The sequence below is a fragment of the Cynocephalus volans genome, chromosome 15 (assembly GCF_027409185.1).
Source record: "Cynocephalus volans isolate mCynVol1 chromosome 15, mCynVol1.pri, whole genome shotgun sequence".
In the NCBI taxonomy this organism is placed as follows: Eukaryota; Metazoa; Chordata; class Mammalia; order Dermoptera; family Cynocephalidae; genus Cynocephalus; species Cynocephalus volans.
The window spans coordinates 84,512,914-84,585,002 of NC_084474.1; positions in this window are offsets into that span (position 1 = coordinate 84,512,914).

The following is a 72,089-nucleotide window of genomic DNA, read 5'->3' on the forward strand; positions in this document are numbered from 1 at the left end:
CCTGTCATTTGTGGCAACATAGAAGAGCCTGGAAGACGTTATATTAAGTGAAATAAGTTAGTTGCTGCATGTTCGTACTCATATGTGGGCTCTAAAAAAAGAAAAGAAAAGTTGAGTTTTTAGAAGTAGAGATTAAAATTGTGATTACTAGAAGCTGGGAAGGGCTAGAGGTTTGTTAATGGTACAAAAAAATAAGTTCTAGTGGTCTACAGTAATCCTAAGCATCCCTAATTAACACTAATTTATTGTATATTCTCAAATGCCTAGAAGAGAGGAGCTTAAATATTCTCACTACAAAGAAATGATAAAATTTTGCAATGATGAATAGGCTAATTACCCTGATTTGATCATCACACATTGTATACATGTATTGAAATGTAACTATGTACCACATAAATATGTCCAACCAATATGTGTCAATTAAAAAGTAAATAACTTTATTTTTTTTAAATGTAGGTGAATATACAGATTTTAAATTCACAAAGCTTAACTCAACTAATTATTAGCTTTTTGAGGTTGGTGAAAGACACCAAAACTTTAGGAAGTTCAGTAACCTTCTTGTTGAAATCTCATAACTCAGTTGTGAAGATTCATGCCAGAAGACGACATGAGATGATTGTAACAAAAAAGTGCTTGGTACTAAGGGGTTCCCACCAAATATTTGTTAAATGAATGAATAAAACAAAGTGGTTCATATGGAGCCTGCACATAAACAGTGTTTAACAAAGTTTATTCATTAATAGATGAATTATCTACCAACTCCCCTCCTTCAATGAATATCTATTGCAGAAGCCTCTAATTGTCATTCTTGTATATGTAGAAATTAGTGTGATACAGGACGGTAGAAGACCCTCATCACTATGTTATGGGGCATTTATATACTATTTCCTACTTTACAAATCATTTTTCATATATTTATTTTGATTTTCTCATCTAGTCTTAGTGGCAGGCATTATTGTCACCACTTTACATCCAAAAAAAAAAAAAAAAGAAAAAAGAAAAAACAACACCTGAACCTTAGAGAATAAAAATATTTCATTTAATTTAAAATTTGTAAAAACTACAGTAGAACTGGGACCAACCTTCAAACTACACTCAGTACTTTCTTCTTTTCCATGGATAGAAATAACACAACTTGGGATGGCAAAGGGGGTTTACACATCACCTGCTCAAATTGTTTTTACTTTATGAGTGATGCCCAGGAAGAATGGACCTGCCTAAACTCACTAGGCCACTTTGCAAGTGATTGCGTTTTGTTAGTACTCCAGTAGCTCAGGGATGAGAGCCACGTTTATATTGATAAATAAATCAAATAGTTGTTACTCACCAGTCTAAATGGGTTGTGTTCAGAAATGCTAAATATTTACGATAGACAATGAAAAATTAAATCCGTTTATGCCTCTTTTGACAAATTGGTTACCTCATGTAGAATAATTGCTGCTTTTACTCACAGTGCTTGAGTTCTGCTCTGCACTTTACTGAGTCATAGTTTAGTTAGTGCCTGATTTCAGTTGGCAACCTGCTATTTATGGAAAAAATAAAAGGCTATAATGTTTTAATTTTGGATCAGTCTTTTTTTTCTTTGAACTTTGAAAGCATGTGATTGGAGATTTTAAAACCTCTAACCTAGTTTCAAGTAACAGAACACTGATTCATTGAAAAGAGCAGAGTGTCCGGTTGCATGTTTATCCTCTATAATAGCATCTGCACTCAGTGACATGTGTCAGAAAGGCCTGCCCGTATCCGGGTGGGGGATCTCTTTGTCTTTTCAAAAATTCTTGCTCACAACTCAGAAGCATTTAGTATTTCTTTCTGTCAATAGAAGATGTGGTCCATAAAGGCTGCACCATTTTGCAGTCCCACCAACCATGTGTGAGAGTCCATTTTTCTCCACAACCTCGCCGGCATTTATCCTTATGAGTTTTTTTGTATATTAGCCTTCCTAACTGGAGTTAGATGGTATCTCAAACTGGTTTTGATTTGCATTTCCTGAGTGATGAGTAATTTTGAGCATTTTTTCATGTGTCTGTTGGCCATTCATATATCTTCCTTTGAGAAATGCCTATTCAGCTCCTTTGCCCATTTTTTAATTGGGTTATTTGGGTTTTGCTGTAAAGTTCTTTGAGTTCCTTGTATATTCTGGATATTAATCATTTATCTAGCCAAGAGTTGGAACCAGCCCAAATGTCCATCATCAGAAGAATGAATAAGGATACTGTGGTATATCTGCACAATGGAATACTACCCTGCTATGAAAAACAATAAAATACTTCCATTCTCAACAACGTGGATGGACTTAGAGAAAATTATATTAAGTGAAACAAGTCAGGCACAGAAAGAGAAATATCACATGTTCTCACTTATTTGTGGGAGCTAAAAATAAATAGATGAATACACAAACAAATAAAGGCTGTGGAGGGGAGGAAGACGCAGCAATCACAACAATTCCTTGAACTTGTTAAGACAAGTGAACAGATATGATGTAGTTGGTGGGGGAGAGGAGAAAGGGAGGGGAGAAAAAGGAACGAGTAAAGGGACACGAAAATCAACTACAATGTATATTGAGAAGTTAAAATAAAAAAATTAAATAAATAAATAAATAAATAAACAAACAAAAAAGATGTGGTCATGCTTAACTGCCTTCAAGGTGGTTTGATGATTATTGTGAATCTTCTGGATGGAAAATATAAATGCCTTTGATTTTCTCCTTAGTACAATAAGTCTAGTTATCTCCCAGGACAGGCACACACGGCACACTCATAGAGAAGTCATGGGAGCACACACTCAGCACTGCAGACTTCAAAGAAGCAGTATGCTCATGACACGAAGTGGGGTTTGTGGAGCTAGAAGTCAGGAGACATGACATCTAGGGCTGACTGTGCCACTGGTGTGTTCTACTTGTGGTCATTACTCTTAGTGGCCTGTGAAACCACCACTTCCACCCACAGAACCCAAGCTTTATTCAAGGCTGTCATGAGCCCAGGTCCGAACATTGATTCATAACTAGAACAACCATGCCACCTATGACAGACCTGACTCTCTGCACTCCAAAACCATATCCCTAGCTCTCTTTGCGGTTAATTAAGTCTTTGAGACAACACTTTCACCAAAATAGTAATAAACAAACAAACAAACAAACAAACAAATAAATAATGTAAGCAAGCAAGTAAATAACTGAGGTGATAGCTGTTGGAAACTTCTGGGAAATATATTTTGCTTCCTGTAACTAACTGGGACTGTACATTGCCATTTCATATTCTCAGGAAGTGAATGTGAAGTTATAATGTCTGGAGCTGTGGCAATCATCTTGTCACCATGAGGTGATAAGAATAAGAAAGTTAACATGCTGAGGATCATGAGAGAGAAGGATGAAGAGCCTGCGACTTAGTAATATCACTGATCTGTGAAGGAAATCTGGGATAACTTACTCACAGACTTATCGCTAAATAAATAACAATCGTCTTTATGATTTAAACCACCAGTGTTTCGACCTTCTATAACTTGCAGATAGGAGCATTGTGGTTACATTAACTAAATTACTAATTATTTCTTCCTCTATTTCTCCTTTCTTTTTCTCCCCACCTCGCCAGGCTGTGCTAATCAATCTTTTCTTTCACTGACTTTGGACATAACCTGCATTTCTATTGGCAGAGAGGCTGGCATTAAACTGGATTGTTACAACCAATCTCAGGAGGCTTTCTCTGGTATCAAACTATGAGTACCAGGTTTTATTAATTTACAGTAGAGTAATTCAAAACTGTGGCTGTCCATTGCTAGGAGTATATATTTTCCTACCTCATGGATGTCAGGCTTAGCCATATGACATGGAATAATCTTCTATGTGACAGAAAAATAATGGTCTCCCAAAGATGTCCGGGTCCTAATCCCCAGACCCCTTCATACACTGCTTTACATAGCAAAATAAGTTTTACAGATATGATTAAGTTAAGAATCTTGAGGTGGGGAGATTATTCTGGATTATTTAAGGGAACCTAATGTAATCACAAGGATCCTTATAAGAGGGAGACAAGAGGGTTAAAGTGAGAGAGGGAAATCTGGCAATGGAAACAAAGGTGAGAGAGAGAAAAAGAGTGAGATTTGAAGGTGCTGTGCTGCTGGGTTTGAAGATGCAGGAAGGGGCCATTTGCCAAGTACTGCATGCAGCCTCTAGAAGCTGGGAAGGACAAGGAAACAGACTCTGCTCTACAGCCTCCAGAAGCAACTAGTTTTGCGAACACCTTGACATTGGTCAAGTAAAACTGATTTTGGACTTAGAAACTGTACAACCCTAAGGCAATAAATCTGTGTTGTTTTAGGTCACTAAGTTTGTGGTAATTTGCTATAGAAAGTAATCAGAAACTAATTCACTCTCAGAAGGAGAGCTATACATCTCCACTTCGTTGAACCTAGAAGTGGCCATGTGACTTGATTTACGTAATTAAAAGTGGGTAAAAGTGACATATCACTTCTAAGCACAGGCTTTAAGAGTCAGCTTGTGGATGTATATTCTCACTGTTCTCTGTTCCATCAACCTTGACAGGTGGGCTCTGCCCAATCATCCTGGGTGCCAAACATGCCATCAAATGTTCCAGGTGGGGTCTGCCCAGTCATCCTGGATGCCAGAGTGACAAAATGACATGAAGGAATCGTAGTTAACTCACTACAAACATGTAGCATGAGTAAGAAATACCTGCTTATTGTAAGTCACTGAACTTCAGGGGCCATTTGTTATCCTGTGCAGTGTAGCCTATACTGATTGATAACACCATCTCTGAACTGCCAATCTCTAGCACAGTCACTGGAACATAGTAACTATTCAATACAATTCTGACCCCTTCCCCTAGCAGGTGAGGGCCTACGGGCTGGGCAAGTAGAGCGCACAGGTGGAGCATTGGCAGATCTGGGGCAGAATCCTGATTTTACCGCTCTGCAACCAGCCTGAACTTCATCACTGATAAAATCCACTTAGTTTATGTACTTTGGAGAGTCGAGTTAGTTAATGTACAAAAGCACTGAGCATAATACCTAGTATGTAGTAATTCCTCAATTAATTTCTGGAATTTAATAATAATAATAATAATAATAATTATTATTATTATTATTTAATTACTTAATTGAATAGTTAATAAAATAATAATGTGTTTTATTTGTTTAATTTTATAATTATAGATATTTTGATAATAATGGTTATTTTACCCCCCTCTTTTATGCACTTTCGGTTTTTCCCAACTTCATTGAGGTATAATTGACAAATTAAATATTGTATATGATTAAGGTATACAATGTGGCTTTTTGATATAAGTGTACTTTGTTTAATGATTCCCACAGTCAAGCTAATTAACAGTTACCTTTTTTGTGTGATGAGAGCACTTAAGATCTATTCTCTCAGCAAATTCCAAGTATGCAATACAGTTTAATTAACTATAGTCACCATGCTGTACATTGGGCCCCCAGAGTTTACACATCTCACAACTGCAAGTCTGTACCCTTTGGCCAACATCTCCCCACTTTCCACACCCTCAGTCCCTGGAAACCATCATTATCCTCTCTATTTCTCTAAGTTAAACTTTTTTTTAAGATTCCACATGTAAATGATATCATGCAGGTATTTGTCTGTATGTGACTGGTTTATTTCATTCAGTGCGATGCCGTCCAAGTTCATCCATGTCGTGGCAGAAGTATTTTCTTTTCTAAGATTAAATAATATCCCATCCTGTGCATGTGTAACACACATACACACACACATATACATATACCACAATTTCTTTATCAATTTATCTGTTGGTGAACACTCTTGTTTCCATATCTTAGCTATTGTGAATAATGCTGCAATGAACATGGGAGTGCAGCTATCTCCTCAAGGTACTGATTTCTTTTAAGTTGGGTATATACTGAGAAGTGGTACTGCTGGATCATATGGTTGTTCTATTTTTAATTTTTGAGGAACTCCCACACCATTTTTCATAATGACTGTACATTCCCAGTGTTCGAGAGATTTCTTCTGTCTACATCATTGCCAATGCTTGTTTTTCTGATAATAGCCATCCTAACCGGTCGGAGGTGACACCTCATTGTAGTTTTTATTTATATTTCCCTGATGACTAGTGATGTTGAGCACCTTTTCATATACGTGTTGGCCATTCATATGTTTTCTTTGAAAAATAACTATTAAGGTCCTTTACTCATTTTTAAATCTGGTTACTTGTTTTTCAGCTATTGTGTTATATAAAAGTTCCTTGTTTATTTTGGATACTAAACCTTTATCAGATATTTTATTTGCAGATATTGTATCTAATTCTGTAGGTTGCCTTTTCATTTTGTTGAGGGTTTCCTTTGCTGTACAGAAGTTTATTTTATTTTATTTTATTTTTAAATTTATTTTTCAATTAGTCTGAATAATTTACAGTTCCAATGTCCCTAAAATCTTAGTGGCTTAACACTACTGAGATTTGTTTTTAATCTCATGTCAAAGTCCCACAAAATTCTGGTGACTCTCCTGGTGATTGTCCTCAGGAAAGCAATGGCTGAGGGATCCAGATCCCTTTCCTCATATGGCTCTGATGTCTCAGAATCCTCTGCTTCCAGCTGCAATAAAGAGCAGAGGAAAAGGAAAGTCTTTTCTCTACCTTACCCTGACTAAAATTCAGTCCCAAATCCCAAACTCACTGTAGTGAAGACAGGAAATATAGTTTTCTTCTGTTGTAGTCAGAAAGGAGAAACTGGGCTGGTACATTCAGCTGCTCTCTGCCACACATGTTAACATGAAACTTAAATTCTGTGTTGGGAGAAAGATTACTCCACAATATGGGACAAATGACATTACCATCATTTACACGTTTATCATTCTATATGGCAAACATCCTCTGGATGCGTAGAGGGGTATGATGAGATATCATGGACAGAGCATGTTAAAAACAAAACAAAACAAAACAGCTAATGAATCAAGGGAGAAGTCATAGATACCTAAGACCTAAGCACTCCAAGAAGAGGCATAGCTTGTGTTTTTCCTTAATGGATGAGTGATACAGTAAAATAGGAGTAGTAATGAATGATGTCAATCTCCTAGACTACTGTGAGAGGAGCCAATGCTAAGAGAAACTGCAGACTTGGAAGTTTATGTGGGAGGCACAAGGGGCAAGGAGTAGAAGGGTGGTCAGATGAAAGGCTGTGGAGAACTCTGAGAGCAGGTTTCATAGTTTGGTCTCTATCCCGGGGACAATTAGACTATTATGTTTGCTTTATTTATGGTACAAGATTTAAAGCTTTGAATTGTTGCCCATTTTTACTTATAAAACCATACCTTTTCATTATTTGGCTTCAAATATTTACCACTTATTTATTTTTATTATTTATCAAAGAGATATTTAAAACAGAGCAGAACAGCATGCATACCACTGCATGGATCTTACATTGAAGAGAAATAGGATTTTCCAGAAAAGTTAACATGGCAGAAAACTGAAGCTTGTTATTTTTATGTTTACAAACTTTCTTCTAATACTATCTGATCTGTAGCTATCTAATATTGGTTTTGAAGCATTTAAAAATATATATGTTCTGCTTTTTCAAAACCAATACTTTTTTTTTTTTTTTAACATGATTTAACTTCTGTATAGATTTCATTCAAGGGATATTTATTGAGCCTCTACCCAGTGGCAGACACTATCCTCTTGTGTGTGGAGCCCAGTCTAAGAGAAAAGAGAGGCACATAACAAACAAATCTTCATTTTGCCTTTTTTAAAAAAAATTGTCATAACATAACTGTTGATCGTACATATCTGTGGGGAACATAGTTGAATATTAGTACCTGCGTGCAATATGTGATGCTCAAATCAGGATAATTAGTATATTCAACAATATACTATATAATCATTTTTCATGGCCCGAAACAACCTAAACACCCATTGCTGGATGACTGGATAAAGAAAATATGGTATATCTACACAGTGGAATACTACTCTGCTATAAAAAAGAATGGAATACTGCCTTATAGCAACATGAATGAACATAGAGAAAATCATGTTAAGTGAAATAAGCCAGGAACAGAAATACCACATATCCTCATAAGTGGGAGCTAAAAAACAAACAAATCTTCATTTTGAAGTCTCATCATCTATAGAGTTTTTTTATGATGGTATGAGGGTACTTTAAAAAGTTCATGGAAAGAAATTTTATTAAAATTAAAGTTATCTTATGATTCTATTTCCTACAGACTTTTAGAAATACCCTTGTATATTATTATTCATCTTCCCTCAGGGTATTATCAGCTTTATGAGGCCAGGAGCCATGTCTGTTTCAATTGTTGACAACCACTGTGTCTCTAGCACTTAGTAGAGTGCTGGGAGTACATTCGGTTACCAGTAAATATTCTGAATGAATAAATTAATTAGTTAATATATTTTTAATCATCTTTTTCCTGTGAATGTCATTTATGCCTATTGTAGTCTGGAGGTTAAGAATGCAGACTTGGAGCCCAAATGCCTGGGATAGAATCCTTGATTTGTCAATTTCTAGCTCTTGGGAAAGTTATTTAATCTTTTTGTACTTATATTTTTTATCTAAAAACTGGAGCAATCATAGTGCTTGTCTCATAAGTTTGTTATGCATATTAAATAAGTTTCTGTTGTGAAGTGTGTATTACATAGTAGATGCCATAAAAACTTTAAAATATTTGCCAAGGAAGGACATCTGATTGGATCAGGTAATCACTGTTCTCCCATTTTGGGAAGGCAATTACTGAGTTACTTTCCTCTGCTGATTTAATTATCTGTGCTTTAAAGGGTAGAGTTTCATGATATGGAACATTGTAACTCATGTGAAAGGATTTCTTGAAAAATGGTGTTTAAGGAGGAACCAAACAAGGGGGCTGTGAATGATACAATACCATGCCCAGCAGGCAGTGTCCTGAAAAGACTGAGTCTAAGAGAAGCTAAATAAATTACACACACACACACACACACACACACACACACACACACACACACACACACACACACACACACACACACACACACGCACACGCAACAGTGGCAGAGTCAGGATTTAAACTCAGTTCTTATAACTCCAAAAATGGTGCTCTTTGCAGACTATCTGGACAAACACATTTACTGAAAAACTATCATGGTCTAGTTATTAATACAATGTACATTTTATAGTTAAGCAAACTGAGTACTGGTGAATTTAAATTCATGGGTAACACAACAAGAAATATGTGAAGATGAAGTCTCTTCCATCTCACCAATTTTTGTTCTTTATTTTCAGGAGAGCAACCATTACAAAAACCTTGTTTCTTGTGTTTACCATAGTTTTATGGCCCTGAATTACCCTGGCTACATTAAGACTATAACTATATTTCACAGCTAAGTGGATCTTCCATTCAAAATTTATTGTAGTCTGTGACAAGAGTTTAAAGGTTGTAAAAATGTACCAATGAAACACCATGAAACTTGCAGCTTGAGAAAAAATTGCCGAAACTAATATTGTTAGAGTTGTAACTTATCTCCCAGATTTTCCATGTGTTTTATGACCACTACGTAGAGTTTTTGTTGTGGTTGGTTTTGATTTTTTTAGTGACTGGTATTGATGGGTACATCTGGCATTGTTAGTGAGTTCTATATATGCCTGATGTTGGATGTGATGAATTGGAATCCTGAAGTATCATAATTCCCTTTGATGTGACATCTGACTTATTATACATTACATGTCTGAATTAACTCATTCATTAATTCAACAAACATTTATTAGAACATAATATATGCCAGGTATTGTGCTATACATTGGAAACATAAACATAAGAAACATTCCCATAATTCAAAGAGCTCAGTCTAGTGAAAATAACTCTCATGTCAAGAGTTTTATACATTATTGAGAAAATAACTAAAAATTCTTTCTTCCTAGAGTCAGACTATATTCTCTACTGTGTGGCATTTGTGCTATAAGTACGCTGCATAAACTAATTCCAATGACATTTTATGTTTTCACTTAAAAAGTTTAGGGCCTTATTTTTCCCCAAAAGGTAGGAAGAGAGATTCATCACTAGGACATGGAAACATTTTGCATTTATAGAGCTATAAATCTGATTCTAAAACTGTGTTCACTAGAATGTAATTTCTGTAAGTATAAACCTTTTTTGGTCCATTTGTTTGCAGATGCTTAAAATACATGGCCTGGCTCATAATAGATGTGCAATAAATATTTGTTGAAGAAGATGCCAACAGCGCACAATGAGGAAAGAACAGTCTCTTCAATAACAGATGTTGGGAAACTGAATGTCCACATTCAGAAGACAGAGATTGAAGGAAGAAACGCACTAACCATGTGACATTAGTTTAATTGTTCAACTTCCCTGGGAACAGAAAGAATCTGTGTTTTAGCTCTCTCCACCTGGGATGCCGAATGATTCTAGAAAAAATCACACAGTCTTTGAGAGTGCTGCCTCTAGAAATTCACCAAATGTGGTCTCTCCTATACTATCAGTATTGCCCCTCAGACAATCTCCTTCCCTGCCTTATTGTCTCATCTGTTGTCCACACACTGAACCTTCTGTACTGCCTTGTGGTTGCACATGCTTTTCTCACACCTCATTTGTATGCAGTGAAGGAAAGCAAGTTTTTTCTTCTGTCTCCAGGTGATCCTTCCACTTGTGCAACATGTCTATACCCTCCCGTTGCATCTGCCAGGGACACACTCCATTATCCCCTCTTCTCTTTATAAATTGGCTCTTTCCAATAGCAATTAAACATCTTAAAATCTTTTCCCTTTGTTAAACAAACAAGAAAAGGTGTGTGGGGGGCGGCAGGGAAAACCCTCCAGCAGCTCCTCATTCCCCTTCAGCTGAGTCTTTATCTATCTCTTTACCTGTATGGTCAACTTCTTGACAGAATTGTCAACATTCATGGGTTCTTTTTCTTGACCTCGTCATTCTGAACTGTTGCCTTGCCTCCCATGGATTTGTCACCCCTTTTTGCCCTGGGTGATGGAGCCACCAAAGATTACTCAAAGCCCATCTCTTCTGAGCAGTGAGAAGCCCTGAAAAGGGGTTAATCTCCTGGAACTCTCAAGATAGAGGCATTTCTTCCATTTGGGAAATTAACCACAAATTGGAGTTCTCTTCGCACATTTATTCTCCAGACCAGGAAGTTACAGGAAGAGACCATAGGTGGGTTTTTCCTAAGTACAGTTTAACAAGTTTAACAAAAGAAGCTGGTAACATTCAGTAAGACAAGCAAGGTGACATTCTATAATGCAATTAAGTTGATCCACTAACAAAAGCTTGCTTTTAGCAAACATTCTCTTCTTACAGCAATTTCCCAGTATCTTTACATATCAATCAGTAACCTGTCTGTCTTTGAGCCAGCAACCTTGCTGTGTTATGATTCTTTATTTTACAACAGAGACTATAGCCTGGGGAAAATTTCCTGTCCTTTGCAAGGTCAATATTTGAAACTGCAAGGCTTTGGAAAAGTAGGCCCTGTGAAGTACATTTGCTTTATGCATACTCAACAGTGAACCCAATCCCATGTGGCCTTCTGCTGCACACTTCCCTGAAACGCCCTTGGCTAGGTCATCCTTAGGCTCTGGTGGTTAGGGATAACAGGTGCTTTTCAGTCCTCATCTTACCTGAACTCTCAGCAGGTTGGCTCCTCTCTTTCTACTTGAAAAAATTTCTTTTCTTAGTTTTAATTCTGTTCCTTCTTTATAAATCACCAGCTGGTTCTATTCAGTCGGTGTGCTGGCTGTTATTCCAGTGTCCATCCTTGCATGCTGAGTGACCTCAGGCTTCTGTTCCAGGCCTATCATTTTTCACTCTACATGCTTAATATGCAATCTCATCTACAATCACAGCTTTATTTCATCACCTAGTCATCTGTCCCCAAATTCTCTCTTGAGTTTCAGTGAATCTATTAAACATCTGGAAGCTACTTCTGCTTGGAAAACTTACAGTCCCCTAAAATTAACCTGGAAACATTGTTGTTGTTACTATGATACATTTCTTCAATAACTGGAGCCCTTTTAGCCCCAAATTATCTTAGAATAATTTGAAGACTAACCAACAGAATTCTAAGAGAAATTTCTTGGCACATACTGTCCAGCATGTAAAGGGAGTTAAATAATATTCTAGTCTAAGTGCAGTTCAGAAAAAGGCATAGGCACAAGCCAAATTTTCATAATCTCCACTTATTTCCATTTCTCTCACAAATCAACTCAATAACTCTATGAGGCAGACATTATTAAGGAGGAATACTAAAATAGCTTTCAAGCTTTTAGCCCTTGTGTAGAGAAATCCTTACTCTTCACCTATCATGTCAAGAGAATTTATTTCCTGAGGTCCCACATAAACCACGGCCATGATAGATTTCTGTCAAAGGTAAACAAAGGGGACATGAATGGGTCTTATCTAAATCACATGGGAAATGACTTTGCATTGCAGGAAGAAGCCATTTGGGAACAAAAAGCGGTGGGATCCTGATTTCTGTAGCTGTTATTTCCTAGGATCATATGGCCATGATAAAATTCAACATTATCATTGTACACCTCAGTAATTCCTCACAAGGCTTTGAACTATATGAAGACTAGGATTGATTTATTAACTGTATGTTAATAAATTTATTAACTTTATATTAATAAATCATAGCCCAGTGCCCGTGGTATAGTTATTAACTAAATACTTTTTGGATACATTCATGAGGAATGAATAGATGAATGGATGGATGGATAAAAGACATGGTTTTCTTTGCGTACACTCCTATTATCCCTTCCTTACCTGAATCTAATTTATGACATGAGTCACTTTCTAATAACAAATGATCTGATCTCTCTTATGGGTACATAATTTTTTATACTAGACTGAAACACATGTGAATTTTTTTTTTTTTAATTTTCTTTTGTCGAAATACATTGCGGCTGATTATTGCTCCCCATCACCAAAACTTCCCTCCCTCTTCACTCCCCCCTCCCCCCCAACAGTGTCCTTTCTGTTTGCTTGTCGTATCAACTTCAAGTAATTGTGGTTGTTATATCTTCTTCCCCCGCCAGTTGTGTGTGTGTGTGTGTGTGTGTGAATTTATATATTAATTTTTAGCTCCCACCAATAAGTGAGAACATGTGGTATTTCTCTTTCTGTGCCTGACTCGTTTCACTTAATATAATTCTCTCAAGGTCCATGCATGTTGTTGCAAATGGCAGTATTTCATTCGTTTTTATAGCTGAGTAGTATTCCATTGTGTAGATGTACCACATTTTCCGTATCCACTCATCTGATGATGGGCATTTGGGCTGGTTCCAACTCTTGGCTATTGTAAAGAGTGCTGCGATAAACATTGGGGAACAGGTATACCTTCGACTTGATGATTTCCATTCCTCTGGGTATATTCCCAACAGTGGGATAGCTGGGTCGTATGGTAGATCTATCTGCAATTGTTTGAGGAACCTCCATACCATTTTCCATAGAGGCTGCACCATTTTGCAGTCCCACCAACAATATATGAGAGTTCCTTTTTCTCCGCAGCCTCGCCAGCATTTATCGTTCAGAGTCTTTTGGATTTTAGCCATCCTAACTGGGGTTAGATGGTATCTCAATGTGGTTTTGATTTGCATTTCCCGGATGCTGAGTGATGTTGAGCATTTTTTCATATGTCTGTTGGCCATTTGTATATCTTCCTTAGAGAAATGCCTACTTAGCTCTTTTGCCCATTTTTTAATTGGGTTGCTTGTTTTCTTCTTGTAAAGTTGTTTGAGTTCCTTGTATATTCTGGATATTAATCCTTTGTCAGATGTATATTTTACAAATATTTTCTCCCACTCTATTGGTTGTCTTTTAACTCTGTTAATTGTTTCTTTTGCTGTGCAGAAGCTTTTTAGTTTGATATCATCCCATTTATTTATTTTTCCTTTGGTTGCCTGTGCTTTTGGGGTCATATTCATGAAGTCTGTGTCCAGACCTATTTCCTGAACTGTTTCTCCTATGTTTACTTTAAGAAGTTTTATTATGTCAGGGTGTATATTTAAATCCTTAATCCATTTTGAGTTGATTTTAGTATACGGTGAGAGGTATGGGTCTAGTTTCATTCTCCTGCATATCGATATCCAGTTATCCCAGCACCATTTGCTGAAGAGGCAGTCCCTTCCCCAGTGAATAGGCTTGGTGCCTTTGTCAAAGATCAGATGGCAGTAAGTGTGTGGGTTGATTTCTGGATTCTCTATTCTATTCCATTGGTCAGTGTGTCTGTTTTTATGCCAGTACCATACTGTTTTGGTTATTATAGCCTTGTAGTATAGCTTAAAGTCAGGTTGTGTTATGCCTCCAGCTTTATTTTTTTTGCTCAGCATTGCTTTGGCTATTCGTGGTCTTTTACTGTTCTATATAAATGTCTGGATGGTTTTTTCCATTTCTGAGAAAAATGTCTTTGGAATTTTGATGGGGATTGCATTGAATTTGTATATCACTTTGGGTAGTATGGACATTTTCACTATGTTGATTCTTCCAATCCAAGAGCATGGGATATCTTTCCATCTTCTTGTATCCTCTCTAATTTCTCTCAGCAGTGGTTTGTAGTTCTCATGATAGAGATTTTTCACCTCCTTGGTTAACTCAATTCCTAAGTATTTTATTTTTTGGGTGGCTATTGTAAATGGGCAGGCTTTCTTGATTTCTCGTTCTGCATGTTCACCATTGGAGAAAAGAAATGCTACTGATTTTTGTGTGTTGATTTTGTATCCTGCTACTGTGCTGAAATCATTTATCAATTCCAGCAGTTTTTTTGTAGAGGTTTTAGGCTGTTCGATATATAGGATCATGTCATCTGCAAACAGGGACAGTTTGACTTCATCTTTTCCAATCTGGATGCCCTTTATTTCCTTCTCTTCTCTGATTGCTCTGGCTAGTACTTCCAACACTATGTTGAATAGGAGTGGTGAGAGTGGGCATCCTTGTCTAGTTCCTGTTCTTAAAGGAAAAGCTTTCAGCTTTTCCCCATTCAGGATGATATTGGCAGTGGGTTTGGCATATATGGCTTTAATTATGTTGAGATACTTTCCCTCTATACCTAACTTATAGAGGGTCTTTGTCATGAATGAGTGCTGAACTTTATCAAATGCTTTTTCAGCATATATAGAGATGATCATATGGTCCTTGTGTTTGAGTTTATTAATATGGTGTATCACATTTATTGATTTGCGTATGTTGAACCAACCTTGCATCCCTGGGATGAATCCCACTTGATCGTGATGAATAATTTTACGTATGTGTTGCTGTATTCTGTTTGCTAGTATTTTAGTGAGGATTTTTGCATCTATATTCATCAAGGATATCGGCCTGTAGTTTTCTTTTTTGGTTATATCTTTACCTGGTTTTGGTATCAGGATGATGTTTGCTTCATAGAATGAGTTTGGGAGATTTGCGTCTGTTTCAATCTTTTGGAATAGTTTGTAAAGAATCGGTGTCAATTCCTCTTTGAATGTCTGGTAAAATTCTGCTCTGAATCCATCTGGTCCTGGGCTTTTCTTTGTTGGGAGCCTTCTGATAACAGCTTCAATCTCCTTTATTGTTATTGGTCTGTTCAAATTTTCTACGTCTTCATGGTTCAGTTTTGGGAGCTTGTGTGTGTCCAGAAATTTATCCATTTCCTCCAGATTTTCAAATTTGTTCGTGTATAGTTGTTGATAGTAGTCTCGAATGATTCCTTGTATTTCAGATGAATCAGTTGTAATATCGCCTTTTTCATTTCTAATTTTTGTAATTTGAGTCTTCTCTCTTCTTTTTTTTTGTTAACCATGCTAATGGTTTGTCAATTTTATTTATCTTTTCAAAAAACCAACTTTTTGATTCATTGATCTCTTGAATTGTTTTTTGGTTTTCAATTTCATTCAGTTCTGCTCTGATCTTAATGATTTCTTTCCATCTGCTAACTTTCTGTTTGGATTGTTCTTATTTTTCTAGTTCTTTAAGTTGAAGTGTTAGGTTGTTCACTTGCCATCTTTCCATTCTTCTGAAGTGAACACATGTGACTTTTAAGAGACATAGGCTCAATTAACCTTTTAGATTATCTTAGCATGTTTTCATTCCATGTCAGTTGCCACCTATATTAGATGACACAATAGATTCCTTGAAGCAAAACTCAAGACTTTCCTTTAGTTCAGCCAAATTTTACTGAAGAAATGACAGCATAGGTTGCCACAATGAGAATCAAGTAAAGTAAAAAGAGTACGGGGCTTGAAATATAAACTCAAGTTCAAATCCTAGTTCTAATATTCACTACCAATGTGACCATGGGCAAGTTAGTTAACCTCTCAAAATTTGCTCACTTATTTACAAGATGAGGATAATAAAGACTATTCTTAATAAGGGATGGCAAATTTACCAATGCTTTCTGCCATTTTTCCCTTTTTGATTTACAGACAGCATTTTTTTTTTTAGCTGAACCCAGTTCAAGTCCCAGATTGCTTCTCAAAACATGCTCATCAATCCTAGAAATGCTGCAGTAATACTATTATCACCAATAAGTGGAGCGTAACCTTCGATCCAATTTTCCTTATGTGTAAAATCAGAATGATAATGGCAACTCACTAATAGGGTTTGGGGGAGAGTAATTGAGATGCTGTACTTAAATCATCGAAGACCGAGCCAAGTACACTGTTTAGCACTTTGTAAGTGGAAGTTGCTGGATTCTTTTTTTTTTTTTTTTTTTGGTGTCGGAGCACATAGACCCTGGGACAGTAGACAATTTGAGGGTAGATTGTATCTGTTTGAAAGTTCATCAATATGTTCAGCAAAGTAGTGAGCAATTTAACTTAGGTTATAGACAGACTATCTTGGTTGCAAGTGAGAAAAATCAAAGTCTCTATTTTAGGCATATGAAAACCAGTGAAAGCAAGGTCAGATCCAGGAACCAATTTTGCCAACACTTCCTTTTTCAGTTATATTTCCTTCTTTCCTACATGTAGGTTTTCTTCACCTGACTGGAAGAGAACACGGCCTAAAGCAACTCCAAACACACACTCTTCCAACTTTACATCCTAAAAAAAAAGGAGAGACTTTTCTCAAATCTAGATAACTCTGATTGGCTCAACTTGTGTAATGTGTTCATCTGTGGACTAACAGGTCTGGTCAGAGACTTAGACCTGGTGTCAAAGTAGAGAGCCTATTACAGAAATAAAAATGTAGCACACAAGGCAGAAAATTGAAGGGAGAAAGGCTTCATCAAAAATGAAGAGTGAAGCATGAGAAAGGATGAATAGGACTTGGTGTGGGGACAAAAACAAGAAACTATTGCTTTTGCCTGAAAGAATTTTAGCCACAGCTATAGCCATTATACACAGACATAAAACATATGGATAGCTTGTGCCAATAGTGAGTCTTTCATAAATGTAAAAAGGCCCCTTGTTATCCCAAGTCAGAAGCCCACTAGCAATTGAAGTCAACTATGAAGGAGGAAACAGAGTGTATTATTTTGTCTACATACATCAAAGTGGGAATGTAATAGCCACAAAAATAACAATAATATTATGATGATAGCAAGTACATTTTACTGAGCATTAGGTACTGCAATATGACGGTTGTATATAGTATGTTTAATGCTCCAAGCAACCCTGCAGAAAGATAATATTATTATCACTTTATCAATAAGGAAATAAACGATCATAAAGTTATTTGCTCAATAACTAAATCCAAGTTTGACCCAAACACATTTAATTCACTCAATATAATTTTATTGAGTACCTACTATGTGTTAGTCTCCACACTTAAGACTCTAGTAGAGTGTGAACAAAATACTTTCTCTGCTCCTAGAGCTTACTGTCTTTATTATGAACTGAATAAACTACAGTTTCAGTGTAGAAATAGAACTGTCACACAATATTCTCTAATTTGCTAACTGATTAACAGAAACTGGAAGTATTATTTGAACTGTTGAGCCCTCTGTTCTAATTCAGCTAGATTTTCTAAAGATCCAGGGAAAATGTTTGAAGACTTTAAGTGACATCTATAAAAAATGTTTTTATCAACACCAAGCAAAATCTCATGTGACTTCTAGGATTGAGAGTCAATATTTTATTTTTACTTAGAATTAAAAGTACATATTCTCATGAGAGAGCAACCTAGATGAGACTATTTGATTTAGTATTTTGTTATTTTCTTATATAGAATATCTAAAATTCTGGAAAAATACAGAATTTTTTTATTCATTCATTTACTCAAAATATATTTAGTTAGCACTTAAACGGCAAGTAATTATCTGCATCCAATTATTCTTATAGAGGATGCCTTCTCCCCTATAAGGTCACTCACTCCATCATTGTGTAGATCTTCCTCATTTTCTCTCCAAATTTCCTCTGCAGTTTCTTCCCCTTCATCCTGGGCATCTATTTTGGAGTTATCGTGAATAAACATACTATTTTTTTTTCTATTCAACAATTCAAACTTTCAAGAGCACTAAAAGCCCTCACAATATTAGTCATTAACCCAGCTATATTATCCTAGAATTTCAGCTATTTTTATAAATTTCTGGGCCCATAACAAACTACCAAGACTAAACAAGAAAAAAAAAACCTGAACAGACCAATAACAAGCAAGCCTATTGAAGCAGTAATCAGCAGTCTCCCAACAAAGAAAATCTCAGGACCAGATGGCTTTACTTCTAAATTCTACTAAACCTTTAAAGAGTAGTTAATAACAATTCTTTATATTAGAAGGAAAGTATCTCAACACAATAAAAACCACATTTGACAAACTCACCACCAATATCATCCTGAGCAGGGAAAAGCAAAAAGCTTTCCCATTAAGAACAGGGACAAGACAAGGATGTCCACTCTCACCACTACTATTTAACATAGTATTGGAAGTACTAGCCAGAGCAATCAGCAAGGGGAAAAAAATACAGGGCTCCAAATTGGAAAAGACAAGTCAAACTGTAGCTGTTTGCATATGGCATGATCCTATATATAGAAAAATCTAAAGACTTTACCAAAAATCTCTAGAGATGATAAATTCTGTAAAGTTGCAGGATTCAAAATCAACATATGAAAATCAGTACTGTTTTTATACTCCAACAATGAACCAGCAGAAAAAGAAATAAAGCTAGCCCATTTACAACAGGCACAAAAACAAACAAATAAACAAAAAAACCCAGAAATAAATTTAATCAAGGAAGTGAAAGGTCTCCACAATGACAACTACAGATGACTGTAAAAGAAATTAAGGAGGACACAAAAAGATGGAAAGACATTCCATGCTCTTGGATTGGAAAAATTAAAATTGTGAAAATATCCATCCTACCCAAAGTGATCTACAGATTTAATACAATCTCCATCAAAGTGTCACTGACACTCTTCACAGAAATAGAAAAAAAAACCCCAATTCTTACATTCATATGAAACAGCAAAAGACCCTAAGTAGCCAAAGCAATCCTGAGCAAAGAAAAAAATAAAGCCATAGGTATTACACTCCCTGATTTCAAATTATACTACAAAGCTACTGTAACCAAAACAGCATGGTAATGGCATAAAAACAGACATGGACCAATGTAACAGAATAGAGAACCCAGGAATCAATACATGTACTTCAGCTAATTGATCTTCAACAAAGTAACCAGGAACACGCATTGGGGAAAAGACGACCTCTTCAATAAATGGTGCTGGGAAAACTGGATACCCACATATAGAAATATGAAACTAGACCCATACTTCATTCTATATACCAAAATCAACTCAAAATAGATTAAACACTTAAATATAAGACGTGAAACTGTATAACTCCTGGAAAAAAACATACGGGAGACATTTCAAGATGTAGGACTGGGCAAAGACTTTATGAATATTACCCGCAAAGCACAGGCAACAAAAGGAAAAATAAACAAATGGGATTATATAAAACTGAAAAGCTTTGGTATAACAAAGGAAACAATCAACAGAGTGAAAACAAAACCTACAGAATGGGAGAAAATATTTGCAAACTATACATTTGACAAGGGATTAATATCCAGAATACACAAAGAACTCAATAACAGTTAAAAAAACAAGTAACTTGATTAAAAAATGGGCAAATGTGCTGAAAAGACATTTCTTAAAGGAAGATATAAAAGGGGCCAACAGATACATGAAAAATGGTCAACATCACTAAGAACCAAATAGATACAAATCAAAACCACCTCTGTTAGACCGGCCATTATCAAAAGGACAGAGAATAACAAATACTAGAGAGGATGTGGAGAAAGGAGAACCCTTCCACACTGTTGGTGGGACTCTAAATTAATGTAGACATTATGGAAAACAGTATGGAGGTTTCTCAGACAATTACACATAGAACCACCATAGGATCCAGAAATCCCACTACTGGGTATATACCCATAGGAAAGGAATGTTGAAGGGATACCTGCACTCCCATGTTTATTGCAGCTCTATTTACAATAGCCAAGAGTTGGAATCAACCTAAATGTCCATCGTCAGACAACTGGATAAGGAAAATATAGTATATGTGCACAATAGAATACTACCCATCCATAAAAAAGAATGAAATTTTGCTGTTTGCAGCAACATGGATGAACTTAGAGAAAGTTATGTTAAGTGAAATAAGCCAGGCAAAGAAAGAGAAATACTGCATGTCCTCACTCATAAGTGGGAGCTAAAAAAGTAAACAAATATATATAAAAAAAGAGAAAGATACAACAGTCACAATAATTTGTTGAACTTTCAAAAGGAGAGAACAGAACTGAGGACACCAGAGGTGGGAAAGGGGGAGGCTCAGGTAATTTAGCAAGAAGTTGGTTAAAGGTCACAAATAATAATTATGTTTTGTAAAGATGAGTATAATAATTATACTGATTTGATAATCATGAATTGTACACAGGTATTGATATACAGCTGTGTACCCTGCCAATATTTATAATCAGTTACATTTCAGTAAAAAAAAAATAAATAAATAAAAGAGTATAAACTCATAGAAATAAAACTACAGAAATCATAGAGAAGGCACTTTTGGAAAAATAATCATTATATATAACCAATATCATTATATGATGTATAATTTCCCATACTTTTTCTCATGCATATTTATGTACATATTATAACATATAAATGATTAGCTCAAGTATATATAATATACTCTTTATATTATAAACCTCCTTCCATCAGTAAATAGCAATCTAAAATTTCATTTTCTGGCTGCATAGTATACCCTTGTGAATACTATAATATATTTAGCTAATCTTCATTTTAAAAATTTAATTTCTAGTAGCTAAAAAATGTTTTAAAAATCTTGCAATAACATTTTGGCTCCACTTGGATGATTCTTTAAGAATAGATTTTTAGGAGTGTGAGAATTTTGTCATAGAGCACATACAGTTCTGAGGTCCTTGTGTGTGTTACCAAGGTGCGTCCAGAAATGTTGTAGCAGTAAATGTTCCTTTCAACAGTGTGTGAGAGGGACTGTTCCTCCACAACCACACTAACACTGGGTATCATAATTTTACATTTTGAAAAGGCACAACCGGTCACCTACTTGTCCTGGGGAATCATTTCAATTTGCCAGTGCTTCTCATAATGTCAGCTGTTAGTAACTAATCACGGTATTTTAAGTGTGATATGACTGCTGCAGAATAGAACAAAAATATGTCCTCCTTGTTCTAAATCCAATTTCCCTTAAAGAAACCTGTGATTACAAAGGTGGTTTTTGGCAGCACCACCAAACTGGCTTATCATGCAGAATTTGAGCTTACTCCAACCACTCATGCAGTCCCTTTCTTCTATCCTGTACCTTCTGATATTGACATTTTTAACCCAAAGCACTGCACTCAAGTTAAACAAATCAACTACAAAAGCCAGAGTAAGAGAATCCTTACTTCCTTCGTTGTTTAAAAAAGACTTCACAGTGTAATTCAAACAACTTGAAAATTAGCTGAGATGAAACATCCAAAAGGGAACTTCAGATGGAAAACAATTAGCTTTGCTCCTCCAGCAGGCAAGAGGATGTTGTGGCTTTAATTTTTCTTTTGATTCTATTTAATTCCCTTTCATGGGCAATTATCCTATTAAATGGACTCTTTTGTTTTGGCATAAGTAATTAAACCATCAGAGCTCAAGATTGCCTCCTTCAATAGAGAATTTTTTCCGGAATTTTGCAGGCTGCTGAGCTCTTATGAAAGTGTCTGTGCTCCAGACTTCTCCTGAGATCAGGATCCCAGAGACCCTGGGAATGAAAGTCTCTGGGGATTTATGCTAGGAAAGAAAAAAAGCATATATGCTGCTATTTCCAGGTGTGGGTTTTTGCCATCAGCCCACGTAAGACGCTGGTGCTCGCATTCTGCAACTAAAATTCAATTCAACCAATGTCCATTGAGCACTTACTACATGGCCAGGACTAAGGACTCAAAAAGAGGATATTTCCTTGTTAAAAAATAAGTAAAATAAATAAAAAACATAAAACATATTTTGGGAAATGCGCATAATATTTAGAAGAGAAAAGGCCAGTGGGCTTTGGAATCACATAGATCTGGGTTCAAATCACAAGTTTGCTACAGACGGGCTGTATGCCTTGGACAAACCACTTGACCTACAGAGACTTGGATTATTGGTTTAGATTCTAGACCAAGAAATGAGGATGTTGAAGCATGAGATAAATGGAAGAACTAGTTAAGGGTCTGGTACATTCTACGTGATCATGATGGTCAATGGATGGGGAAAAGCTGAAAGCTTTTCCTTTAAGAACAGGAACTAGACAAGGATGCCCACTCTCACCACTCCTATTCAACATAGTGTTGGAAGTACTAGCCAGAGCAATCAGAGAAGAGAAGGAAATAAAGGGCATCCAGATTGGAAAAGATGAAGTCAAACTGTCCCTGTTTGCAGATGACATGATCCTATATATCGAACAGCCTAAAACTTCTACAAAAAAACTCTTGGAATTGATAAATGATTTCAGCACAGTAGCAGGATACAAAATCAACACACAAAAATCAGTAGCATTTCTTTTCTCCAATAGTGAACATGCAGAACGAGAAATCAAGAAAGCCTGCCCATTTACAATAGCCACCCAAAAAATAAAATACTTAGGAATTGAGTTAACCAAGGAGGTGAAAAATCTCTATAATGAGAACTACAAACCACTGCTGAGAGAAATTAGAGAGGATACAAGAAGATGGAAAGATATCCCATGCTCTTGGATTGGAAGAATCAACATAGTGAAAATGTCCATACTACCCAAAGTGATATACAAATTCAATGCACTCCCCATCAAAATTCCAAAGACATTTTTCTCAGAAATGGAAAAAAGTATCCAGACATTTATATGGAACAATAAAAGACCACGCAGAGCCAAAGCAATGCTGAGCAAAAAAAATAAAGCTGGAGGCATAACACTACCTGACTTTAAGCTATACTACAAAGCTATCATAACCAAAACAGTATGGTACTGGCATAAAAACAGACACACTGACCAATGGACTAGAATAGAGAATCCAGAAATCAACCCACACACTTACTGCCATCTGATCTTTGACAAAGGCACCAAGCCTATTCACTGGGGAAGGGACTGCCTCTTCAGCAAATGGTGCTGGGATAACTGGATATCCATATGCAGGAGAATGAAACTAGACCCATACCTCTCACCGTATACTAAAATCAACTCAAAATGGATTAAGGATTTAAATATACACCCTGACATAATAAAACTTCTTAAAGAAAACATAGGAGAAACACTTCAGGAAATAGGACTGGGCACAGACTTCATGAATACGACCCCAAAAGCACGGGCAACCAAAGGAAAAATAAACAAATGGGATTATATCAAACTAAAAAGCTTCTGCACAGCAAAAGAAACAATTAACAGAGTTAAAAGACAACCAACAGAGTGGGAGAAAATATTTGCAAAATATACATCTGAGAAAGGATTAATATCCAGAATATACAAGGAACTCAAACAACTTTACAAGAAGAAAACAAGCAACCCAATTAAAAAATGGGCAAAAGAGCTAAGTAGGCATTTCTCTAAGGAAGATATACAAATGGCCAACAGACATATGAAAAAACGCTCAACATCACTCAGCATCCGGGAAATGCAAATCAAAACCACATTGAGATACCATCTAACCCCAGTTAGGATGGCTAAAATCCAAAAGGCTCTGAACGATAAATGCTGGCGAGGTTGTGGAGAAAAAGGAACTCTCATCCATTGTTGGTGGGACTGCAAAATGGTGCAGCCTCTATGGAAAATGGTATGGAGGTTCCTCAAACAATTGCAGAAAGATCTACCATACGGCCCAGCTATCCCACTGTTGGGTATATACCCAGAAGAATGGAAATCATCAAGTCGAAGGTATACCTGTTCCCCAATGTTCATCGCAGCACTCTTTACAATAGCCAAGAGTTGGAACCAGCCCAAATGTCCATCATCAGATGAGTGGATACGGAAAATGTGGTACATCTACACAATGGAATACTACTCAGCTATAAAAACGAATGAAATACTGCCATTTGCAACAACATGGATGGACCTTGAGAGAATTATATTAAGTGAAACGAGTCAGGCACAGAAAGAGAAATACCACATGTTCTCACTTATTGGTGGGAGCTAAAAATTAATATATAAATTCACACACACACACACACACACACACACACACACACACACACACACACACAAACCGGGGGGAGGGGGAAGAAGATATAACAACCACAATTACTTGAAGTTGATACGACAAGCAAACAGAAAGGACATTATTGGGGGGGAGGGGGGAAGGGAGAAGGGAGGGAGGTTTTGGTGATGGGGAGCAATAATCAGCCACAATGTATATCGACAAAATAAAACTTAAAAAAAAAAATGACGGTCAATAGGGTACCTATTAGCAGTAATAATAAGGGAAATTCCACTACAGTGCAAAATATGAATCCTAAAATTTAAATTTAACATATGGTTGTATTATGAGGAAGTTAAAGAAAAGATCAAGGCAAACCTGTACAGCCAGTGACTCGGGAGTTCTGCACAGCCTTCTGTGTTCTCTAAATTCTTTCTTTGTCTTTACTGTGGTTTGATGATACCAGGATGTGGTAATCTACTTCCGCTTGACTCTTGATTGGGATGATTGTGGACTGTGGTTATGTGGACAGCTGGGGCTTAAAGCACAGCCCAACCTATTGCAAGAATCTAAAGGCAGGCTGGTACCCATTTCATTACCCAGTTCAGAGAGGCACAAATCAGGGGACAGTTGGGAACATGGAGACCCTTCTTGTCCTTTCTTGCTTACTGCTTGCTTTTCTTTGCCTGGCTTACTCTCACTTCCATTTCTTCCCTCCCCTGTGGTAAGTAAGAATTTTAGCTCACCCCTTTTTGACTGAGGCTGGGCCAAGATGGGAGACATTCCCATTAGGGTTGAATTCGTGTTATTGTGAAGAACATTACTATGCAGGGCAGGAGATAATGCTGTTCTTTTATGGTAGACATGTCATTCCAGGAGATCTGGCACAGAAGCTACAAATACACACACAGAAACACACGTACACACATATGAGATATTCAGTCAGGCAGGATAGCATTGAGAATCAGTCTGGATTCCTAATTCTAGGAATCAGGGGACTGGGAGCAGGACCTCAAATAGCAGCTGGAGTGATATCCTCGGGGAAGGCTCGTGGCCAGAGCTAGAAGGGAGGCCTCAGGCCGTTTGGGAGAACCAGGTATCGGTGAAAAGGTTCTTTCCAGTATAGAGTCAGATTGCTGATGTGAAAATGACAGGATTCTATTAAATCAGGGTACTTAATTTGAATCAATGGTTGCGCCTCAGAGATCTATGGATCCATACATAACATCACAAAAAGCAGTTTTTCTGGGAAGAGGATTTACTACTTGTGTGACATTCTCAAGGAGGTTTATGATCCTTAAGAAAGTAAAACCAACTGCTTTAACTAGAGGATATTCTTCATGTATTAAAATAGGAACTGATAGAAACAGAGTCAGATTCAATGGCATATTTTGAAATTTTACACTGCATGTAGAGCTTATAAGATATTTCAGGTAGCAAACAAGCAGGGAGAATTTAAAGATCTAATGAAAGGCTCTCAGAATCCTTCAGAAAGGCAATTACTTGACCTAATTACTAAAACAGGGCCTGTGAGACTCTCAAAACATTTGCAGTTCCCCATCTCATTGGATATATATCTTAAAATGTTCAGGACATAATTAATATAAAATAAAATAAAGGCTGTGTGAGTGATGACAGCGCATAATTAATAGGATGTTGAAACTGAAAAGTGGCCTTTAAAAGTTAAAATGTTCGTCTCATTGCCAGCTGCCTTTTCTTTTCCATCGACCACCTCACTCTGAGCCTGTTGACTATAACTTTGCTTATTTTGCTAACTTCACAAGTAGGTCACTATTGATTAAAGACAGTAAAATAAATGAGGAAGTTGCCCCAGAGAAGCACACTAAAATAGGGAAACATGGGAATTCCAAACAAGGAAAGAAACAGATAGATCCACTCAAACAAAACCTCAAAATGAATAGTGTTCTGTGTTCATTTAATGTAGAAATAAAGATTCCTATATATTTCAAAAGCTCTTTAGGACATAATTATAGAATTCTACTGTAAACATTTTGATAATTTGCCTCTTTTGAAAATAATTTAGTATTCTGGACTTTGGGACATGTCATGTGTGATTGTGCTTGTCTTTTAACTTCTCCAAGTATGACTGCCTTCTCATGGTTAATTTCAGATATATAACTGATGCTCGACGAAAGGGGGACAGAAATTTTCTGTGCTGCTTAAGAAGGAAGTGCTAGTATGAGAGTTATCAGAAAGCAAACTTTATTCGAATGTAAAAAGTTAGTTTTTACTAATTAGTGCTAACTTGATGGGGGAACAAGCTGCTTTCTGAAGTAGTAAGCTTATAGTTTGTAAAGGTGTTCAAACAAGGTATGACAACCCATCAAGGATGTGATAAAAATGATTTATGCATTGAGTGGGAATTTAACGAAGCACAACAGATCCAGATTCTGTGATCAAAGAGATTGATTCAAACAAGTACAAGAGAATTTCCACACTAAGTCCTTATATGCTCTCTTACCCATGCATCCTTTGTGGTGGTTGGTTTCTCTGTGCTGAGAGGGGTGGTAGGAGAGAGAAGGAATGGTTTTAAAGGTCATTCATAGGCTGTCAAGTTCATATTGAAGAGTTCAATGGCAGGGAGGTTTCTACTTCTGTATGTACCCCTGGTACATCTTCAGGGTCCAGGGAGATGAAATGTGATGTTTATAAGGTTCTGCTCAAAATCTCATCAACGTGAGCTGAGGACTATTTAAATATTAGATTTTAGCTGGGCAAAGCAAAACAAATAACAAAAAAGAAAATTCCCCATTGTTTAGCATTTACCAGGAATTCTACAGGGTAATAATGGAGAACCACTAAATTTCACTACAGTTAGAATGGAAGATCAGAGCTTGGGGGAAGCAGAGCCAGCCACTGGGGGGAATCAACCTCTGTCAGACTCAGAGTTAGTGAAATGGGTCTCCCAGAGAGGGCAGTTCTGACAGCACACTAAGGGCAGGTTCTCGGTGGGGGCAATTTCAGACTCTGATATGGAAGGTGAAGCAACTTTTCAGGAAATTCACTCGTGCTGCTCCTAAACTGCCACATGCTAGCAACTTGTGCAAAATGCCCTCTCCTCCTTTTCAGTCTCTGTATTCCTAGAATCACACTCTCCTTTCACTAACAGAATAATATTTAGTACGTCTGCCAGGCTGCAGTGCTGTTATTCTTGGAATACACCACGTACACTTGCGTATCCACAATTTCACACTCTTCCTTCAGTCTGGAGCACTCCATTTGTTCTACCACCACAGGCAAAAATGTAATCTGAATTATGCAATCCCAAGGTCAATTTACTTTCTAGTATGATAACTTCTCACTCTGCATTGTAATTATAAATTAATCCATGCTCACACCCATTTACTGGAAGTTTCAAACTGTCAGCACTCTGATTTACTCATCGCTGTACCCAGAGTGCCTGGAATGATGCCTGCCGTACAGTAATTGCTGAGTCAATGATGCTGACTAAATGAATAAGGAAAAGAGCAAAGTTCCTTTCTGAGGGGTGAGTCATTCTTTCCTATTGACTCCCGGTTCTACGGTTCTACTTCCCCATTTGTGCAGACATTGTCCTCTGAGCCATGTTGAGGCCTTTATGGTGGCCAGCAGAGCTGTGGCTCAAACCCACTATCAGGGGTGTGGACCTCCACCTATTCCTCCAAGCAGTGGTAGCAACTAGTTGTCAGGAGAAATGAGGCAATGAAATTGTACAAGTAAAAGGTTTATTAAGTATGTTTGGATTAGTGTAAGAAGCCTCAGTTCAGAATGTTCCCAGAAGTTCTCAAACACACTTGGATTTATATATTTCTGCAAAAAAGCAAAAATGAAAACAAAAACAAAACAACTTCCTCTTCTATTTTTTTTATGTTTTCACTCTTGCCCAAATTATATGTGTGAAGGCACCTTTTTGTATTACCATATTGTATTAGTCAGGGTTTTCCAGAGAAACAGAACTAATAGGATATATGTAGATATGTTGTTATGCGGGATTGGCTCATGTGATTATGGACGCTGAGAAGTCTCACTACCCACAAGCTGGAGGCCTAGGAAAACTCATGGTGCAATTCCAGTTCAAGCCCAAAGGCCTGAGAACCAGGGAGCCCACCTGTGTAAGTCCCATTCTGATTCTGAAGGCCTGAGAACTAGGAGTGCTGGTATTCCAGTACAGGAGAAGTTGGATGCCCAGCTGAAGTAGAGGGAGTGAATTCACTCTATCTCTGCCTTTTTGTTCTATCTGGAGACTCAGCCAATTGGAGGATGCCCACTCACACAGGTGAGGGCAGACATTTTTACTCAGGCTTTAGATTTACATGCTAATCTCTTCTGGAAACACATCCATAGACACATCCAGCAATAATGTTTTACTAGCTATGTGGACATTCCCTTGCACACTCAAGTTGACACATAAAAGATCATCTAGCAGGAGCGAGGACTAAGCACCCTAGACTAGCTGTTTCATTTTGCCTCTGCAAAGTCTTTTCTTCCAAGTTGATTTTCTTCTACCAGTTTCCAAAACTATATATTTTTTGTAATTAAAATTCCTTATATATCCAGATATCACTTTGTGTGATATCCTATAGTCACCTACTGATATTAAACCAACTCATGTAATTTATTTTGGGTTCTTTTATTTTACTTTGTGTATGTCCAAGTCAAATTGGTTGTCAACATTTTTCTGAAAGCTATTTGAATGTGATTTTCCTAATAAATTTGTCAATTTTACTTCAACTCATTTTACTTCCTAGAGGTTAATAAAAGTTAGTGCATGATAAAATTCTCATCAGACCATGCAAAAATACAAAAATATGGACAATTGCGAGTGTGTGTGTGTGCATGTGCCCTATAGTTGCCACAAACTTGGCAATATTTTTTTCTTTATTAGAGATTATTTTCCTGCATTTTTAGTCTTGGTCCTAAATCAATCTTTCTTTTATGTAATATAATTATGTTTTTTATAAATAAAAGTTTTTTTAAAAAAAATGTTTTTACTTGGATGAAACAAAAGCTGACAGTTATAGGTTAGACTTTTTCTTTGTTTGTAACTTGTATCGATTTAGAAATCCCAAATTGGAAAAGCCTGATTAATAGTAATCCTATTTAATTATGAGAACTACAGTACCATTAAGTCATGGAACTGAGGTGCTGCTAATGAACTAATAGTGCTATCATGCCATTAACAGAGAAGAGAACTAAGGCCAGGAGAGATGGAGCTCTGGGCTCAAAGTTAGAGGGTAATAAAAGAGAAGCAGAGAAGGATTGAAACTCAGGTATCCTGTGTCAGTCACTCTCCTTCACGGCCCCACATCACCTCCTCATACCTTTAAAATGACAAAAAGATTACCTTGGTAGGGAACCCATCATAGAGGTATTCTGCCTTGTTTATTCATGTTTAGAACTGCATTTTCCAATAATCTCAGAGGGTTTACATTCAATATTTCTAGGGTGAGAAAAATTACAAGTATCTGGTAAAGAGGCACCTCTTTCCAATGTATGGTTGAAGACCTCACACTTCAGCATTATTCAATCTTAATCTTCAGTTAACATTGTAAAATATCATTTTGGTCAGAATAGCTTCCTCTATTATTTTATGACTTCCCAGCATAATTGGATTCCTTGGACACCACAGGAGCTCTAATTGCAAATACAGAGCAATTTCAAAATCAGCCACTCATATTGTCCATGTTGAAAGCCATAGAGGAATTAAACAAAAAAAAGTTATTTCATTTCTGGGTGAATTTCAAAAGCTAACATAATGCCATCACTTTTTCCTCCGATAATTTTCAGAAGTCCTGAGCAACCCACGCAATTTTTAATCATTCCCCTTCTAAAGGTTTCAGGAATAATATTAGAGGCAAATTTAATAGAACTGCCACAGAGCCTAAAAAAAGTGGATTTCTGAAAAAAAATAAAAAGTAAGATAGCACACATCTATAAATTGTGATACTGCCATGGTATTCTCTCTACTTATGGTTTTATCTGTCTTAAGCATTTGATTTATGTCATGATAAATTTAGAGATTTTAAGAAATCAAGTCTTAATATTTAAATTTAATCTGCTCAACCATGCAGACTGCTCAGCTGTGCAGATTAAGGACAACAGGCCTGGGAGTCACATTCCCTGGGTTCTCATACTATTTTGCCTCTGACTACTTGGTTTTCTTGAATGAGTCACTTTGGTTTTTTGCACCTGTGTGCCCTCATTGGAAATGAAGATTAAAAATCCTGGCTTACTCCAGAGGGTTCTTTGTTGATCAAATGTTACAGATGTTAGAGATGGGCAACATGCTTTATAAGTTAAAACCCCATCTAAATGCAAGGTGGTGGATTTATAGTGATAAGAGAGAACTTATCCAGAGCATACTACATTCCAGGTGCCATGCTGAATGCTTCATGAATTCTGCCTTTTTACTCCTCATAAGAACTAAATGGAGTAGAAATTATTATGGTTCCAAATATATGAATGAGGAAGCTGAGAACAGAGAGGGAATGTGGCTGGTTCAAAATCACACAGCTGGTGAGTGGCAGTCTGAGCCCAGGGCCCATAAGCTGCTATGTCATATGGCTCCTGGTGCTGACATCAGGGATCAGACAAAAGGAAGTATAACTGAACAGGAAGAATATATATGCTGTTAGGGGTTGAACTGCATCCCCCTCAAAATTCATATGTTGAGGTTTTAATCACCAGTACCTTGGAATGTGACCTCATTGTGAAATAAGATTGTTGCAGATGTAATTTGTTAAGATGAGGTCATAGTGAAGTAGCATGGGCCTCTATGCCTAATGTCCTTATAAAAGGGGGGAATTTAGAGACAGATATGTGCACATAGAGAATGACACGTAAAGATTGGAGATGTACTGCCATAAGCCAAGGAGCTACCAGAAGCTAGGAGTGAGGCCTGGGACAGACCTTCCGTAAATTCAGAGGAATCAGGGCCCTGCAGACACCTTGCTTTTGGAACTTCTAGCCTCCAGAGCTATTAAAGAATAAACTTGCATGCCTTAAGTCCCTCAATTTCTGGTTCTTTGTTATGGCAGCCCTAGAAAACTAATGCGTAGGTATGTATGGTTTATGAAAATCAACTGTCTGTGATTTATCTATTCTTTCTTTGAAACTCAGTAGAGAGAGGAACCCTTGTAGGGTATGCATGGGTCTGATTGCAGATTGGGCCAACATGAATGGGGAGGAGACCATTAACTTCTAGTGATAGTGACTCTGTTCCCTTCTTGGAGTGTTTGTGAAAGCAAAGCCTAGTATCATCCATGGAAGTAGCCATGAGAACAGTCAGTAGTAGACAAGTGAAAGTTTAAAGGACAAAAACTTTTGATTCTGTTCTTAAGCACTGAAAAGGAAACACAGTCTTCCCTTGACTGCCATGATGCAAACACTGATGCAAAACAGGTGGCCAAGGGCCCTGCAGACAGGTGACGCCAGAGGATCAGCATCTGCACATAAAAGCTGTCTGATACACTTACTCTTAGGTGCCAGGGAGCTCTCAAATAAAATGAAAAGCCCATCAGATTTGTGAGTTAATTACTATGTCTCCATTCAATATTTGAGAGCTGAGCAGAGGTCAGATGGTGTCAGCAGTAGAGCAGCATCCTAATACGGTCTGGTGATCCCAAACCCAGTAGCCCTTCCACTGCATTATATTGCCATCACGCCACAAGTACAGGTGCACACTGTGTAAGAGGACCCCAGATTCTTTACTCATAAATGTCCTTCTAGCAAAAAAAGGTCCCAAGTAATTTAGCTTTAAGGGAGCAAGATAACTGATCAGTGTGTCAGGCAAGATTTTAAGATGTTTCCTAAGATTCCTGACTCCTTGGTGTACACAGTTTCTAGGTATACAAGAAAACATTGATGCAGATGCTCTTGTGAAGACGTTTTGAAGATGTAATTAAGATCTCAATCAGTTGCCCACAAGTTAGGGAGATTATCTGGGTGAGCCTGACCTTATCCTAGGATCCCTTTATATCTGAATCTAGAGGCCAGAGACAAAGTCAGAGGCTCAAGCATTAGAAGGATTACACATGCCATTTCTTCCCTGAAGACAGAGGGGACCACATCCAAAGGAATGTGTGTGGTCTCCAATTGCTGAAAGTAGTCCCTAGCAGCCAGCCAGCAAGAAAACAGTGACCTCAGTCCTATAAGCACAAGGAGCTAAATTCTGCCAATAAAAGAATGAAGCAGATTTTCCCCCCAGAGACTCCAAATGAGAACTCAGCCTCTGACACTTTGATTCCAGGCTTGTGGCACCTTGAGAATAGGACGCAGACACTCCGCGATGGACTTCTGAACTAGAGAACTGTGAACTCATAATTGAGTGTTGTTTTAAATCACTGCATTTATGATAATTTGTTATGTTGCAATAGAAAATGAATGCAACCAGAAAAAAAATGCATTCTTCCTTCCTTTCTTCCTTTCTTGTTCCAAAACTATTGTCATATAATTATTGAGTCTAAGACATTGTAAAAAGAGGAAGAGAATGAATCAGACATGAATTTAACCCTCAAGTATCTCTCATTTAGTATGTAAGTTAAGGCATAGGTATACATAGTTATCATAAATGATACAGAGTGCAAAGGATAGAACAGATAAAATACTGTGAGGATATGTGGAAGGGATATGGCATTGATCTGAACATAAGAGAATGAGAACACTTGGATGTGTGAGTTTAGGGGATACCATTCCCGGGAGAGGGGCAATGCAAGCCATGGCAGAAAGGAAAGGCATTGCTACCACATACGCAAAACAGTCATTAGTTGTATTAGACTGCAGTACAGAAAGGATTAAATATTGGATTCTTGTTGCAGACATCTAAAATGAGATGTGAAGTGAAGTATTTGCAAACGGTCACATTTCCAAGTGATGAATTACCAGTGCCCCTGAGAGTTTGAAAGGTCCTGCTCAGTAAAGAAGCAGGGTCTTAGGATCCCTAAAACTCACAGTTGGGGGGGTACTTTAGAGACCATTTGTGCAAATATCTTAGTTTACAGAAGAAAAAATGGGGATCCCAAGAGTAGTAGTAGTAGCAGCAGTAATGGTGAAATCATGACTTACTTGAGTGTGTACTTTGAGTTTGGAATTTTACTTAGCAGTGCTCAGTAAATCATCCCAGCACATCCAGGAAATATAAACACCTATTCATTGGGTGGTAAAACTGTAAGGGGAGGTTTCAGGATATGAGCAACAATCTGCTCACTACACATCCTATGCATTTAATCATGGCACCCATCGCCTTTCCAAATGGTCAGGGACTTTAACAAAATCTCCATGTTCATCTATGTCAGTGTAGGGTCTAAAAGTTAGGCCTCCTGGGGAAGCACCCACCACATGGTAAACACTTTGCTAGGCACAGGGGCCATTGACACTGATAGGACCTGTCCTATCCCTTCAGGAGGTCACAGTGCAAACTCCTTCCCACTGTTAGGCACTGGGGGACATGTGTAATAATCAGCTTAAGAACTTGTCCAGCATCTAGCCTAGGACTTAAGAAGATTGGTTCTGAATTCACACATATCTTGGTTTAAATTCTGGTGCTGATATTTACCAACCATGTGACTTTGGGTAAATTAGTGAATCTCTGTGACTCTAAATTCCTGAATCTGTAAGATGGGCAAAAAGACATCCACCCATCAGGGTGATTGTGAGTGTTAGAGGTAATGTACCAAGTATTTGCTCAAGAAATGTTAGATCTTGATGCTTTGATTCCTTCCTGGTTCAAGAGGGCAGTACTCCTTTCTCTGTTGCTATCTGTGGTGACTCACTGCCAATCCTCCCTGGAAAAGGGATTTTTAGAATCTGCCACTTTATGCAAATAAACCATTTCAACAAAATAGTGCTTTTGTTAGATGGGAGCCCTTAACAGGACTCCTCATGCTTGTAGTGAGGAGAGAAGACTCCCATTCTTCTCCCTAGGAGAGAACATAACGAGGTGACACTGTATTCTGCTCAACAACCTTAATACACTCAACCACCCCCTGAAGAAGAGGAGTGGGTGATCTGATTGTAATGCCTGGGAGAAGAGTTTGGCTCCTGCAGGATCTTCAGTTCTTTTCTTCAGATCTCAGGCCTTCTGCTATCAGGTGGGGTTTCTCCACCTGCCACATGGCAGGAAATTCAGTCTAATTCTATATGGAAGGGGTGGCCAGGGGCTCAAGTGCTGACCCCAACCCAGCTTCACAGTGTCTCCTCTACTGACCAGCTGAATGGCCTTAGGCAAGTTACAAAAAAAGTCTTGATGTGCCTTAGTTGCATCTATGAAATGGCAATAATAATATTAATAATTTATAGATCTATTAGGAAGATGAAATCAATATTTGAAAAGTGCTTAGAAGAGTGTTTGATACAAGTTATGCTCTGTATAAGTATTTTTAAATAAATTAAGTGTACAAAAACACTTCATTTTTTCCTCAATTATTTCAGATTCCATAATGGAGAAGAATGTGGTTATTAATCATCGCAATATCTAATTTTTGAGTTCTTACAACATGCCAGGGACTGTTACAAAGTGTTTATATTAATTAACTTATTTAACCCTTTGAGGTATGCACTGTAATTATCAATATATAGACACAGAAAGGTTACATAAATTTGTCATGAATATTGAGCATGGTCAGTAAACTTTTTCTGTTGAGGGTTGGATAGTAAATATTATCAGCTTTGCTGGCCATGCAGTCTCTGTCCTCATTATTCATCTCTGGCATTTTAGCATGAAACCAGCCGTGATGAATATGTAAACAAATAAATGTGGCTGTGTGCTGTTAACATTTTATTTAGAAGAACAAGTGTCAGGATGGATTTGGACAATGGGTCACAGTCAGCCAAGCCCTGTTATAGGATGAGTGGATGTTGAAGTCAAGATCCAATTCCAGGACACCCTGCTCCAGATCCCAGAAACTACTCCCTGGGCTACATATGAGAAAATCCCCACACTGGTTAAGTTATATTAAAATGAATGAAGTAGTTCTTTATGTGGTGATATAGCTAGACCACATAATACTATGTAACTGAAAAGAAAATGCAAGTGGCAGAATATTTACATAATTATATGAGTAATGTAAATTTTAACAAATCACAAAACAATATTATATGTTGTTAATAGGTACATAATTATTTCCAGAGACTTCCCAATTTCCTTATCAAAGACAGTAGGTTTGAAGGCTTTTGTGGCTTTTGAGGACATAATATATTTTAAGGAGTATTAATGAAATCAGGAAATACAAAATAATAAAAGCAGTGAGGACAAATCCACCAACTATCCACCCCTTTATCTGTCAAGTTAATAAGCGAATGTTTATTAATGCCTACTTTATGTTAAATACTAACAATAACCTGTGAATTAGTAATGACCAGGACACTATAGTCCCTGCCCTCATTTAGGACAGATATTGGCCATGTGATTGGAATGCTCTGAATCATCAGTACAGAACTCTGTAGGTCTCTGCAGCAGGGGACCCTAACCTAATTTTAGACTTCGAAGAAAATTTTCTTGAAGAAGTAATGTTTATGGATGAAGAGTTGGCTACATGGAGAAGAAAGTAGGATCTTTCAAATAGAGAGAAAAGTGTGTGCCAAAGCCCTGAGGCAAGGGAGAGCCTGGATCAGGCAAGGAATTTGTATCACTTACACCTGGCTGGAGTGACAGGAGTTATGGGAGAAATGGTGTAAGGTGAGACTGGAGAGAAAAGCCAGGGTTAGCTCACTAGCCCCTTGTAGATATATCGTAAACTTGAGGCTATTGCCAGAAGCCAAAGGATACAGTCAACCCTCCATATCCATGGGTTCTACATTCATGGATTTAACCAACCACAGATCAAAAATATTAGACAAAAAAATTGTCGATACTGAACATGCACAGATTTCTTTTTCTTGTAATCACTCACCAATGTAGTATAACAACGATTTACATAGCATTTGTATTTTATTAGGTATTATAAGTAATCTAGAGATGGTTTAAAATACATGGTAGGATGTCCATAGGTTATATGCAAATAGTACACCATTTCATATCAGGGACTTGAGTGTCTGTGAATTTTGTTATCCGAAGGTGGTCCTGGAAAGAACCACCCACAGAAACAAAGGGACAGGATGACTATATGTGTATATATATATGTATATATGTGTGTATAAATGATTCACCTTTTTAAGCTCTTTATTCAAAGCTTTCCTCATGTCTTTGCAACTTATAACCCATTCTTTACGAACCAGTCTAATGAAGTGTGGCAAAGGTGGCGATCCTTAATTTGCCCTGTTTTGATTTCTATTATTTTTTCCTGCTTCTCCCTTTTATTGCCTGTCCAATCTTGCCAAGGTGTCTTTTTTAATAGTCTTTTGAAAGTTCCAGATTTTCGTTTACTTGATTGTCTCTTATGCTTTTTTTCCTTATAATTAGTTTCTGTTCATAGTTTTATTATTTCCTTTCTGTACCAGCTTTGCCTTGTTGATGGTGTTGGTTTTTATTTTATCTTCTTTGTATAATGCTTAGTTTACTAATATTTAATCTTTCCTATTTTCTAATATATGAGTTTAGATGATACATTTCTTCTATGTCTTAGATAGTCCCACAAGTTCTGATATTTAATTGTTTTATTGTAATTATTTTAAATATTTGTGGGGTTTGGGGAATTTTTTTTTTTTTTTTTAGTTTATTTGTTTAACTCTAGTATACATGTGAAGTAGTCTCAAAATTGCTAACCAACGCTCCTAAGAACAACAAACTAAACATCTAGAATACAGGGTTTGTGTACAATTTTAATTTATCTTTGGTCTTACGTTATCTAGTTAAAACATTGTTTTCAAAGTCATTTAGGTCAGTTCCTTTCTTCTGTACCCCTTTCACCGTGGCCCAATCACTCATTTGTATTACAGTTAGATTCATTTGTTACAGACTGAAAAATCTATCTTTGGTTCCTCTGAAGTCCTGACTACTTTTATTTTTAATTTGTGTAAAGTAAAGGTCACTCTTTGTGTCATAGAGTTCTGTAGTTCCAGTGCATCCACTGCTCCGGTACCACACAGAACGATTCCATCTGCCTAAAATCCTTCCTTTCATTTCAGATGGTGGAAGACACTTATCTCTTTTCCATCTCTGCAGTTTTGCCTTTTCCAGAATATTATATAAATAGAATCATACAATTACATAAATTACATAAAATTAATTTTAATTTACTATTATTTATTCCATTCCAAGTTTTCTTCCTTTCATTGCTTAGATCCAAGTTACTGGCTATTTTCACATTCCTTCTTCCTGAAGAACTTCTTGTGAAATTGGTCTTATAGCAATGTATACCCACATTTTTCTCTGGGAAAGTATTTCACATTAACTTTTTTTATTTGTATATATTTATTGAAGTATAATTAATTATACATATTTTGGGGGTTCAGCATTGACTATCATCACCTGCATACAACATGTGATGATCTAATCAATATTGTTAGCTTAGCATATTTATTATTACAAATTTAAATTATTCTTTGTGCCCCTTACCCAATATCTTCCCAATACCCCTCTCTCTCCCCTCCCAGTTCTAGTAAGCATAGATTTGTTCCTTCTTTCTGAAAGTTCAACATATTATTGTGGTCTTTTCTTTCCTTCCTTCTGTCTTTGCTTTTTTTTGTTGTTTGTTTCTTTGTTTCTCTCTTTCTTTCTTAGCACCCACTTATGAGTGAGAACATGTGGTATTTCTCTTTCTGTGTTTGGCTTATTATACCTAACATAATTTTCTCCAATCATCCATGTTGCTGAGAATGGAAGAATGTCATTCATTTTTATGGATGAGTAGTATTCCATTGTGCATATATACCACATTTTCTTATCCACTCATTGATGGATGGACATTTAGGTTGGTTCCATATCTTGGCTATTGTAAAGAGTGCTGCAATGAACATGGGAGTTCAGATATCCCTTCCACATGATGATTTCTTTTCCTTTGGGTACCCAGAAGTGGGATTGCTGTATCATATGGTAGTTCAACCTGTAGTTGTTTGAGGAACCTCCATACTATTTTCCATAATGTATTCACTACTTTACAGTCCCACCAACAGTGCAGAACAGTTCCCCTTTCTCCACATCCTCACCAGCATTTGTTATTCTTGGTCTTTTTAATAACGCCCAGCCTAACTGGGGTGAGATGATACTCAGTGTGGTTTTGATTTGCATTTCCCTGCTGATTACTGATGCTGAAGATTTTTTTTTATGTACCTATTGGCCACCTGTATGTCTTTCTTTGAAAAATGTCTACTCAGTTCCTTTGCTCATTTTTTAATTGGATTTTTTTTTCTTTTTACTGTTAAGTTGAGTTCCCTATAAATCCTGGATTCTAATCCCTTGACAGCTGTAAAGTTTACAAATATTTTATCCCATCTGTAGGCTGTCTTTTAGTTCTGTTGATTGTTTCCTTTGCAGTGCAAAAGCTTTTTAGTTTGATATAATCCCATTTGTTTATTTTATTTCATTGCTTGTGCTTTTGGGGTCTTATTCATAAAGTCTTTGCCCAGTCCTACTTCCTTAAATGTTTCCCTATGTTTTCCTTTATTAGTTTTATGATTTTCTGTCTTATACTTAAGTCTTTAATCCACTTTGAGTTGATTTTGGTATAAGGCAATAAGTACAGGTCTAGTTTCATCCTTCTGCATATGGATGTTCAATTTTCCAGCACCATATATTGAAGAGGGAGTATTTTCCCCAATGTATGTTCTTGTTGTTGTCAAAGATCAGTTGGCTATAAGTAAGTGTGTTGATTTCCAGGTTCTCTATTCTATTCCATTGACATGAGTGTTTGTTTTTATTCCAGTACCATGCAGTTTTGGTTACTGTAGTTATGTAGTATAATTTAAAGTCAGGTAGTGTAATTATGTAGTATAATTTAAAGTTATGTAGTATAATTTAAAGTCAGGCTTTATTTTTTTTGCTAGGATTGTTTTGGCAATTTGTGGTCTTTTATTGTTCCACATGAATATTAGGATTATTTTTTTCTATTTCCATGAAGAATGTCATTGGTATTTTGATGGGGATTGCATTGAATCTATAGATAGCTTTGGGTAGTATGGATTTTCACAAAGTTAATTCTTTCAATCCAAGAGCATGGAATGTCTTTCCACACCTTTGTGTCCTGTTTCATTTCTTTCAGTGGTGTTTTGTAATTCTTGCTGTAGAAATATTTTACCTCCTTGGTTAAATTGATTCCTAGGTATTTCATTTTTTTGGTGTTTGCTGTAAATGGGCTTGCTTTCTTGATTTCTTTTCTGCTAGTTTGTTATTGGAGTATAAAAATACTACTAATTTTTGCATGTTGATTTTGTATCCTTCAATTTTACTGAAATTGTTAATCAGCTCTAACTGTGTTTTGGTAGAATATTTAGGTTTTTCTATATATAGGATCATGTCATCTGCAAACAGGTGTAGTTTGACTTTGTCCTTTTCAATCTGGATGTCCTTTATTTCCTTCTCTTGTCTGATTGCTCTGGCTAGTACCTCCAATACTATGTTAAATAGGAGTGGTGAGAATGGGCATCTTTGCCTTGTGCTTGTTCTTTAGGGAAAAGCTGAAAACAGGATGATATTGGCAGTGGGTTTGGCATATATGGCTTTTATTGTATTGAGATACTTTCTTTCTATACCTAATTTTCTGAGAGGCTTTATCACAAAGGGATGTTGAACTTTGTCAAATGCTTTTTCTGCGTCTATTGAGATAATCATACAGCTTTTGTCCTTCATTTTGTTGATGTGGTGTATCACATTTATTGACTTGCATATGTTGAACCATCTTTGTATCTCTGGGATGAATCCCACTCGATCATGGTGTATAACTTTTTTTGATGTATTGCTGTATTCTGATTGCTAGTATTTTGCTGAGGATTTGTACATCTATGTTCATAGGGATATTGGCCTTTAGTTTTCTTTTTTTGCTGTATATTTGTATGTTTTTGAAATCAGGGTGATGCTGGCTTCATAGAATGAGTTTGGGAGAATGGCCTCTGTTTCACTTTTTTGGAATAGTTTGAAGCGAATTGGTATTCATTCCTCTTTAAAGGTTTTTTTTCTACTAGAGTTTATTTGTTTGTTTACTTTGTACCAAGTAATTATTTTAAGTGCTTTTTTGAATTTTGTTTGTCTCCAAATGTAGCCTTCTGTTGTTTTCTGGCAATGTATTATTTCATTATGTTTAGAGAATGCTGCCTGAAAGATATTGTTTCTTTGGTATTTGTTGACACTTTGTGGCTTATTTTTTTAATTTTATTTTTTATGAATCATTCATCATTTTCAAAAGCAGCTGCTGAATCCAAAATCTTACAGTCAATTTTGTCTTCACTGTGCCTGTTCCATTATTTTGAAGAAATATCCTCAGCTTGATCAAGAAAGTTGGACATGGTCTTGCTCAATTTGCTTATTTCTACAGCTTTTGAGATGTGTTTCTTCACTTCACCTGAAGACTTAAGGTTGACAAGTTTCAAAACCTGTTAATTGGCTTATTATGAACACCAAGTTTGAGCATCTAATTTGCATGTTTCTGTGCATTTTTCCTAGTGTTCAGGTCTTCGTTTGCAAAAATAAATAGAATCTTGGTCATATGCTTTGTCCTCTCTCCTCCCTGTACACTTAATTGGATCTGATTACAAAGAGAGAAGTAAAAATATAACATCTCTACTGAAAAAGCAAGTGTCAGGAAAGAGAGACTTGGCTATTTCGTGGAGGCTTTTAGTTAAATCAGTCACTGTGTGGATAATGCTAGCAGTTCCATTTGGGTTTGGAGCTGGCTTCTGAAAATGGCCTGCTGTACTTCTGCTGTCTACTGGAATGTGGAAATTACTACTCAGTTTAAAGTACAGCTGGAAAAGAGACATCATCTTAGAGACTGTCAGAAAATAGCCCAAAACTTTGACAAGGAGAATAGTGGTTAGAGTGAGTCAGATGCACAACTTTAAGAAAATTTAGATCCAATGACAAAAAAAAGTGTATATTTAGTCTACTTTTAGGCGTCATTCTAGATGCTAGGAACGCAGCAGTGAACAAAAGCAGGCCATGTTCTTGTTTTTGTCAATCTTACTTTCTAGGAGAGGGAGACACAAAATAAACAGATAGACAAATAAATGCATCAGATGGCAATAAATGCCAAGATGAAACATAAAAAGGATGAAAGGGACAGAGATTGACCAGTGGGAGTGGGGGACAGGTGGCGGTTATTTTAAAGAGGTTAGTCAAGAAAGTCCTTATTATAAAGATGGCATTTGAGCCAGGGTCTGAATAAAATTAGAAAACCTCAACATGCTGAAGTTTTCCAAAAAGACAAACATAAATGCAGAAAGATCTCTGCATTGATTGTGGTTTGCTCCATGTCTACTGTCAACTGATGGGGCAAGGCCATGCCTGTGCTAGTAAGCTTCAGGGCAAAGAAGTCTGGCCACATAGTCATTCCCTTCCCCTGGCACACACAGGGTCATCCTCATGGCTTCTCGTTCCTGTGCACCATGCTAGTGGGGCATTTGCTATCCTATTTTCTACATTTGCACTGAGGTAGGTTTATTTGTACAGATTTTTTTTTTGCAACATTTTTAATGCCTGCAAATGCGGCACTCATTCTGCTTCTCATTACCACTTTCTAGAGTCATTTCTTACTTGTTTAAGCTAAGGCTAACATTATCTTTCATTGTGTTCTCAAACCCTTTTTTACCTACTTTCTTGTTCAAGGGATTTGAGAATATTATATAGACACACAATTTTAACATAAAATATGTTGTGAAGGAACTAAGGGTGGGGCGAATCATTTCTAGTACTAGACTAATTGAAGACCCAGGAAAATAATGGACTCTATTCCAATTAGAAGGCAAGGGCCATTTCTTATTTGTCTCTGTGTCTTTGAGAGCACCTACCACAGTGCCTGGCACCTACTTGATGCTCAATAAAAACTGAATTTAACAATGAGTTTGTGATTTCTCGCAATAAATTAGGTCAAGGGAGTTCATTCATCAATCTGTTAGAATCCAAATTATAAAAGTAGACCAAAAAATTGTTATTCAACAAACAACGATTCTCCTCAAAGAATCCCAAAATAGAGTTGCATTATACATCAATGGACTAACAGTCTCAATCAGTGCTGCACTCCCAAGCTACGTATGTATGCTCAGACACAGCATGAGAATTGGTTAATAGTTGCAGATTGAGATGCAAAATCTCCTGGGACTGGCAGATCAAGTCACAGATGCAAAATGTTGGTACAGAATGACCTGAAACAACCCCTCCTTTAAGGCCATGCCTTATTTAATTAATAAGTAAGAAGACAGAAAAGGCCTGAGAAATTGTTAACTCCATTGTGGTAGGGCCCAATTCTTTTTCTTACTCTCAATCAGAAAAGAAAAAGATTCCTTATCCTTCTGAAGCTTCAAGAGTTCTCTGGAATAAGTGAGATTCTTAGATCATGCAGTGCGTTGGAGCAACTGTCACAGCTGACACTTATTCTCACAGATGGCCTAGGCTTCGTGGTTCTGTCCCCTTTCTCTGTCTCTCCTATCCAAACCTCACATATGTGCCCGGACCCACTCTGGTGGGCCTGGGGCACTATGCAAAGACTGTGAACTTGAAAACAGGCTCAAAGCCTTACTTTTCCCTTTAGTAGTTTATTTATGAAAGAACAGAGGTAATGTCTAATACTTAAGGTTGATGTAAGAATTCCATACTAGAATGCCACCATTCTATGCTCTGTTTTTATGAGCGTGACTATTTTAACTACCTCATGGAAGTAAAATCACGCAGTATTTGTCCCGCAACTGGATTATTTCACTTAACGTAATAATATCTAGATTTATCCATGTTGTTGTTTATGGCAGGATTTAGTTCTTTTTAAAGGCTGAATATTATTCCATTGTATGTATATACCACACTTTTTCATCCATTCACCCGTTGGGAGGGGTAATTGGGGAGATGCTAATGAGTGAGTATAAAATTTCAGTTATACGAGATACATAAGTTCTAAAAATTTGCTGTACGACATTGTATCTATACATAACAGTACAGGGCCGGCCCATGGCTCACTTGGGAGAGTGCAGCGCTGGTAGTGCCAAGGCCACGGGTTCGGATCCTATATAGGGATGGCCAGTGTGCTCCCTGGCAGAGCGTGGTGCTGACCACACCGTGCCAAGGGTTGCGACCCCCTTACCGGTGAATAAATAAATAAATAAATAAATAAATAAATAACAATACAGCATTATACAATTATAAATTTGTTTGGAGGATAGGTTTCATGTTAAGTATTCTCACCATGATAAAATAAAAAGAGAATACCAGTGTTGGGACTTCATGATTTTAATGCCCAATTCATCTGTTATTTTAAAGTCTCCTTATTATTAGAACCCACAGAACAAACTTGACTTCTCTTTTTACTATTTTTTGGATGGCTAGTGATTTTTACTTGAAAATTGAACATTGCTTTTGCTCATTTGTTTGTTTTTAGTCTTGTTCCTGGAGGAGGGGTATTTCCTAGGCGTGCATAATTTGGCGTTCGTCCGAAGATTTGGGCAGCAGTGGGGCTTATCATCTTTGTGGTTACTCACTTACAGAAACTCCCTCATAATTTTCAGTTGTTCTGATGGCTTAAGGATTTGGCCCCTGACATTGGAAGGCTGTGAAACTTCGGTTTTCTTGTCAGTGGAGCTGTTTAGAATTCGGAGATGCTCTTTATTAAGACAAAACCCAGCAAACTTACATGTCAAAGCTCTATCACTTTAGATTAGATTTCTCCTTGGTTTTGCCTGCATTTTATATGGCTACCTGGGGTCTAATCCATGCAATTATAATTTAGCTGTCATCCAGGGATGTAGGCAGAGCATATAATCAGAACTTGTTCATATTCCTTCTGCTGTTCTCTCTCTTAAAAAATTCCCCCTTTGTAGCTCTGAGATTTTATCTCTGGCAACTTAAGACAGTAAGGCTATGTTTCTAAAGCTGTAGTCAAAGTGCTTGAGCAATTTTCTTATGCCAGAAAGCCACAAACCCACAATCTTCACCCCTTCTATCTGTGTTTTATCAATTAAACTCTCCAGAAACTTCTATCAGTTTTAGGATTTTTTTCTGTTTATTTGTTTTAATTTTACGGTTTTTATAATTTTCATCTGTGGAAGGGTTTATGATACAACTTCACTACCCTAACATTAATTTAAAATGTTTTTCTATCCTTGAATTATCACGTTAAAAACAAATGACATTAAGGGAAGACCTCTTTATGGAGGTGATGTTTAAGTAGAGATGCTAAATACTGTATTATAGCAAATGTATTTTTTAAGTTACTTTAATTCTCTTTGGGGCTGAAACAACGTAATTACAAAAAGAATAGTATTTACCATTCAGAGAAAATGGTTTTGCTCAAGTGAAATACATTCATTTAGCTATACATGTGTAAATATTACTGAGCACCTGCTATTTGCCAAGCACTGTCCTAAGTGCTAAACATAGAGAAATTCTTTGTTTTCTCATGTGATTTATATTCTAGTGGGAAGAAAGAAAATATGAAGTCAATAAGCAAATTACATAGAATGTTATATCACTATAAGCACTACGGAGGAAAATAAAGTAGAATTGATCTATAGAGTGCCAACAGATGGAAGAATCAATTTTAAATAAAATATCAGGAAAGACTTGGCTGAGAACAAACACCTTAGGAGGGTATATTTGGGAAGTGCATCTTGGGCAGAAGGAATAGCAACCACACATTTCCCAAGGTGTTAAAAGGCTTTACTGTTTGAGAAATAGTGAGGAGGCCCGTTTGGCTCACCAGGGTGAGAAAGAAAAGGATATAAAAGAGGAAAGTAGAGAAATAACAAGGGGCTCAAATCTGTCAAGCTTCATAGGACATTACAAGAACTTTTCCTTTAAAACAGATTGGAATGGGGAGACTTTGGAAAGTTTTTGAGCAAGGGAATCTTGACCTGCATCAGGTCCTCCACTATACCTAGATATGAATTTCCTGCTTTACGCTTTAGCAGGATTCCTCTGGCTGCTGTGTAAAGAAGAGATTGTTTGGATAAGACTTCAATGAATCGGCAAGCCACTTTAATAATTCAGGAAATATTACAGTGTCTTAGACCATAGTGGTAATAATGGAGAGAGTGAAAAGAATTGGATTCGGAGAATCCAGAATGCCCATAGTGTCTTGAAGGTAGAGTGAATGATATTTTGTATTATTATTATTGATGCCGAGATGTGCACAGCAACTGTGTATAGTGTTATACTATTGCAAGCATCATATTATTTTACATGTACTTGCTCATACATTCATCTCTCCCACTCTTTGAACAGGAATATGTAGGGAGTACGTAGCTTTATCTTTACAGCTCACAGTTCTCCAATGTTGATCTGAAAGCTGTCTCACTATACTTTTATCCATCGATTCTTTTTTCAGCCCTCAGAGGCTTCACAGAGCAAGCCTGATATTTCTTCCACATAAGAGCCCTCCACATAATTGAAGCCACCACTTCCTTGCTGTTCTACACACATATAAAATAGTAGGGGCAAATGCAGTTGAGTACCTAATAGGTTTGAGGACTTCAATGAAATTGGATACAGTTTTGAGGGTTATTTACCAGGCACACCAAGGAGACCATAATACGTTTCTTGCCTATTGCTTAACAAAATAAAATTTCCAGAAGTCTGGGTTAAGGGAGAATGAAATGAAGAAAGAAAAACCAAAGAAAGGCAATTGCCCTATTTAAAAAACTTGATTCTTTCCGCAATTTAGGGATCCCTTTCTCCTAAGATCCAATAAACACCTTCTATATTGTCCAAGGAAGGTTTCCTGCCTCTGCTGCAGTGTTGGATTTGTGGGGCTCTGCATCAGGGCCACAGTAAGTAGATAGGAGACAGAGGAAGCCTCATGCCAGAGCCACCACTGTGTTATAGACCTGCGCTAACTTCCTCTTTAGTGCCCTTGCTCTTTCCGAACTGCCTCAAGCGGAAGACTATGTTCCCAGGATTATCAACTACAAGCAACTTTATTATAAAAGCATTCTCATTTCTATAGTGCTTTATAAAGCACTTTCACATGAATTAACTCAGCAAATACACACAACGGGTTTGCAAGATAGATTTTATTGTCTTCGTTGAGTTTATTGATGAAACATAAACTTTAAAAGGTCATAAGAGGTTACTTTCAGTTGTTTTCTTGTTACCCCTGGGACACATAAAAAAAAAAAAAGAAAAAAGCCAGGTACTTTATGCAGATCCTGGAAGAGCAAGAAAACTTTTGTTCAGAAAAACCAGGGCAAGGACTCAAACTAAATTAAAGTAAAAGAAAAGAAAGGAAAAGAAAAAAGGGGGGGAGGGGGAAATAATTATACTACAGGCCTGGTCATTGCTTGTCTAGATATGACCCAATAGGTCCCAGCTGTAGCCTTTTTTGGAGGGAGGTAACTTGCAGTGTTCTTAAAGATAGCAGAGCCAAGCACGCAATTAACTACAAGGCAAGGAGAGATTTACATTTCATTTACACCTTGTGTTCATGGAATGAGAAATAATAATAAAGGCATCAAAAATAATAAACATCATTTACTATATATCAGGCTAAATGATTTGCATACATTATCTCATTTAATACCCACCTAAACTATGACTGGTATGAATTGTGAACATCCCAATTTTTTAGATGAGGAAAGTGGAATTCAGAGAGTTATGTCAATTATGTCAATTATTCAAGGTCACAAAACTAACAATGGCAAATTAGGATTTAAACTTTTGATAATCTAACTTCAGAAATGTTACCTTTCAAAAGACTTGGCTAATATGACTCTACCAAGGACCAAGGGAAAAAGCAGCCTCTTCACAACCTTAAGTGTGGCACTGGCCATGGGCTGCAGGCAAAGGTCAACTCAGGTCTACACTATAAATAAAACAGTCTAACCATATCACTGTAAAATTTCAGCTGAGTTTCAAGTAGGATGGATCATGTAGAGTTCTTTCACAAACCAAGACCTGATAGCTACCAAATGTATTAGGTTAAACTAGTCTATGATAAGACAATAAAATGATATCCAAATTTCAATGGATTAAACCAACAAAAATGTATTTCTTACTCATAAAATATTCAATGAAAATCTGGGAAAATCTCTAGGGCAAATGATCTCCCTGTGGCAACTGTAATCTAAGCCCACAAAGACTCTAGTGTCCTATAGCTGAATCACCTGCAAATTCAGTACTCCCCAATCACTAATGGCATGTGATGTGACAGCGGAAGATCTCACTAGCAATTAAGTACTTGGGCCCAAAATAATACATGACCATTTCAGATCGTATCCCACTGACCAAACCTAGTCACATGGCCTGGCCAAACTACAGGTGAGTGGAGAAGTATAATTTTCTCATGGGCTGGATAGGGGAGGAGAACCAAATATGAGCCGGGAAGCAGGTTCACTCTGTGCTGGTTACCAACTTGTTTGAGTCCAGTGAGACACTACTTGTACACATACAACAGGTTACATAAAGTGGGTTTATAACTTAGAGATAGGCAGCAAGGGACAATAGAAGGTTCATTTTGAGCTGGTCCTCAAGACTCAGGAAAGCTGCCTGGGACAGATGGAATCTTATCTACATGTGCCCCACTTACACTGAAGCTGAAGGACCACAGAAAGCAACCTTCCCTGGGTTTTATACACTGGTGAAATATGACATGCTGGGCTAAAGCGCTAAAGTACACTCTGTTTCTGGAGGGAATTTGGAGCATGGGAAAAGAGCCCAGGCTATTCTGGCCAGTACCCCTTTATCTCAGGATGTTGCATTCTCAGCACATTCTGCAATTAGTCTTGAGAATTGTAAGAGAGAAAGAAGGGAGATTTGGGTCAGTCGAAGGCCACCCAGAGAACTGTTCTGCATGAGTGAACGCTAGAAACCTCTATGATGCCAAGTCTTAGAGCACCTCAAATGAATTAAGGTTGCTATTAAATGTGCCTCTACTGATTTGTAAAATAATCGTCTTCGAGAACTATAGCATTAGCTTACATTTATTGAGTACCTTAGGCTTTTAAGTGTTTTTTTGGAGGGAGGTAACTTACAGGGTTCTTAGAGATAGAAGAGCCAAGCATGCAGTTAATGGCAAGGCAAAGAGAGATTTACATTTCTTTAGACCATATCATATCATTGAACTGTCCTCAATAACCCTACAAGAAAGATGATACCTATCTATTATAGACTATACTTTATTTATCTGTAAGCTCCTTTGAGGCAGGAATTGTGTCTTGCCTTTATTGTTCCTCTTCCTAGAACAGCCTCTAGCTCTTAGTAGGTGTTCATTAACTATTCAGTGAACCTGGCTCATTTGTAGCATAAGAAACAGAGACTCATACATAACAGTTATGTGACTTATCCAGGCTCACAAAATCAGTAGGTGGATAATCCCGGATCTGAACTGAAGTCCCTTACTCTAAGTTTTCTGTATTTAATGCCCCATGGCATTGCTCAAAGGGGATTTCTGGCCACAACTTACTGGAAATGTATGCTGCCCTTCACCAGGGCAAAATTAAAGCATCCATCAAGCATTCAGATCACTGAGATGAAGGAGGCCTAGCCACTCAGGCATGATAATGATTGCCATGTTTAGTGAGGCAGCTGGAAACAAAGACATGGAGCAGGACACCAGGGTGCCTGGCCCCTTTCAGGCATGCATGGATGGATACCTCCCGCTGAGAGGCAGCAGATGTGCTGAGATGCTGGGACTGCTGGCCTCATCTGTCAATTGCCCAGCACTGCCAGTGGCTGTCCTCTGAAGCTGTTTGTGCATTTGCTACTCCTAAGGAGCAACTTTATCTCAATGCAACAACTAAGAAACTAAGTCCAGAAGAACACAGATTTTGCCTTAATTGCCTATTTAACATAATAACTCTCCTTTTCAGAAACACTGAGAATAATAGTGAAGTGACTGCATTTAAAGGTACAAGAGAATGAGTCTTCTATTATTTTGCTAAACTAAGCGGAAACCAAAATAATTTCTCAAGTGGCTTGTGGTAGCAGGGTCATTTTCTGAAGGTCAAATTTACCACTTCCTTTGAAAAATGTCCAAGTCTCTCTGTGAAAGGAATTCTAAGCTTTTGGGACTAAGCTAAAGTAAATTTGTTCTGGATCTACAAATTTTCTTATGCTGATTCATTTCACTGTCAGAGCTCAACATCAACAACGCACTATAACATAATAGATCAATTTCTGGTTTCTAAACTCTGAGTGCATCACAGAAAGCAAACTGTATCAAGTGCAATTCAGTTTGGTTGCAAATAATAGAAATGCCCAAAATAATAAAGGTTTAAGCAAAAGAGCTTATCTCTCACATAAGAAAAGTACAGAAGTAGCAGATCAGGGCCGGTGGCACCACAGCAAGATCCTGGTAAAACTCCCTATCTCACTCTTCCCCACACCAACAGCTCTACCTGCACTATTAATCTGAAAACAATCAGAATGAATCTTATTATGCACTTGGTACCTCTTTATATTAGCCCCACAAGAAGACCAAGACTGTAAGGATGTCTCTCCCAGCCCCCAGCATACCTGAGCTCCATACAAATATGTCTATTCCCTTTCTGGATCCATCTTTCATTCTTCCCTCATCTCAGTGACCTCCATGAGCCCACCAAAACATAGTTCCAGGCATCAACAAAATTTCCCAGATATTCACTCAATTTTCTAAATGTCCCTTTTACCTTTTGGCACTAAGAGACATCTGCCTCTCCCCTGAAAAATGATTTCCCCTTCAATGCTATTAAATATGCAAAATTTTCTCCCCTGCCCTTCCCCTTTAATTAACTATGGCACTTTCAGACCATTCTCTCTCCTTCCTTCCTAGACCTCCCATTATTTGGAATGCTCAGCACCAAAAATTTGGTTCAGACACCTTTGGGACAGTCATCTGCAGAGATGGAGGCCATCTCTTCACATCCTCATCAACAATTGGAATAACCAGCTTTTTAATTTTACCTATTGTAGTGGGTATGTAGTGTTCTCATTGTTGTTTTAATTTGCACTTTCCTGTTGACTATTGATGTTGAGTATTTTTTATTTATTAACCATTATTTATTTATTGAATCAAATGATTATACATATTTTTGGGATTCAGTGTTGACATATGTGGATCAAATCAATATCACTAGTATGTATATTGTTACAAATTGTACTTACTCTTTATGCCCCTTGTGCAATCTCTTCCTATCTCCCTCTCCCTTCCCCCTCCCACCACTGATAATCCTAGATTTCTTCTCTCCCTCTGAACTATTAATGGTTACTCTGTTGATTTGTTGTCTAGATGATCTGTCCAATGCTGAGAGGTGTGTTCAGGTCCCCCAATATTATCATAGAGCAGCTGCTTCTTCTGTCCCTCTGGAATGGGCTTTGTGGAGAGAGACATCCTTTCCTTTTCTTTGGTCTCTGCTGGTGACTCTCCTTGGATCAATGCACTGCAGTGGCTGGTGGACCATCTGTGTGGTGGTTGTGACTTCTAGCCACTTTCACGGCAGTTGTGTTTACTGTGGTGCCTGTGGTGGGCCACCACACGGAGGTGATGTTTTTGGTATGCTCCTTGGCATTGGCAGTGTGCCTGGTTGTCGGCGGGGGATCCAGTCCCCACTCCGTGCCCCAGGCCCCCGAGGCAATGGTGGTGTGCCTGGTTGTGGGCAAGGGGTCCGGTCCCTGGCTTAACCATTATTTATTTATTGACCATTCATATGTCTTTTTTTTGAAGTGTCTCTTCAAGCCTTCTGCAAAGTTTTAAAATTTATTTGATTTTTTTAAAGAGTTGCAAGAAATTTTAAACAAACTGGACAAAATTCCTCTGTCAGTTGTACATATGGTAAATATTTTCCCCATTCTGTGGCTAACTTTTTTGTTTTCCCTGTTTTTAAACATTTTTATTCAGATGTAATTGACATAAAATAAGCTGCATATAAAGTATACAGTTTAAATGTTGACATATGTATATACCTATGAAACTATTGTCATAATCAAGATAGTGAATATGGCCTTCAACCCTAAAAGTTTCCTCATGCAGTTCTGTAGCCACTCCCTCTCTCTCCACCCCACTTCTATCCCCATTATATCCCACCATCCCAACACTAAAAACTAAGCTATTATAAATTAGTTTGCATTTTCTAGATTTTTTATGAATTGAATCAATGACTTTTCTTTTTTGTCCGGCCTCTTCCACTCAGCATAAGTATTCTGAAATTTATTCACACTGTAGTATCAACGTGGATGTATCAATACATAATCTTTCTTTTTATTGCTTTTTATACCATTGTATGGCAATAACAAGTTTGTTTATCCATTACTTTCTTGAGATAGTTTTACTTCTTTTCTAATATGCGTACCTTTTCCCCATGCCTAATGAGTAGGCTACAATCTCTAGGACAATATTACATAGAAGTAATGAGTGCAGATATCCTTTATTTGCTCTTGTTATTATGGAGAAAGCATTTCGTCTTTCACCAGAGGGTATGACATTAGTTGCTACATTTGTATAGAAGCTTGTGATCAGGTTGAAGAAGTTCCCTTTTATTCTTCACTTGATGAAAGTTGTTATTAGGAATGGATGTGGACTTTTTAAAGTGATTTTTCTCTGTCTATGGAGATGGCCATATAGTTTTACTTTTTGAGATGGGCAATAGGATGAATCATGGTGATTGATTCTAGAAGTAAAAAAAAAATGTGATTTTTGCCTCACATTCCAGGCAAAATCCTACTTGGTCATGATATATTACTCTCTCTATATATCTTTGGGTTTCATCTGCTAAAATTTGTTCAGGATTTTTGCATCTATGTTTTTGATGGATATTGACCTGTAGATTTCTTTCCTTGTAATAATTTTTCTGGTTTGGTGTCAAGGTAATGCTGGTCTCATAGAATAAATTGGGAAGTATTCCCTTCTCTGCAGTTTTCTGGAAGAGTTTTTGTGGAACTGATATTGCTTCTACCTCAAATATGTGGTAGAAATTGCTATCAAAGCCATCTGGGCCTTCAGTTTTCTTTGTGTAAAGTTGTATTTTTTTAAATAAAAACAATTTGTTTACTACAACTGATAAGCATTTACTTTTGCCTAATAATAGGGCATGATTTTTAAATTAAACATTTTATTTCCAGATAATTGTAAATTCACATATAATTGTAAGAAGTAATACAGCTGACAGTGTACTGTATGGTAACATCTTATAAAAACTGTTAAGAGAACTGAACAGATACAATGTTGATGGGGGGAGGGAGAAAGGAAGGGGGTGAAAGAGGAATTGGTAAAGGGACACAAAAATCAACTACACTGTATATTGATAAATTAAAATTTTTAAAAAATCTATAGTATAATATCACAACCGGAATATTGACATTGATATAGTCAAGATACAGAACATTTCTGCCTGGAAGTCTAGGCTCCCTGGGAGTCTCCACCGAGGGTTGGAGGCCTCATTACTGTCCATAAAGAATTAAATTGTCAGCTCCCTATTCAGCATTCTCTGACATTACTGAGGCATCAGAATGGGGCACCTCATTGTAGCCTAAAAGGGTAGAAGTCCAAACTTCTAGCATTGGCAGTTGATTGTCTAAATGTGCTCTGTCTTTCTAGGCTGCCTTTTCCCATTTTTTTGACTAGTCACTTGCTCTGTCTAGTCAAAAGAGTTGGGGTTTATTAGTCTACTCCTGTTGGCATTTCTGAGTTGCCAGCTTTATGGGCTACAAGTCAAGAAGAAAACACAGGGAACTTACCCATGTTCCTTGAGTCCTTGGGTCTCTAGCTGTTCTGTCTTTTCTCCATTTTTCAGAGGGTCCTTATGTTTGTTGTATACGTAATGTTCTCCTGACACAGAGCTTCTAAACCCATTGGAATTTCCTGGGTTATAAGATCATCTTGTATTCTAATGGGATGAGTGTTGGCTGGGGGCAGCTAGATAGCTTCCAGATGGGAGATGGTCACCAGAAAGATAAAACATAATTAGAAGGTTGGAACTTTTGGCCCATTCTTCAACCTCTGGGGAAGGAGGAGGGACTGGAAATTGAGTTATTCACCAATGGCCAATGATTTAATCAATCATGCCTACATAACGAAGCCTCCATGAAAATCCTTAAATGTGATTCAAAGAGCTTCTGGGTTGGTGGGTTGGTGAATACGTTACACATCAAGGTTCTGGGAAGGTGATGTGCCCAGAGAGGGCATGGAAGGTCCATCTTCCTTTCCCCACACCTCATCTATGTATCTCTTCCATTTGGCCGTTCTTGAGTTCTATCCTCTAGAATAAACCAGTGATTGTAATCAAAGTGTTTCCCTGAATTCTGTGAGCTGTTCTAGAAAATTATGAAACATGAAAAGGAGGTCATGGGAACCTCCAATTTCTAGTCCATTGGTTGGTCAGCTGGAACTTGTGACTGGCATCCGAAGTAAAGGGCAGTGTTATGGGACTGAGCTTTTAATCTGTGGAATCGGTGCCTGTGCTAACTCCAGGCAGTTATTGTCATAATTCAGTTAAATTATGAGACATCAGTTGCTGTCTGGAGATTTAGAAAACTGGTTGGTATGGGGGAAAATAACCCTCAAACTTTTGGTGTCACAAGTATTGTGAATAAAAATAGTTCATTGTGCACTTTACAGGTTTGAAGAAGACTACACTTTGTGAACAACTGCTCTAAAGTTTTTAATGTATATCCTTAAATTATCATAATTTAAACTCACATAATATTATATTACTTCATGTATAATGTAAGAACTTGTGCTGTATGCTTACATTTTTCCGCTGCTGTCCTTTGGGCTATTTATTTCTGTATATTTTATAAAATCCCACAAAACACTGTTATTATTTCTTTTATTTATACATTAAATTATGTTTTAATGAATGCCTGTTTATTGGCTCATATATATAGCATTTCCAGTACTCTTTATTCTTTGTGAGTAACAATTGTCTTTTTCCTTCAGCCTGAAGAACTTTGTGGGATTATTTCTTCATTCCTCCCTTTTTATAAAACAACCCAGATATACTCCATCAGACAATTCTTTTCTCTTTCTTCAAAATATATCTACAACATTTGAACTTCCCGCATTTTCTAACATAAATACCACAGTTTAATCCACTATATTCTCACAATTTAATTATTGCCACAGTCTGCTAGGTGATCTCTCTGCTTCCAGTATTATCTTGCTACTGTCCAGTCTCAACACAGCAGCTGCAGTCATCATTTTATAGTATAAGTTAATTCATGTCTCCCGTATGCTCAAAACTCTACAGTGTTTTTATGCCATTCAACTAAATTCCAAGGTTCTTACAATGGCCAACAACACCCTGCACATGTCACTCCCCTCCCTGTCATCTCTCTGACCACACTTTGCTATTCCTGCCTGTCTGTTACTTCATCCAGACACACTGTATGCCTTGACATTCCTCTAACACACAGGCATTCCTCCCTAGGGGCACCACCTCATCACTTCTTGCATCAACTATCACTGAAAAGTGTTCTTCTCTTACCACCATCTAGTGTTTGTTTACTCCATTTTACCTTAAAAGTAAAGCCTTCTATGGCCACACTACTCAGGTAACCACCACCTTCGACACTAGCACTTCCTAACATAATTGTCTAATTGTCTTATTAGTAACACTTATCACCATCAAAAATACTACATGTTTTATTCGTTTATTGCCTACTTCTAATTAATGCTCAAAAGCGTCATGAAGTCAATCATTTTCTCCTTTTTTAATGCACACTTATTTAGTTCTTAGAAAAAATCTCCGGAACATAGGAAAACTTGAATAAATATGGGTGAATGTAGGAAAGAAAGAAGAAGGAAAGAAGAAAGGAAGGAAGAAGAAAGAAAGGAAATAAGGGAAGGAGGGATTGATCACAGGAGCCTTAGCAAGGTCACAAGATATCAGGTCATTTCCAAACATCAATATTATATGGTATAATATGGTATAAATACAGAATTATAAATTTAATAAAATTGTCATTTACAATAATACCAAAAATGTGAAATACTTAGGTATAAATCTAACAAAATATGTGCAATATCTGTGTTATGGCCAATGTCTGACGGGTAAAAGAAATTTGCCGACGAGAACCGGGTGATAGGAAAAGGAAAAAGAGTTTATTTCTGGCAGCCAGGGCTATGCCGGCCAATCGAGAAGCACAGCCCTGAGTTGAAACCTCTCACAGCTTTTATTTTTAGCTAGGCGGGCATTTTTCGCACCTGACACAATCTAGCCAATGCAAGCAAGCCAGCGATACATAAGCTAATTTTCTGGTTAGCCCTGTAGCCCCTCCCCACCCTGGATTCCCCATAGGGACTTTTCAGGCTAAAATGGCAGAGCCGCCTAAAATGGCGTTGGCCATGCTACTCTGTTTATTCCCCCATTTATTTTAGCAAGCAACTTGTACAGAAGCAGAATGCATATATTAAGGTCAGTAGGGGTTGGGGCATCCCTTAACATCTGTATACTGAAAACTATAAAATGCTGATAAAAAAAATCAAAACTAGTCTTAAAAATAAACAGAGATAATATTCATGAATCACAAGTCTCAATAATGTTAGAATGTCAATATTCCCCAAAGATTTCTATAAACAAAAAAACACAATTCCAGTCAAAATCCTAGCAATATTTTTTTATTGATAAAGTCGGCCCTATGTATCCATGGGTTCTAAATCCAAAAATAAATTCAACCAACCATGGATCAAAAATATTTGGAAAAAAAATTGTAATGAACATGTACAGACTTTTTCTTGCTATTATTGCCTAAACAATATAGTATAACAACTATTTACATAGCATTTACATTGTATTAGGTAGGTATTAGGTAGTATAAGTAATCTAGAGATGATTTAAAGTATATGGAAGAATGTTTGTAGGTTATGCAAATAATGTGCCATTTTATATCAGGGACTTAAGCACCTGCAGATATTTGGTATGTGAGGGAAGTCCTGGAACCAATCCCCTGTGGAGTGCACATAAAGCAAATGTGTTTCACAGGGCCTGAGTTTCCAAGGCCTTGCAGTTTCAGGTTTGGCCTGACATCTTAAAAGTACATATAAATTGTTAACCTTGCAAAAGACAGCAAAATCTCCCCCAGGCTAGAATCTGTTGTAAGACAAAGAATTGTAACAAAGCAAGGTTGCTAGTTCAAAGACAGACAGGTTACTGACTGATATGTAAAGATACTGGTTAATTGTTATAAGGAGAGAGAATGCTTGCTAAAATCAAGCTTTTGTTGCTGAATCGAATTAACTTCTTGCAAATTGCATTATGGAATGTCACCTTGTTTGTTTTACTGAATGTTACCAGCTTCTATTGTTAAACTTGTTAAACCATACTTAGCAAAAACCCCACCTATGTTCTCTTCCTGTAACTTCCTGGTCTGGAGAATAAATGTGGGAAGAGAAGCCCAACGTGGGGTTAATTTCCCAAATGGAAGGAATGCCTCTATCTTGAGGGTTCCAGGAGATTAACCCCTTTCGGGGTTTCTCACTGCTCAGAAGAGATGGGCTTTGAGTAATCTTTGGTGGCTCCGTCACCCAGAGGAAAAGGAGTGTCAAATCCGTGAGAGGCAAAGCAATAATCCCCTACAGATACCAAGGGACAACTGTATATGAAAAGATGAAGGAGCTCGATAGCAACACATTTTAAAAAGAATAAAATCAGAAGACTCACTACACAATTTCAAGACTTACTACCCAGCTAAAGTTATCAAGATAGTGTAGTATCAGCAAAAGAAAAAAACAGATCAACAGAACATAATAGAAATACAGGCATCCAGACATAGACTTATACATATACTTGTATAATCAACTTATTTTTCAAAAAGTTTCAAAGGCATTTCAGAGGAAACAGAATAGTCTTTCCTACAAATAACACTGGAACCATTGGATTTCCATATGCAAAAAGTTAAAGCTTGATCCATTCTTTGAACTGTATACAAAAATCAATTCAAATTGGATCATAGACTTAAGTGTAAAACCTAAAACTATAAAACTTCAGGAAAAAAACATAGGAAAAAATGCTATGCATGTTGGATGGATCAAGCAAATGCTTTTAGATATAACACCAAAAGTATAATTTGTACAAGAAAACATTGATTAAAACTAAGAACTTCTGCTGTTGAAAGATACTATTAAGACGATGAAAAGACAAATCACAGAATGGCAGAAAATATGTGCAAATATGAAGACCTCTCAAAACTCTATCATAAGAACACAAATGATCCAATTAAGAAAATGTTCAAAAGATGTGAATGGACACTTCACCAAAGTAGTTACACAGATGGCAAATATGTGCATTAAAAAGATGCTCAACATTATTAGTCATTGCTGAAATGCAAATTTAAACCACAATAAAATATTACTTAGCACCTACTAGAATGGCTAAAATAATAACTGATAATACCATGTCCTGAGAAGGATTCACACTGGGATTTTCATATGTTGCTCATGGGAATGCAAAATAGAAAAATAGACCTTCCACATAAAATCTGGAGAAATTCTTGAATTGAAGAAATTATAATGCCAGCAAGGGATTTGTTTAGAAAAACTGAGGTCACAATCATATATATGTTACATCAATCAATTAATAGTGATCCTTAGAGATACATTTTCTATCTGGTCTCAACCAGAGACCAAATGGAGAAAGTGGAAAACTGAGTAGGCTTTAGGGCCAGATTTCTTGAATCCCTGCACCTCCACTTACTAGTTGTGTAACTTTGAACAAATTGCTTAACTTCTTGGTGCGTTGGTTTCCTCATTGTTATAGTAATACCTCTTTTTTTGTTGTTGGGATTTAGAACATGAAAAACATCATAGAACAATATCTGGCACAGAATACTCAAAAATCACTCACTAATATAAAGAGTATCTGCTTTGGGTTAGATGGACCTGGAATCATATCGAGATTTACCACTAATAAGCTGGGTGACATTGAGCAATTCATTAAACCCTCTGTGTTTTAGTTTCCTCATTGGTAAATGTATTTACCCAAAGAAATTATCAGGAAGATTAATATACCTTGTGCATTTCAAGTAAATTGTCAAATATTTAACTATACATTATTACTACTACTGCTACAATGAATATACATAATGATTCTTATGTACAATACATAATGATTCTTATGTATTGTACCCATAAGAAATGCCATTCAGTGGCATTTAAAGAGGGAGATAAACTTTTAGAGGTGTCTTAAATATTCATGTTCGACAACTGTCAAAGGACTCAGTATAAAAATCAATATTTGACCAAGGGCAACACTAGAGCCAAATATCACCACCTCATCCTTTGGGACACAAAATTAAATTTGGAACTTTATTTAAAAAGTAAATATTGTTGTTATTACTTTATTGTTAAAATTTAGTAATCTTTAAAAATCATGATTTTTTTATTGGTAAAAGTTAATAAACAATAATTTCTCAGCATTGTCAGATGCCAGATTGTTTCTTGTTTCCCTGAACTGTACTCTGTGACACTAAATCAACTATTACTTTCTTTTAAGATCCGTTATAGAGCAAGGTTTTTCCTTTATTTGCTATCTCTGAAGGTATACATGTTATATTGAAGATTTCAAACTGGCCTTCTGTTCTAATTTTAAGTGATTTAGATATATACTTGCATCCTCTTTATGTCATGGACTTAAAGATTGAGTTGATAGTGGTAAAAAAATTTATTGAATAAAACTCTTGATGTGAAGCTTAGTGCAGTCATTAACAAAGACACTGACAATGCCCAGGTTCCCTAAAACACAGAGCTTACGGCAAAGTTCAAGTACTAGTAATTTATCAGGAAGTGCAATTCAGAACAGTGAGATTGTGGAAAGTTAAGTGAGCAGAAAAGGAGGTGGAAAACAAATGCAAGTGGGTGTGTTTATGAGCTAGCACAACACAATTAAAAGATGTAATCATTCCCTTGATTGTGCAGGACACCTCCAATCAGGTCCAATAGAAACAGTACTTAGAATAGTTCCTCAGGGGGAGGTAATGAGAGAAGTTCATTTGGTTGCTTTCTCCTGTCTCTTATCTATTATTTAACAATGACCCTGTCAAGGACATTAACTCCCATGCATTTTCATATGTGGAATATGCATTGATTCTGGTAAGAAAAAGTAACTACCTCCTCCAGTGTGAAAGGGATAAAATATAATCAACTTGCCATCAGTTGGTTGGCTGGTCTCCATTAGGACTGGTCCCATAATTAATGTTCAGCATCAGTCTCTGTTGCTGGCAGCAGATGCCACAGGCTTGGTGAACAGGAGTCCACATGGTGGACCCATACATATATCCTCCATAGTTCCAAGGCAAGAAAATTAGCACATATTTCTGTTTTTGCTATGTGATGGCTCTTTGTGATCCTCACTCTTAATTGGTGTTAAGGTAGAAAAAGCATTTGCCTAATCAATAGCTGTATATAAAGTGCCAAAGGCTGTGTTACTTGTCTCTGGTCACAATAGTACTTCCAGCACAGCCACTGCAATAAAGGCTCCAACCTGCTTCTCTTGCACTAGACAACCAGCATCTGCCATGAAAGAGCAGGACTTGTGGAAGATGAATTGAACAGGTATATGAGGGGACCACAGCCTTATCAATCTTTGAAAGCAGCACTCTCTTAGTTTGGGTTTCACCAGAAGCAGAGCCTGAAATAATAACTTGGGACCAGATAACTTGGGAAGTCATCTCAGGAATTAAAAATGAAGTACAAGAGAAAGTGAGACTGGGAACTGAGTTAGGTCTGGAAACCGAATGAGGTTCTGTCATTTTTTGGAGGGGTTCATTTTTCAAAATTTTTATTTTAACATTTACTTGTATATATTTGTGGGTCCAGTGCATTATTTCGATACATGCGTATATTGCACATTGATTCACTTAGGGTAGATAGCAGAGTTTTGTACCCATTAGTCCACCACTTCTCCTACCCACCCACCCCGGCCTCCGATAGCCATTACTCTACTCTCTACTTCTATGAGAACCACTTTTATTTTATTTTATTTTATTTAGATTTCATATATGAGTAAGATATGGGTGATATCATATCGTTATTTGTCTTTGTGCCTGACTTACTTTCAACGTTGGTGGCAAATGTTAGCTTTTTGCACAGCAGGTCTAGATTTCTGATTTTAGAAACCGAGTAACACCTAGTTGGGTATCCTTCTGTGTTCCTCCAGGAATGCCTATTAGCCATAGCCATGGATTCATATGGGTCAATACAGCATTATTGCTACTCTAACCTGGATGCCTATTATATTTACCTTGCTTATGGTTAGGTCTTATGACCTGGCTGCTGATAGTATGGAATTCTGTTATCTCTAAGATATTAGGCGGTTTAACTCCATGGTGGAATCATTCACTGTCAACTGTGGCCTGCAGAGTAGAGCCACTACAGCAGATCTCAAAAGTGTTAAAAGAACCCTCATTAGTGCATTCCCCATTGTCCTAATATGAAAGGTGTGCTCTGGTCTCTTCAGGGAATATAGTCAAGTGATAAGTTCTCAAAATGCATAATAAATCCATTCTGTTACTACTACTGCTCTAAGCCTTCTGAATCCTCCGATAGTATGAGAAGGAAGTTCTAGAATTTCTACTTTAATTACTGTTGGTTATTAATAAGTTTGAGCCTTGGGGGCATCTACAATGCTACTAGGGATAGTTTTATTTTTTATTTATTTTTAGGAGTATAGTAAGTTTTACTTTCAAAACTTTGTTTTCAAAGTTAGTATCTATTTTTCTGGGAAAAAGTACATGCCTTTTGTTAAGAACTCTGTCAATATAGAAACGTATTTTTTTGTCAAAACACGATTTATTTATTTATTTTTATTTTATTTATTTATTATTATTATGAATATTCATGAGATACAAATTACAAGAAATTGCTTTTATACCCTGTGTCCCTACCCAATTGTACCCCAACCACCCACCCCTTCCCCTCTCCCCGGACTCCACTTTGCAGCCCTGGGAATGTTCCCTTAGGGATAGTTTTACATCTCTTTCCCAGAACACCAAAACCCAAACAACAGATTAGTGCCTACTTGTCAATGAATTATTGCCTATCCAGCATTATATTTTATGTTCCTGGGTATAATACCCTCAAGAGACATTTCAACATATGCTTCCTCTTGTCTTCCTGGTATCTGCTAACCCTGCCCTACAATTCTGCTGAAGTATAGACTATACCTGGATAAGGGACTATAATTTTCTTGCTGGACTGTGCTGAGATTTTGCTCTGGTTGTTGTGCTGAAAGCAATAAATGGTGGTTGGATTGGGTGCTAAAATCAACAAGTATCTTGCAATTTGTTTCCCTTCGGTTGCAGGAGATAATAGTCTCTTTAAGCTGCCATAATAGCCTTCTGAATTTCATAGCAGGTATTATACTTGTAATTAACTGCATTAAAACTAAACTTTTCTGCTTACAAAGCCTCCAATGTTGTCAAAAAGAGCTACCACACCATACGATTCTTTAATTACCTTTTCTTTTGTATATATTAATATAGCACCTACCTGATTCTGCAATGACCTGATCTCATCCTATACGTTATCCACACACAGAAATTTTAATAATTGTGATGCCATTACATGCGAGGGGTCATCAACACTGTGCCTACCATCAACAGTGGGGATGCTCATTGCTTACAGATAGAGTCCATCTAAGTACAAAATCTCAATCAGTAGGTCTGCTTTCTAGGACTAAACCTGGAACCAAGTGTCTTAGCTTAGTTTCTGTAGAAAACAGCCTAAGTCAAGGCTTAAATGTTGATGCTATCTTAGGCAGTTCAAGTCCAACCAAACAATAGTAGAAGAAAGGGAAGTAAAGCAGGAAATAGGGGAAGAAATTCAAACTGGTGAATTATGAAGCTGCATCTCTACAAAGAGATAGACAGTTTCTTTACAATTTGGGGGTATATGGTTAGGCCTTCAGGGGGAAGAACAGAATATAGGATGTTAGCTGTCTCCCATCTTCTCTTTCCATTTGGTCAAATTTCACTCAACAAAATAATCGTTGTACTGCACTTTTTGAGTTTCATCACCCTGCCCTTTTTGGAAGCTACTTAGGAAGTCATGTCATACATTCTGTGTTGTGGCATTTCACACAAGTCTAGCAGAGACAAGAATACCCAATTTCCATGGTCAGATCCTAAGGACCTCGGTGCTGTAGCTACTGTGGCTCTGACAATGGTTTGTATGATGGAGGTCAAATAGGAGCCTGTTGCTTAGCCTGGGAGTGAAGCAGATTTAAGCTTATTGCCCCTTACTTATATTTTTATTTCTAATGCTTTTTCATGTGCTTGTTTTGTCATACAATCACTTAAGTTCAGAGTTGGAAGAAATAAAGCTGAAATTCAGTCACACAGCCTTCTAAAGGCTAAATCTGAAGTTGAACAGCAGATTTTGACTGACGTTAGGCAAATTCCTGGTTCTGATTGATGTGTAATGGAATTCCTATTCTAACGAGTGTCCTTTTAAAGTAATATATCTCTTATTTAGGTGACAGATGTTTTGGAGTGTTATTTGCTTTTCCCTATCCTATAGAAATTTAATCCACATAATCTGGAGGTTAACTATCAAGATACCTAAATTTTTTAGTAGCTAGGCAGGAATTGGAAGAAGAGGTTCATGCCTTTGTATAGAAACCTATTTGTAATAAAAGAAATAAACTTAGGAGTAAGGCTTTATGGCATAATGATTTTATAATATGAATAATTAAATGTGGACATCTGTGTCTGCCTGTCTCCTATCTACCCTATCTATTTACCTATCCATCTATCTATATCAATTGTCTACCTATCATATATTTATATATTTGTCCTCTATCTTTCTTTATACATACTTATCTTTGTACAAAAATATAACACATACACATACATACATACAGTCTTTCTTTTGGTTAGCCTTTTATATTCAAGGTCAAACACTCAGCTGGTGGAAAAAAGAATTTAATTAAGAGTGCTTAAGGCATCTAAAAAGAACTGCAGCTTTAGAATACAAGCAGTTAGACATCATTAATAGAAAGAGTACCTTAAGGATTAGTGTGTACTGTTACGTACTTTGGTGACATATACGGAAAAAACAACCCACCACCAAAAAGGCACTCTGAAAAGAATAGCACATCAAAATGACACATAGTATTCATCTTTTACAGGCAGCTAGAGTTTGGAAAGTACGCTGAGGTACATATTTACATGTAGGTTGAAAAAGAAACCTGTGAACTCATTCTAAATGCTTAACAAAAAATGAGTGGGAGAAAATATTATAATCTAATAATATAACAACCACCATCTAGTTAACACTCACCATATATAGGTGAATGTTATATATGTATATATATAGGCACTAGATTAAACACGACACATGCATTATCTCTTCTGTTCTTTCACAACATCCCTAATTGCAGGTGCAATTATTTGACCAAATTAAGAAACTGAATCCCTGAGTTAAGAAAAATTAATCCCTGGAGATAGCATTTGAATTCAGATCTGGGTGCTGCGTGCCTGTCTCTTTGGTGGCGGTGCCACATCTTTCCTCACTAGCATCCATAATGCTTCTCCAGTGTGCCAAGTGTTTTACATTCATGATCTCAGCAATCTTCTCAGCCGCACTGTGTTCAGTGATAAGAGCACTGGGGCTTAGTAGAGAAAAGGGCCTTTTCTACAGCCACAAAGCTAATAATTGGCAGAGGAGGTCAATTCTACCTCAAACAGCCTTATTCCAAATCCCTAGTTCTTCCTACCACCCCATCTCATTTCCCGTGTACAAGCAATGCAGCTAGTTCAGCCTTGTGAATTCCATCTATGCCTCCTTTCCATTCCATAGCTCATTTAGCTATGGAAAAAAAAAAAAAATACCTGTGTACGAGTGATTAGATCAGTATTAGCTAATACTCTCAATAATGACTCAATCATTTAAGGACACTATGCTTTTTCTCCAACCCCACAAACTATCACTATTATCCCCAGTTTGAAGGCAAGAATTTTTTTAAATCTCTCAAATGATGCTGAATTCAAATATGATATTAAAAATCCAAGCTGTTGTTTTGCCTTGGAACACCAACTTCAATGCTTAAAAAAACAAGCCGGTCATCACAAGACCTAAAGGCAGCAGAATAGAAGGCCAGTTCTTTGCTGACAGCTCCAGAGAGCACAGATACAGCAGCTTTCAAATTAGAGGAGCTAGTTCCTCTGGCGTTGCCAAGGCCCCACAGTGGTGCGTACCCATAAACAGAAGCACTGTGAATGAGGAGAGTTTGGGGTTCTTTGGAACAATTCCTTTGCCATTCTTCCATGGCATGGGCTGGGGATAGGGAGTATAACTTTCACCTACTAACTGACCTGGAGACTCTGGCTATAAGCCTTCCGTCTTCCCAGGAGAAGTGGCTGCTAAGATCTTTAGTACATGCATGATGTTTGCAGTGAAACTGAATGAATCAAATGTCACTTTCCCTCAAGATATCCATTGCAGCTAATTTGTAAACCTAAGCATGTCCCATAAGATAGAATGGAGACTTACAGGTGAATGATAGGAAATCGCTAATGTTGATAATTTTCAACCTGGAAAATGGCAGTGTCATATGATTTAATTTAATAAATAATGTCATGTGCATTCAATATAACAGTATATAACATTAAAAATGATGTTTATAAAGATTTTATAAGCAACATGAAAAACTGCATTTATTATCACGTTAAGAAGTGGGCTTTGAGCATCGCATATTGCACACGGGTATTGTTATTCAACTCTGTGCTCCACGGATATGTACAATCAAATACGCTTCCATTAAAAAAAATCCCTGCTAAAAATTGCAAAAAAAAAAAAAAAAATTAAACTAAATATTACAAATACGACCCCAAGGGTGTAAGGAAGGATATAAAGTAAAACCCTGAAAAGAAATGAATTCTTCTAGCTCTTTCTTTGCTCCCCTCCTTTCTCCACATCTGCAAAAACAAAAACACAGAAAAACAAACTAGAAAAAAACTGAACTAAAACTGGCCCACCCATCTTTTAGTTTCAGCTATGCCATATACTCGCTGAGCTATCAAGAGGAAGATCCTTTCAGATCTGTCCTATCTGTTAAACAAGGCGAGGAATTCTAGACGACACCATAGGCCTGCAGAAAAATAGGATTTCATTGAAAAGATCAACATGATTTGAACACAAGACTGTCTACTTCAGTAAACTGTGACGTTGTTAGGCACAGAAAGACGAGATCAGGGCTTGTTATACTTCACAGAATCCACAGAAAATAAAGACTGATGCAACCTTTTTTTTCCCAGCTCAATTTTCTAACCTATTTAGGTTTATTTCAGCTTACTTTGTTACTCAATTAAAAAAAAAAAGTTTTTTAATTAAGTCATTTGAAATTGCTTAGCTTAACTGGATTCTGGATTCTCAATGAAGCAAAAAGCCAGTGGATTTTCTTGATGTCAAAATATAAAGATTTTCTTTAGCAGGAAAATGGTTTCTTTTAAACTGTTTTTCTTCTTATTTTCTTGATATTTTGGAGTTACGAACATTATTTTAGATAATTGTATATAGTTCAGAGTTCAATATTTCTAGAAAAAAGTCATCCAAAATATCTCACATATTTTCAAGTAAGTATGTTAAGAGTTTCAAAATAACTATTTTATTTAAATTGCAGAACATAATAGAAACAGAAAAGCTTTGTAGGTATGGCCATTTCAAATATTCAACTTGAAATATGTTTTAATATACAATTTTTCCTTGACATGTTCAGATATTTTAAGAATTTGTACACCATCCTTTTGAGCCTGTACTCCATGAGATGGAGAAGCAATTGACCAATTTAGGCCTTCCTGGCTATCTTGTCTGTAGTGAAAGTTATAAAATCAAACTACATCAATCTTGAAATACAGTGTTGTTATTTGCCAACATCAAAATAGATTTTCTCACATTTTAAAGAAAATTTAAAATCAGTATATGGAGTTTTTGGAAATTATCTATTTTAATCAGTATTTAAGTGACATTTTCTCCACAATGAACCTTGTGCTGGGTGCTTGATATTCAATAGTGAATTCACAATCTAGAAAGCAAAACAGATTTTAATAAAATGATTGCAAAAATGATAATCACAAAGTGTGTGCATGATATTACAGGAATCTCATCTGTCCCAGAGGAGGAACGAGGCTACCTGGAACATTCCCCTGAAGAAGTGACTTTTCAGCTGGGAACAGAGGAATTAGTAGAAAGAACTTTTATCTTGTTCTCTCACACAAAAACTATGAGCTGGAAAGGAATTTAAGTTTCAAGTAGTCTAATATCCTGATTTGACTCTTGAGGCAGACTACCATAGCAAGGACTGCAGTCAAAGCAGCTAGATTTTAAACCCAGTCTCTACTACTTAATCACCAAGGAATGCTGGTCATCAAATAATGGTGATCACAGATCTGTTCTGGTTATCTACTGCTGTCCATCCTGTTTTCACCAGAACTAACCCAGCTTTAGCTTCAAAAGTCTTGCATCCCACAAAAGCCTTCAAACTTAAGCAAAAAGAAACAGTTGGTCACCTACTAACTCACCCTAAAACTTAGTGGATAAAAAGATTAACATATTATTATTTCTCACAGTTCTTGGGTTGTTTGGGATTAGTTGGATTGTCCTTGCTTTGAGTTTTTTCTTTACTTGTGATAAATGGTAGCCGTAGTTTATCTGAAAAATATGGCTACTGCCTACAACATAAGGTTGTTGTGAGTTTTAATGAGTTAATAGGTATAAAGAACTTACACATTGGCTGACATATGCAAAGAACAAAACAGGTTGAGCTGTTGGTAATGGTCAAATAAAGAAAAAGGAGGTGGGGAATGTTAGCTGAAGTGAGGGGGAAAGTGAGTCAGTGTTTCAGTGTCTATTCTGGCAGCCAGTATAATAGATGCTTTACACACAAAATCTCAGTTAATCTCCCATTTTCTCCACAGTACAGACACTATAACTATCCCCATCTTACAGATGAGGAAACTGAGGCTATGAAAGCGTAGTCTTCTTCCCAAGGTCTCACAGCAGTGGAGCTAAAATTTAAACACAGACTGGTGTTTGCAAGGTCTATGCTCCTTCCACCTCTGTATCTGCTTTACAGTATACTACAAAATGAGCTCTCAAAAGCTTCTTCTAAAAAGTTCACTTCCACCAAGAAGAAGTAATGAGATGGGATGTTGTTAATGCTTTGCCATTAACTCAATTAATGACTTTGAGAAAATTACTTAATTTCTCTGCTTGTCTACAAACAAGCTTGTGGAACTCAATCAGCTCTTCTTAATGCTCTTTGGTTGCAGAACACAAAATTTAAGAAAGAAAGTGTAAAATGATAAAAACATAGCTCTAATTTAATAATGAGTGTTGGGATGGGGGTCTGGTAGAATTCCACCCACTGAGAAACTCCCTTCCCTGCTGTGTTCTCTACAAAATGTCAAATGCTCCAAGAAGCAAGATTTAGAAATGACAAGACAAGACATTGTCTCTTCTGGGTTTAAAGTCACTTGAGTTTTTTCTTTCTCTTAAATTGTGTACTAGATCTCAATTCTTAAAATATAAAATAAAAGTTCCCAATATCATTTATTTTTATTTCAGCCCACCAACACATCATAATTAAATGAATCATTATCTGGGTTTTAGCCATGAATATGCCACTGAATAGCTAATGGTTCTTTAGTCAATTCACCTAAGTTTTGTATTTTCATTGGTAAAACTGATGCCAGAGGAGAGAGTCTGGGGAGGCCCAATAGCCAACCTAAAGCCAGTCTGTCCTCTTACCAGGTTCTTGGCTCCACCACAAGAAAGAATTCAAGAGCAGAGTCACAGTAGAAAGTGAGAACAGGTTAAATGTAACAAATAAGAGATACAGATTTCACAGAGAAAGTGCAGCCTAGCCCCTAGCAGGGCACACACCAAGTTTAATATGAAAGTAAGAAATACATACTTAAAGTTTAATACAGAGTGACGACTGGCCCAAAAGAATGGGCAGCCATTTGCTGAAAGTAAGTTTGATACAAAAAGAAAGAAAGAAATTTGCATGAAATGTCTTTTTCCATCACTTCGCTCTTAGTCAATGTGTGTCTTTATTGGTGAAGTGAGTTTCTTGCACGCAGCATATACTTGGGTCAAGTTTTATAATCCATTCAGCCAGGCTATATTGTTTAAGTGGGGGATTTAGTCCATTTACATTAAGGGTTGTTATTGAAAAGTATTGCCTTATTCCTGTCAGTTTGTTAATTTCACTGTGGTCGTTTTATATTTCTTATGTTCCTTTTCTTCCCTTTTATTGTTTATCTTTGCTGTTTTTTTTTCTTTTTGGAGTGATAAAATACATTTTCTTTCTCTTTCTCATTTGCTTATCTGTTCTACCACTGGTTTTAATTCTTTCTTGTGTTATGGTGACCTATATCTCTCTTTAGCCCCACTGCTGGTCTTGTAGTGGTAAATTCCCAGTTTTATTTAGTCTGGGAAAGATACTATTTGTCCTTCATTTCTGAATGAAAGCTTTGTTTTATATAGTATTCTTGGCTGGCAGATTTTTTCTTTTAGTATTTTGAATATGTTACCCCACTTTCTCCTGGCCTTTAAGGACAAGATGGAAAGACATTACTTGTTCATGGATTGCAAGAATTAACGTAGTGAAAATGTCCATACTACCTAAAGTGGTATATAGATTCAATACAATCCCCACCAAAATACGAATGACATACTTCAAAGAAATAGAAAAACAGTCCTAACATTCATGGGGAACAATGAAAGACCACTAATAGCCAAAACAATCTTAAGTAAAAAAAATAAAGGTGGAGGCATTACACTACCTGACTTCAAACTATACTACAAAGCTGTAGTAACCAAAATAGCATGGTAATGGCATAAAAACAGACATATGGGCCAATGAAACAGAATAAAGGACCCAGAAATCAACAGACACTGAAAGCCAACGGATCATTGTCAGTGGTGCCAAGAACATACATTGGGGAAAAGATAGCCTCATCAGTATATGATGCTGGGAAAACTGGACATCCATGTGTAGAAGAATAAAACTAGACCCATATCTCTCACCATATACCAAAATAAACTCAAAATGGAATAGAGACTTAAGTATAAGACTCCAAATCATAAAACTACTAAAAGAAAACATAGGAAACACACTTCAGGAAGTAGCACTGGGCAAAGACTTTATGAATAAGATCCCCAAAGCACAGACAACTGGCGTGGTCCGTGCCATGGCAGGATCCTAAAGGAGTCAGTTTGGGCTGCCCTCTCTGAGTTGGCAGGACCGCCGGAGGGAGAGCTGTTGGCAAGGCTGCAGCTACAAGCACTTGCTTTCACTGTAAGGATCTCTGCCTTGGCATAGTGGTACTGCTTTTACTCTCTCTCTCTCGATATTTTGGTTAGCGTGGCAGTTCTCTGAATTCCCAAAAGATTATAAAAATAACACAAATAATTATGTGGTCATTGAACTAAATATTCCCACAGAGGATCCGAGTAAATTGGACAATTTAAAATTATCCCCTTATGATAAATTGACCACACCAACATATGTTCCAAAAGCACCGCTCATGACTAAATATGAGCTGCAGCCTAATGTAAGTTGGCAAACATCATTTACTGGAGATTATATTAATGGCAAGAGAATGGTTGGTATTAATGGGAAATTATATGATTGGGATAAATTAAGTATATGGGAATGAAACCATAGAATTCCCTTTACTTGGTGATGTCCAGTTTTAAATAAATCATTAAGAATCAGGTGTTGGGATAAAAATATATGCTGTAAAATCATTAAACCTGCAAAATTAGATCTTAGAAAAATAAGAGAGTACACCTAGTTTTGTGAGGGATGGTGCTGTGCACAAGGACACTTTAACATTTAGATCAAGATTACAGGGCCACAGCAAATGCATAACCTCAAGATGTGCATGATAATGCTTCTCAAATATCCACTGTTCTTTTTCCATATGAACAGTAGGTTCATTCCATTAGAACATAAGATCCTTACATCCCCATTAGAATTTAAATGTTAGCATTTTTCCTTTTAGCAAATTTATAGACATAGGTCATATGATAGTACTGTCTATCACTTTGTAACTGCAATAGCCCCACCCTGTTAATAGGGTAGATATTAACCACAGCTTGCCAACCAAAAAAGGTCACAGGTTAACTTCAGTACAATGAGAAGATGGTCCCGATCTGATAACCTGATACCAAAAAGAAGAAGCATGAGCTAATCACCTGAGACGTGCTAACAAAGGAAAAAAAATCTGGCTTCCCCTGTCCTTTTTGAATTATTAATTCAAGCTTGCTGATGTAATAAAAATAGTACCCCAAAACCCCCTGCAGAGAAAAATCTAATAAAAGGCATTGTCTCATGCTCTACTGGGCTCCAGCTGCAACACGCTGACAGCCCGCAGAGAGAGAACATGCATATTGATGCACTGAGGTCTCTGCCTGTGTTTCTTATTTTTGCCAGCTTCTTCATCCCTCTTTCCAGGACCCCCAAACTCGACTGGAGCTGGTCTTCAGCAAACAACAAAAGAAAAAGCAAACAAATGGGTTTATATCAAACTAAAAAGTTTTTGCACAGTGAAGGAAACAATCAACAGAACAGAAAGGCAGCCTACAGAGTGGGAGAAAATATTTACAAACCATACATCTGATAAGGGATTAATTTCTAAAACATACAAGGGACTCAAACAACTTCACAGCAAAAAAACTAATAGTAATAATAATAAATCAATTAAAAAATGAGCAAATGAGCTGAATAGACCTTTATCAAAGGGAGACATGCAAATGGCCAGCAGGTACATGAAAAAATGCTCAACATCAGTAATCATCAGGGAAATGAAAATCAAAACCACACTGAGATAGCATCTCACCCCACTTAGACGGGCCATTATTAAAAAGACCAGGAATAACAAATGCTGGCGAGGATGTGGAGAAAGGGGAACTCTTCTGCACTGTTGGTGGGACTGTAAAGTAGTGAATACATTATGGAAAATAGTATGGAGGTTTCTCAAACAACTACAAATAGAAGTATCATATGATCCAGCAATCCCACTTCCGGGTATGTACCCAAAGGAATGGAAATCATCATGTGGAAGGGATACCTGCACTCTCAGCTCTATTTACAATAGCCAAAATAAGGAACCAACCTAAATGTCCATTGACAGATGACTGAATAAGGAAAATGTGGTATATATGCACAATGGAATACTACTCTGCAATTAAAAAGAATGAAATTCTCCCATTTGCAGCAACATGGATGAGCTTGGAGAAAATCATGTCAAGTGAAATAAGCCAGGCACAAAAAGAGAAATACTACATGTCCTCACTCATAAGTGGGAGCTATGAAACAAAGAAAAAGAGAAAGATCATAATAACGTGTTGAACTTTCAGAAGGAGAGAACAGATCTATAGTTACAACAGGTGGGAAAGGGGAGGGGGAGGGAGGACAGGGAGTAGTTAGGTAAGGGACACAAACAGTAACTATGATTTGTAATGATGAACATGTTAATAATATTGATTTGATCACCACATAGTGTATACAAATACTGATAGTCAACTCTGTACCCCATAAATATGTATAAAT